This window comes from Rutidosis leptorrhynchoides, chromosome 1 (assembly GCF_046630445.1).
Source record: "Rutidosis leptorrhynchoides isolate AG116_Rl617_1_P2 chromosome 1, CSIRO_AGI_Rlap_v1, whole genome shotgun sequence".
NCBI lineage: Eukaryota > Viridiplantae > Streptophyta > Magnoliopsida > Asterales > Asteraceae > Rutidosis > Rutidosis leptorrhynchoides.
This window is the reverse complement of record NC_092333.1, coordinates 71,037,681-71,109,769: the sequence shown is the minus strand read 5'-3', so window position 1 is coordinate 71,109,769 and position 72,089 is coordinate 71,037,681. Positions and strand designations below refer to the sequence as shown.

The 72,089-nt window shown below is 34.3% G+C and overlaps 3 long non-coding RNA genes across 7 annotated transcripts; all 3 read right to left on the bottom strand.

The window, feature by feature from the left end:
• Window positions 1-22,341: 22,341 nt before the first annotated feature.
• On the bottom strand, window positions 22,342-22,935 carry LOC139886465 (uncharacterized). Its single transcript, XR_011772457.1, has 2 exons — window positions 22,797-22,935; window positions 22,342-22,684 (listed from the first exon to the last, which is right to left on the bottom strand). It is a non-coding gene; the product is annotated as an uncharacterized lncRNA (long non-coding RNA).
• A 14-nt stretch (window positions 22,936-22,949) lies between these two features.
• LOC139861439 (uncharacterized) lies at window positions 22,950-23,887 on the bottom strand. Its single transcript, XR_011763766.1, has 4 exons — window positions 23,746-23,887; window positions 23,469-23,661; window positions 23,213-23,370; window positions 22,950-22,994 (listed from the first exon to the last, which is right to left on the bottom strand). It is a non-coding gene; the product is annotated as an uncharacterized lncRNA (long non-coding RNA).
• Window positions 23,888-28,773: 4,886 nt separating this feature from the next.
• On the bottom strand, window positions 28,774-52,074 carry LOC139886464 (uncharacterized). Of its 5 annotated transcripts, none has more exons than XR_011772452.1 (3): window positions 51,751-52,074; window positions 29,322-30,681; window positions 28,774-28,937 (listed from the first exon to the last, which is right to left on the bottom strand). It is a non-coding gene; the product is annotated as an uncharacterized lncRNA (long non-coding RNA). The 5 variants fall into 5 exon arrangements; XR_011772453.1 differs by lacking the exon at window positions 51,751-52,074 and adding an exon at window positions 51,663-51,701; XR_011772454.1 differs by lacking the exon at window positions 51,751-52,074 and having other exon boundaries at window positions 29,322-29,603; window positions 29,686-32,498.
• Between the last annotated feature and the right edge of the window lie 20,015 nt (window positions 52,075-72,089).

The window sequence follows — 72,089 nt, the reverse complement described above, 5'->3', positions numbered from 1 at the left end:
TTATGAATTCCTTGTCATGCCATTTGGTCTCACTAACGCACCGGTGGTGTTCATGGATCTTATGAACCGCGTGTGCAAACCGTATCTCGGTAAATTCGTTATTGTGTTCATCGATGACATATTGATCTATTCTAAAAATGAAGAAGAGCACGAACAACATCTCCGACTTGTGCTTGAACTCTTGAGACAAGAACGACTTTATGCCAAATTCTCCAAGTGTGAATTTTGGTTGAAGGAAGTTCAATTTCTTGGTCATGTTGTAAGTGATCAAGGTATTAAAGTCGATCCCACGAAAATCGAAGCCATTAGTAAATGGGAGACTCCTACTACTCCTACTCACATTCGTCAATTCTTGGGTCTCGCCGGGTACTATCGTAGATTCATCAAAAACTTCTCTTTGGTTGCACGTCCTCTAACCGCATTAACTCACAAGGGAAAGAAATTCATTTGGGCGACCGAGCAAGAATCCGCGTTTCAAATCTTGAAGACAAAGCTAACCACCGCTCCTATCTTGTCACTTCCCGAAGGCAATGATGATTTTGTTGTATATTGCGATACCTCGAAACATGGTTTTGGGTGTGTATTGATGCAACGGAAGAAAGTCATTGCTTATGCCTCTCGACAACTAAAAATTCATGAACGGAATTACACGACTCAGTATCTCGAACTCGGAGCCGTTGTCTTTGCACTTAAAATGTGGAGACACTATCTTTATGGAACCAAGAGTACTATCTTCACCGATCACAAAAGCCTTCAACACATCTTCGATCAAAAGCAACTAAACATGAGACAACGACGGTGGATTGAAACTTTGAACGATTACGATTGCGAGCTTCGTTACCATCCCGGGAAGGCAAACGTAGTAGCCGATGCCTTAAGTCGAAAAGAAAGAGCGGTGCCTCTTCGTGTCCGAGCTTTAAACATCACCATTCACACCAACCTCAATAGTCAAATTCGTATAGCCCAAGACGAAGCTCTCAAGGATGAAAACATCTCTCTCGAACACTTGAACGTCCTCACCTCTCGATTCGAAGTTAAAGAAACCGGACTCCGATATTTCGCCGGAAGAATTTGGGAACCTAGTTATGGGGACTTGCGAAGCCTTATTTTAGATGAAGCCCATAAGTCAAGATATTCGATTCACCCCGGTGCCAATAAGATGTACCACGACCTCAAAGAACAATATTGGTGGCCGAACATTAAAAGGGACGTCGCTACTTATGTTGGAAAGTGCCTAACTTGCTCCAAAGTCAAAGCCGAACATCAAAGATCGTCCGGACTACTTCAATAACCCGAAATCCCGCAATGGAAATGGGAAAGGATAACGATGGATTTTATCACCAAACTACCAAAGACGGTTGGCGGTTATGATACTATTTGGGTCATTGTTGACCGACTCACCAAATCCGCGCACTTCCTAGCCATGAAGGAAACCGACAACATGGAGAAACTCGCACAACTCTACATCAAAGAAATCGTAGCCCGACACGGTGTACCCTTATCGATTATCTCCGACCGAGATGGCCGTTTTGTTTCTATATTTTGGCGTACTTTGCAAGAAGCATTGGGAACGCGTTTAGACATGAGCACCGCATATCATCCACAAACCGACGGACAAAGCGAACGCACAATTCAAACCTTGGAAGACATGCTACGAGCTTGCGTTGTTGACTTTGGAAAAGCTTGGGATAAGCACTTGCCTCTCGCCGAATTCTCCTACAACAATAGTTATCACGCGAGTATTAACGCCGCACCATTCGAAGCATTATATGGCCGAAAATGTCGTTCTCCTCTTTGTTGGGCCGAAATAGGCGACAAACAAATCACCGGTCCCGAACTTATTCATGAAACAACCGAGAAGATCGTTCAAATCCGAGATAGGCTTAGGACGGCCCGTAGTCGTCAAAAGAGCTATACCGACACTAGACGCAACGACCTCGAATTCCAAGTCGGTGATCGCGTAATGTTAAAAGTCGCACCTTGGAAAGGTGTAATTCGTTTCGGGAAACACGGGAAGCTAAATCCGCGGTATATTGGTCCTTTCGAAATCTTGGAGCGTGTTGGAACCGTTGCTTATCGTTTAGATCTTCCGCCTCAACTGAGTTCCGTTCATCCTACTTTCCATGTATCTAACTTGAAAAAGTGTTTAGCCAAACCCGAACTCGTCATCCCTCTCGAGGAGCTTACTATCGATGACAAACTTCATTTTGTGGAGGAACCGGTTGAAATTGTGGACACCTCCGTCAAAACGTTAAAACAAAGCCGAATTCCAATTGTCAAGGTCCGTTGGAATGCCAAAAGGGGACCCGAGTTTACTTGGGAAAGACAAGATCAAATGCAAAGGAAGTATCCTCATCTATTCGTGAATTCGGAAACGCAAGATCTCGAGGAAGAAACAACAACTACTACGCCTACTTAAATTTCGGGACGAAATTTCTTTTAAGGAGTAGGTAATGTAACATTCCGCCTTTTTCTGGTTACTTTCCGTTTAACTATTTTAAAGTCCGTTATATATTTATAACATCTTCCGTTAATACGCGTTTTAAATTATCTCGATTAGGTAATTCACGCACCCGATTCAAACTTGAGGGACTAAACTTGCCAAAATTCCAAAATGGTGACTAGGTCAAAGGAGTCAAACTCCTCTCATCCATTCATTTCATCTTCTCCATCTTTCTTCTTCTTCTTTTTCTCTCAAAAACACCAACAAGAATTCATCATCTAAATTCGGATTAGGAAGTTAGCAACAAAACAAATTACAAATTCGTGATCCTTGCATCTTCCTCTTCGATTCCATACCGATTTCATTACATTTGGGTAACTTTCTAAAATCACTAGATTTTGTGTTCTTGATGTTTTTAACTTATAAAAGTGTTAATTAGTGTCTATGGCTCAAGTCTAACATGAATATATGAATTGTATGCTCGATCTTGTTGTTTTGAAGTAACTAGCATGAACTTGAATTTTGGTGTGTTGTTCTTGAGTTTTGGATGATCATATGTTGTTAGATGTTAAAAGTTCATGTTCTAATTGTGTTCCTAGTATCACTAGCTTCAATTTGATGTGTAGGTTGCTTTAGAAAAGTTCATGAACTTGATTTATGATTTTGGTGAATTTGGGTTAGGGTTTGATGAACTTGAAATGGACTTTTGATGCATTGAATGCCATGGATTATTATTGGTAAGTGTTTAGTTGGATTGTATGCTTGATTACCTTCGAAACGGCATATCATTCATGTAAATTGGTTGCCCGAATCATTGAATTGCATTTATGAACTTGTATGCGGTTAATGTTAAGCATTAGATGCGGTTTTGGTTGTTGTAATAGGTAGATTGATTGATGAAATGTGTTTAGTTGTTTTCCTCGTCAAATTACCTTCCCAACAGTATAAGATACTTGTCTTGATTGTTTGCGGATCATAAATTGTGTTTGTTTGGATTTTGGTTCGTGCACTTGAGACTTTCAGCAAACAGAACCTGAATACTAATCTGGACACCGTCCAGATATTAGGACGCCGTCCAGTTCTTTGATACTGGATGCCGTCCAGATATTGGGACGCCGTCCAGTCCTTTAATACTGGACGTCGTCCAGAAAATCTGGACGCCGTCCAGTTACACTTAAAGTTTCTGTTTCGTTTTACCATTTTTCGAAAAATGTTTACTATGCTACGCACCTCCGATTCACATGTAACTTGTTCTAACGTTCTCATATATGATTAAAAACCTCAGAGAAATAGTTCGGGACCCGACCCGAACGTGTTGACTTTGACCCGACCAAGTTGACTTTTAATCAAACTTAACCAAATGTTTGTGCAAATCGTTCTAACATGCTTTTATACTCGTATCTTGCATGAAACATGACAATTTGACTCACATGTTGTAGTATTCGAGTCGTAACGAGCCATAGGACTAATTAAACATCTTTGACCTATCGTGTTTACCGTTATTGATACAACCTATTGTTTAGGTCAAGACTAGCATTGTTCTTTGCACACGTTTACTTGTTGAAGTACTTTACTACTCGTGCACTCAAGGTGAGATCATAGTCCCACTTTTACTCTTTTGAAACTTACATTTGGGATGAGAAAACATAAACGTTCCTTTTTAACTAAGTGAACACAAGTACAGGAAAACAAACATTCTACATACGAGTTTAGAACAAAAATCCTCAATTCGATTATCATTAGTTACACTTGCCAGGTGTAAGCGAGAACTTATGTTATATGGCCATATGGGTTTGACAAACCCTCATTCAAACGGTTCGCTACCGTTTACGAATGAAATATATTTTCGAGAAACAATGTATGTTCTAGCACTAAGGTGATGGGGTTCTATGGAAGGAATGTTAAGCATTGATAATTGGGTGCTCGTGATAACAAATTTTTGGAATGGTTAACTATTATTGAAATGTTATAAATCTTGTGGTTCATTTGTACTTACTTACTTAAACCTATGATTTCACCAACGTTTTCGTTGACAGATTTCTATGTTTTTCTCAGGTCCTTGAACGATACATGATACATGCTTCTGCTCATTATTTTGATACTTGCATTGGATGTCGAGTATATATGCATACATGGAGCGTCTTTTGGCTACTTTTAAATTGTGTCGCATAAGTTTCATTTGTACTTATAACTTTGTAACGTAACTTGTGGTGGAACTATTCTTGTAAACTTTGAACAATCTTTACATTTGAAATGAATGCGACATATCTTTTGGTCAAACGTTGTTTTAAAGACTTATGACCACGTAACGGGACCTAAGTAGACGGCGCCGTCAATGACGATTTTGTCGGGTCGCTACAATTATGGGTCTCTGTTGTGAGGTCCACGTTGATTTGGGAAATCATTCATTCTTAACGGTATTCGGAATAAATGGTAAAGTGTTTGTTTAAATAACGTAATTTGGACACATACAATAATAAGGAACATTAACTGTTGGAATTAGATATATGAATAACTTGCGATATGTATTTTAAAACGTGTTTATTAATATTCAAAATATATATTTAACAATACGATAAAATATAATATTAACTTGGTCATAAAAACGAATTGTTATTATATATATTAACAAATAGCGAGACGATGATTTATAGAAGTAAATGACCAAAATACTCGAAATTTTAAGATATACTTTGAGTGGTATAGTTTAGGGATAATTTAAGGCTATATTTTGACAAAGGTACGTGACACGAAACGTAAAATGCAAGTTTTCTCAGCGTACGAAAGGACATTTGAAAAATCGGAACCGGGACATAAGTCGAGTGATGACGTACGACTTATCAGAACAAAAATTACAAGTCAACTATGCATGTGAATTTAATATAATATATAATTAATTATATAAATTAAATATATTATATATATAATATAAAATTATGTCGACAAACAAGAAGTTAAAAATTTGTGAGCTGTCCCAGGGTGCCATGCGATCGCATGGCCTTGAAGCACAAATCCCATGCGATCGCATGGGGTACTTTTTCAGAAAAAGTTCTATAAATTCCTCAACTTTAGGCTCAGTTTTCACACACTTCTTTCTCTAATCATATATTACTCCGTATTTATTTTATTTATTATTATTATTATTATTATTATTAATATTATTATTATTATTATTATTATTATTATTATTATTATTATTAAGATTAATATTATTATTAATCTTATTATTATTAATATTATATTATTAATTAGTATTATACATAAAATACTACGACGAGGTTATGAGCGTGTCACTTTCAAAATGGTTTTCAAGCGGGATAGAGCTAAGGAAATTATGGGTTATTGCCAAGGAGGTTATGGGTAATGTTCGGGGGTATATTTGTGAATCAAACCTAGTGTTTATCATCTCCGTTACGTCTACGTACTTTCCTACAATATTGAATCTCAATACTGATACGTAAGCACTCATATCTTATCTTTTATATATTAATTATGTATCCATGTCTAGTGCTCGAGTATATATATTTATATATGCTTGTATGCTAAATTTCGTCGTTAAACAGTTTATAATGAATCACTAATTAAATACATATATTACTGGTAAAAGGTATATGATATACATGTTTTTGGAAAGCTGGCGAAAAATCAATAACTTTTCATTTAGATAACGAATAGTTTTGATGAACGGATTAAAAGATATGATCAACTGAATTATGATTGACGTTAATTGAAATTGCTTTTGAATCTGCAATTAAGATTTAAACAACTTGTTTACGAGACTGATAATGTAATGACCCGGAATTTTCCGACCAAATTATACTTATGAGATTAATATTTACATAAATTAAACCATACCAACATGATAAGCAATCTAAATTGCTGAGACTTGTGTTTTTGAAAAGAGTTTTACACAACGTTTGACCGTCCAATATGACCGATGATATCACGAACTATATAACATACGATAATTATACGTTTGTGTATATATATGTATTTATATATATTTAACATGATCTAAGGATGTTTTAACATCTCATTGTGTACTAATGACAATGAGTTATAAGTATATTTTGAAACTACTAACTTAAGTTTTCAAAACGATAACTATACGTAACATTATTTGATATATATACTTATAATCTATAATGCGTATACATGTATCGTATATATAATGTATTTAATCACTTTTTAAGGACTTAAATACATAAAACAATATAAGTATATTCACAAAAGATAGCTATATTTGAATTCTCGTTCCGTTTCCTCAAGATTTCTATACGTATATCTAAGGTATATGTACCCGTATCATACCCAGCTTCTATATGTATTTACTATTGGTATATACACATCAAATCAACATCCTAATCAACATTATTACTGCCCTAGATATGAGGTAACTAGGATTTGTCAAGTAGTATGAATTATTAGTAAGAAAACAAAATTAGGAATCCTTTTCTTTCTTTATAAACTAAAAACGTTTTTATAAATGAACACCATTTCTTCACTCCATTTTCTCATACCTACACCCTCATTTCTCTCTCAAAATACTCCTAACTTCATACTTGATCATCTCCAAGCATTTTCCCCATCATTTAGCTTCAATTACAAGCCTTAAACACCATAAGAAAACTCTTTCAAGAACATATCAAAATAACCACCCATTTGAAGAAGTTTACTTCCAACCTTTTGATCTAACTCCACCACTCTTTGATTCCAATATTATTTTTTATCTTTTGCAGTAACTTTGTCCAAGTAACTTGAGGTAGTAACCTTGTTCATAATCTTATTCAATTCATATTCATATAGCTATCTTATTTTGTGGTATAAAATTTTAACAACAAGAATATAGTTTGAATGATTTCAAACTTGTTCGCAAACTAAATAGATCCTTCTAACTTGACTTTTAAAACACTTCAAGACCTATAATATATCATAATGATATGCTAACCTAACAAGATATAACTTGGTTTTACAAAGAACATCTTAAAAACTGAATCTACGTCGTCGGAGTGCAACCGGGGGCTGTTTTGGGTTGGATAATTAAAAACCATCTTGAACTTTGAATTGGAAGTTCATGTTCTGGAAAAATGATATTTCTTACGAATATGTTAACACATAAAAATTTCATGGTTTAACTCAAAGTGTAAGTATTTTTAGAAAAATGATCATTAAATGTTGTTTTTATGATGGAAAATGATCACTTTCATAAGTTTCACCAAAGTTTGACCTATAACCTATGATTTTGAATACAAACTAAGGTATTTTCAGTTCATATTCTTAAAATTTGACTCGATCCAAGGAAGTGGCAAGTTGAACCAACAAAAACGGAGTTGTAATGAAGAAACTACGACTAAAACAAGATTGAGTATCCGAAGCTAGTTTAGCTACGAAAATATTTGGAGAAAAAGTAAATTAATCATATCTTTTCTAATTAATATGATATTTTATATATAATTACTTATGATTTGATTTTATATATTTCAGGACCACCCGTAAACAACACGAGAAGATTAATCATAAGACCTCATGATTGTACGCAACACGTCATTTGACAACACGGTACTTTATGTACGCAACAAGTCATTTGACAACATGGTACCATGGGTCGAGATTAATTCTGATCAATATGAATACGATGGGGTCTTTATTTATTTTATTTAAGCAACTAATTGTGGACCACTAACATCGGACTGCTAACTACGGACTAAGAAAATATTAAAAGTATTAAAAGTATATATATATATGTAACGATTACTTAAAAAGAAAATATGTTGATATATTATATATATGGTTAGGTTCGCGATATCTATCGGAGACCAAGTCGAATTAAATACCTTCAAGGAAAAAGTGAGTTTCATTTGCTCCCTTTTTAATTGCTTTTTGCAATATATATTTTTGGGCTGAGAATACATGCGCTGCTTTTATAAATGTTTACAAAATAGACACAAGTACTTAAAAATATATTCTACGTTGAGTTGTATCACTGGCATACTTCCCTGTAGCTTGGTAACTACTATTTACATGGGTATTGTAAACGCGAATCCTGTTGATAGATCTATCGGGCCTGACAACCCCAACCGGACTGGACGACCAGTATTCAACGGTTGCACAGTACTTCGTTTCGTGACTACACTTGGTACGGTGTAGTGAGATTTCATAATAAAGGGAATATGCGACGTTGATTAAATGTTAAGTATGGTTACCAAGTGCTCAACCACTTAGAATGCTTTACATACACTTGCGAGTGTATTATGTTTATGATTATGAAATCTTGTGGCCTATTAACATATTGAAATGATTGTTATGATAAACCTATGAACTCACCAACCTTTTGGTTGACACTTTAAAGCATGTTTATTCTCAGGTACGAATTAAGTCTTCCGCTGTGCATTTGCTCAATATAAGGACATTACTTGGAGCCGATCATCGCAATGGGACCAAATGTTGATGACTTCGTCCAGGTGGATTAGGACGGGTCCTTTCAGTTGGTATCAGAGCTGGTTTAATGCCGTTTATTAGCGGGTTAATCGTAGAGGGGGTTCTCACAGTGTTACCTGTGACGAAGCATTGGCTCTTACTCCTCGCGGTCCGTATTAGGGTTGGTTGTACGTTGCCGAGAGGCGGGCCGTAAAATCAGTGTCTGAGGTACGCTCAGTGGTCACCAGGCGGTTAGCTGGGAAGGCACTGAGTGGGATGCGTCCCCAACTTTCAGTTGGTATCAGAGCGGTGGTCGTAGCGAACCAGGTCTTGCATTAGTGTGTCTAACTAGTAGTTGTTAGGATGCATTAATGAGTCTGGACTTCGACCGTGTCTACATGTCAAAAGTTTTGCTTATCATTTCTAGTCAGAAATCATCTGCTTATCATCCTTAGGAAATTACCTGCTTATCATTCATAAGTCTAGACACGTTTTACTCCATTTACTGCATTGATAGTGTATAGACGAATTCTTATCTTAGCATATCTGTTATTGCGAACTTTGACTGATACCTTTTCAAAGATTCTCCGTAATTTACGGGATTTTGGTATTATATATACATATGTAAATTATGTATTGAAGAGTACCAAATCTAACTCCTATGATCTATTCCATACCAAAAATTCATTTTCCCCATTATACAAGATGGATTCTGCATCTAGTTCGAATTCTTCAGATTCCGACAGTTATGCCGATATGGATTTCCATTCGAGCTCCGAAAGCAGCGTCACCGGAATGGATCAACCAATTTCCCATCATCTATTCTGGATGAATTGGGGATGGGTTCGTAATATACTAAATCACTGAAGACAAGAAGAAGGTGATCCATTCCATCCACCAAATTGCCCTCTTGGCGATGAACCTGAAGCACTTACCGGCGAACCTATTCGAAACACCATTTTCTCTCTCATTTCTAGAGTATCTCGTCACGATTATATACTATCCCATATTACAAATCTTGTTCATTCGCTCACTCCAACTGCCAATCATCCCGGTGTACTAGCAGAAGTTAACGAACTTCGCGCTCGCGTGACGGCTTTGGAGAACATGGTGCGAAGGTTGCAAACACCAGTAGCAGCACCAGCAGCATAATCAGCACCACCATCAATAACATCAACAATACCATCATCACCACTAACAAACAACATCCGCATCACACGTCTCGACATCATAATCTGTCCCACAAACATCAACATCATACGCACCATAGATACCAAGGAGTACCAACAATAATGAACGATGAAGTATTGATCCATAACTTCATTGATATTCTGCGAAGAATATGTGGTTTCAAAAAGTTTTAGAGATTTCTTATTCTAGCTCAAACCAAAAAGCAAATGAGATTAATATCATATTAACTCATTAAATTCATGATTTCATCTCAAGAAAATATATATGTATATATGTTTTCATAAAGATTGTAATTAAAAGTTCTTTTGTACAAAATATTAATGGTGAAATTTTTTTTAACGGGTAGGTAATACCCGAGGAATAATTAGATTTCATCTTAATAAGTTACATTGTATATTCGTCGAAGCTGATTCAACAGTCATTTACTATCCTACTTACAACCACCGATATACGTATCCGTTCACCGTAGAATAACCATTTTCATTCAATTTCATATTTGGATTTTGACTTCCCAGAATCCAACAAGTGGCATATGAAGAAAACATATGACAAAATAAAATCTGTTAGAAACAAACAAATTAACTATGAAAAATTTTGTTAAGAATCCACGCTAACTGTTCCAGCAAACTGTTCCTAGCTAACTGATTACATTTTATTTATCGCAGTTTATTTATCGCAATTTAATTATTGCACTTTTATTTATCGTCATTTAATTTCTGTAATTATTTTACGCACTTTAAATATCGGGACACGTATACAATGTTTTGACATATCATATCGACGCATCTATATATATTATTTGGAATCACCATAGACACTCTATATGCAGTAATGATCGAGTTCTCTATACAGGGTTGAGGTTGATTCTACAATAATATATATAGTTTGAGTTGTGATCGAGTCTGAGACGTATACGGGTCACGACACGTATTAATTAATTCGTATATTATATATTAAACTATATATGAATTATTGGACTGTTACTGTGGACTATCGACTGTGGACTAATGACATTGGACAATTAAAATGAATTAAAATATTGATTATAACATATGAAACTAAACATTTCTTCAAGATTGCCACTTGATTTCATCTTAAACCTCATTGTATCTCGACGATTACAATCAGCGTTCAAATCTATCATGATTCTTAAAAACACCTCAATCGAGAGGATAAACCAACCGCACTTCATCTACGGAAGAAAAGATTGATGCATATAGTTATGCACCTGAAAAACCCTCGGAAACTGAGTAAACGTTTGACACGTATCTGTTCTAGTTCCTTTGACATTGTTATTATCGAAGATCGTTTTGCAATCCCTTTCCAAAGTAGCTAATTTTGTCACAGCTCCAGCAAATCAACTCCGACTTTTCATCCGAAACAACTTTATTATAACCGCGATATATATGCGTACTCTTTATTGTTACTGGGGAACTTTTTATATTCCACAATATTACCATCAGCGATTAATCATTCTAAAAACACAATTCTCCTGAAACTACCTCGGTTTGATAACCGATGACCCAGATCAGTTAACTTTGAAAATGCTGACGAAGCAGCATGTTGTAGATGATCTTAATGGCCAAATGTTTGATGATAAAGAAAGGAGTGTTAGGAACGCTCGATAGAAAATTTAGTACCGAAAAGCGGATTATGTGAAACTATGAAGAAAGCCGTGGACAAATCACAAAGAATAAGTTTGCCTTCAAAGAATCCAAATGATTATGTGCCTGCTGAAATCGTAAGCAAACAACTTATTTCTCATTCTAAACCTTCACAGACAAATCTTCTTCATCATCCATTGATATTAGAAATTCTAAGATATTCTCGTATGTTCTATTATAAATATCCTCCATATTTCTGGCGATATTTTCACAACTATTCTTATCTGAGATCATTTATCTCCCCGTAATATCTGCAACATAAAAGAAACTGTGTTAGTTTCTAAATTCTGAAACCTTCGAGTTTAAAATATGAATGTTTTGAAGTAGTGTTGGGAACTGAAGCATGGATTAGTATAATATAATGACACTTGATCAACGTCATTATATTACAGTAAGTCATGTTGAGTTTCTAATGAAGCATGATGATTCACAGTACCGTCATCATGTGCCATTTACACGACTCTTACATTCTATCTAATCTCTAAACATATCAAGAGAATATTTTTCTGGATGACTCGGTCTTCTCCAGGGTATTCTGGTAATTTAACAAATCAAAATCGTTCTATTACCATTTTCTTCTTAGAGCATTAGCTATGTTCATTCTGAATTTCATATCTACGAATTCCGGACCATTACTCGCTTGACTCGAAGTCAGGAAGAGAAAACGAAAGCATGAAGCTTCGAAAAATAATGAAGAATATAAACTTCGATAATAACCCCGAAATTTCAAACCGTGTATATCGATGCAGATAGCAATATAGAGACACGGGAGAATTAGAAACAGTATAAACACAAGAGTATAGTAGAAGTAAATAGATTCTTCTGGTGGTAGATGAAAAAGAAGAATGACAGATATAAAAGTTAGGAGTATATCAAGAATTAGGACTGGATGGAGCATATTGATGAATGCTTTAAAGTAAGAATCAAGGAAGAAAGAATAGAAGGTGTGAGTCGTGGAAAATAAGGAAACGAAGGGGTGAATTTATAGTGAAATATCCGACAGAGCAATCGGGAACAGATTATTGCATATAATCAAAGAAGATCCTGATTTCCTTAATCACCAAAGAACCAAATCTTATTACGTAAGATTCTCTTTAAATCCCTTAAATCCCGGAAATCAATCATAACTACGTCATCGGTTAAGACGAATATATTTTACTCATCTCACTCTTTTACGATAGTCTCATTTATATTCTTCGCATAATCGAATCGTTTTATCTACATTACTCAATGATGATAAAACTCCATTATCACCTTATATTTGTCATGAAAACCTTCTTATTGTTATCCATAACAACCTTTATTAAATTTCGGGGACGAAATTTCTTTAACGGGTAGGTACTGTAATGACCCGGAATTTTCCGACCAAATTATACTTATGAGATTAATATTTACATAAATTAAACCATACCAACATGATAAGCAATCTAAATTGTTGAGACTTGTGTTTTTGAAAAGAGTTTTACACAACGTTTGACCGTCCAATATGACCGATGATATCACGAACTATATAACATACGATAATTATACGTTTGTGTATATATATGTATTTATATATATTTAACATGATCTAAGGATGTTTTAACATCTCATTGTGTACTAATGACAATGAGTTATAAGTATATTTTGAAACTACTAACTTAAGTTTTCAAAACGATAACTATACGTAACATTCTTTGATATATATACTTATAATCTATAATGCTTATACATGTATCGTATATATAATGTATTTAATCACTTTTTAAGGACTTAAATACATAAAACAATATAAGTATATTCACAAAAGATAGCTATATTTGAATTCTCGTTCCGTTTCCTCAAGATTTCTATACGTATATCTAGGGTATATGTACCCGTATCATACCCAGCTTCTATATGTATTTACTATTGGTATATACACATCAAATCAACATCCTAATCAACATTATTACTGTCCTAGATATGAGGTAACTAGGATTTGTCAAGTAGTATGAATTATTAGTAAGAAAACAAAATTAGGAATCCTTTTCTTTCTTTATAAACTAAAAACGTTTTTATAAATGAACACCATTTCTTCACTCCATTTTCTCATACCTACACCCTCATTTCTCTCTCAAAATACTCCTAACTTCATACTTGATCATCTCCAAGCATTTTCCCCATCATTTAGCTTCAATTACAAGCCTTAAACACCATAAGAAAACTCTTTCAAGAACATATCAAAATAACCACCCATTTGAAGAAGTTTACTTCCAACCTTTTGATCTAACTCCACCACTCTTTGATTCCAATATTATTTTTTATCTTTTGCAGTAACTTTGTCCAAGTAACTTGAGGTAGTAACCTTGTTCATAATCTTATTCAATTCATATTCATATAGCTATCTTATTTTGTGGTATAAAATTTTAACAACAAGAATATAGTTTGAATGATTTCAAACTTGTTCGCAAACTAAATAGATCCTTCTAACTTGACTTTTAAAACACTTCAAGACCTATAATATATCATAATGATATGCTAACCTAACAAGATATAACTTGGTTTTACAAAGAACATCTTAAAAACTGAATCTACGTCGTCGGAGTGCAACCGGGGGCTGTTTTGGGTTGGATAATTAAAAACCATCTTGAACTTTGAATTGGAAGTTCATGTTCTGGAAAAATGATATTTCTTACGAATATGTTAACACATAAAAATTTCATGGTTTAACTCAAAGTGTAAGTATTTTTAGAAAAATGATCATTAAATGTTGTTTTTATGATGGAAAATGATCACTTTCATAAGTTTCACCAAAGTTTCACCTATAACCTATGATTTCGAATACAAACTAAGGTATTTTCAGTTCATATTCTTAAAATTTGACTCGATCCAAGGAAGTGGCAAGTTGAACCAACAAAAACGGAGTTGTAATGAAGAAACTACGACTAAAACAAGATTGAGTATCCGAAGCTAGTTTAGCTACGAAAATATTTGGAGAAAAAGTAAATTAATCATATCTTTTCTAATTAATATGATATTTTATATATAATTACTTATGATTTGATTTTATATATTTCAGGACCACCCGTAAACAACACGAGAAGATTAATCATAAGACCTCATGATTGTACGCAACACGTCATTTGACAACACGGTACTTTATGTACGCAACACGTCATTTGACAACATGGTACCATGGGTCGAGATTAATTCTGATCAATATGAATACGATGGGGTCTTTATTTATTTTATTTAAGCAACTAATTGTGGACCACTAACATCGGACTGCTAACTACGGACTAAGAAAATATTAAAAGTATATATATATGTAACGATTACTTAAAAAGAAAATATGTTGATATATTATATATATGGTTAGGTTCGCGATATCTATCGGAGACCAAGTCGAATTAAATACCTTCAAGGAAAAAGTGAGTTTCATTTGCTCCCTTTTTAATTGCTTTTTGCAATATATATTTTTGGGCTGAGAATACAAGCGCTGCTTTTATAAATGTTTACAAAATAGACACAAGTACTTAAAAATATATTCTACGTTGAGTTGTACCACTGGCATACTTCCCTGTAGCTTGGTAACTACTATTTACATGGGTATTGTAAACGCGAATCCTGTTGATAGATCTATCGGGCCTGACAACCCCAACCGGACTGGACGACCAGTATTCAACGGTTGCACAGTACTTCGTTTCGTGACTACACTTGGTACGGTGTAGTGAGATTTCATAATAAAGGGAATATGCGACGTTGATTAAATGTTAAGTATGGTTACCAAGTGCTCAACCACTTAGAATGCTTTACATACACTTGCGAGTGTATTATGTTTATGATTATGAAATCTTGTGGTCTATTAACATATTGAAATGATTGTTATGATAAACCTATGAACTCACCAACCTTTTGGTTGACACTTTAAAGCATGTTTATTCTCAGGTACGAATTAAGTCTTTCGCTGTGCATTTGCTCAATATAAGGACATTACTTGGAGCCGATCATCGCAATGGGACCAAATGTTGATGACTTCGTCCAGGTGGATTAGGATGGGTCCTTTCAGTTGGTATCAGAGCTGGTTTAATGCCGTTTATTAGCGGGTTAATCGTAGAGGGGGTTCTCACAGTGTTACCTGTGACGAAGCATTGGCTCTTACTCCTCGCGGTCCGTATTAGGGTTGGCTGTACGTTGCCGAGAGGCGGGCCGTAAAATCAGTGTCTGAGGTACGCTCAGTGGTCACCAGGCGGTTAGCTGGGAAGGCACTGAGTGGGATGCGTCCCCAACTTTCAGTTGGTATCAGAGCGGTGGTCGTAGCGAACCAGGTCTTGCATTAGTGTGTCTAACTAGTAGTTGTTAGGATGCATTAATGAGTCTGGACTTCGACCGTGTCTACATGTCAAAAGTTTTGCTTATCATTTCTAGTCGGAAATCATCTGCTTATCATCCTTAGGAAATTACCTGCTTATCATTCATAAGTCTAGACACGTTTTACTCCATTTACTGCATTGATAGTGTATAGACGAATTCTTATCTTAGCATATCTGTTATTGCGAACTTTGACTGATACCTTTTCAAAGATTCTCCGTAATTTACGGGATTTTGGTATTATATATACATATGTAAATTATGTATTGAAGAGTACCAAATCTAACTCCTATGATCTATTCCATACCAAAAATTCATTTTCCCCATTATACAAGATGGATTCTGCATCTAGTTCGAATTCTTCAGATTCCGACAGTTATGCCGATATGGATTTCCATTCGAGCTCCGAAAGCAGCGTCACCGGAATGGATCAACCAATTTCCCATAATAAAGGGAATATGCGACGTTGATTAAATGTTAAGTATGGTTACCAAGTGCTCAACCACTTAGAATGCTTTACATACACTTGCGAGTGTATTATGTTTATGATTATGAAATCTTGTGGTCTATTAACATATTGAAATGATTGTTATGATAAACCTATGAACTCACCAACCTTTTGGTTGACACTTTAAAGCATGTTTATTCTCAGGTACGAATTAAGTCTTCCGCTGTGCATTTGCTCAATATAAGGACATTACTTGGAGCCGATCATCGCAATGGGACCAAATGTTGATGACTTCGTCCAGGTGGATTAGGACGGGTCCTTTCAGATAAAGTGAACTTTTAAATATTACCAACTGAGTAAATGAATCCTTATATAAGACACGTCTCGTTTTGTTGAACTATTGTCAAAATTGACTTTTTAAAACGACTTTGGATAACTATTATATGTCGATCTCGAGCATTAGGATTGTGATACACTATGACCTGACCTAGCTTGATAGACATTTATTGACCAACATATGTTCTCTAGGTTGAGATCTACGATTAATTGGTAATCCGAGTTTCGGTCACATTTTGGTGAACAACTTTATATGCTGCTAAGGTGAGTTTATAGTCTCCCTTTTTAAATACTTTAAATATATATTTTTGGGCTGAGAATACATGCAATTTATTTTAAACGCAATGGATACAAGTACATACTTAATTCTACACTGAGTTTGAACCGAAAATCTCTTAGCTTTGGTAACTAGTAGCTGCCAGTATATAGGATATGGACTGGTGGGCGCGAATAACAGTATATGGATCCATAGGGCTTGACATCCCCGTCCGAGCTAGAGCGCTAGCCTTTTAACGGACGTGTGTTATTTGAGTTTAGGACACGTTGGTTTGCGTGTATTAAAACGAATGGGGTATTTATCATTATAACATTAAAGCTTAGTTACCAGGGTGCTCTGTTACGTAGAATCTATTGACAAACTTTTGATAAACGTTTCTGGATGAAACAACTGAAATCTTGTGATCCACTTTTATATACAGATTATGCGAAACACTAAAACTATGAACTCACCAACCTTTGTGTTGACACTTGTTAGCATGTTTATTCTCAGGTTTCCTAGAAGTCTTCCGCTGTTTGCTTATATGTTAGACAAGCTATGTGCATGGAGTCGTACATGATATATTTTTCAAGGAAACGTTGTATTCACCAAATCATCACCATGTATCTTATTTTGACTGCATTGTCAACGGAAGTACTATTGTAAACTATTATTTACGGTGATTGTCTATATGTAGAAATCATCAGATGTCGAAAACCTTTGATTTAAATATTCATTTATGGTGTGCCTTTTCAAAACAATGCAATGTTTACAAAACGTATCATATAGAGGTCAAACACCTCGCAATGAAATCGATGAATGACGTGTTTGTCCATATGGTTTTGGAGCGATCGTCACAGTTGGTATCAGAGCGTTGGTCCTAGTGAACCAGGCCTTGCATAAGTGTGTCTAACTGATGGTTGTTAGGATGCATTAGTAAGTCTGGACTTCGACTGTGTCTGCATGTCAAAAGTTTTGCTTATCATTTCTTGTCAGAAATTACCTGTCTATCATCTTAAGTCTAAACGTGTTTTATTGCATTGATTGCATAGATAGTGTATAGACAAAATTCATATATTGGCATATCTATTACAGTAAACTTTGACTGCCATCTTTCGAAAATTTCTCCGTAATTTACGGGATTTTGGTATTATATATACATATGTAAATTATGTATTGAAGAGTACCAATCTAAATTCTATAATCTATTTCATATCAAAAATCATCTATCTAATTATACAAGATGGATCCCGTATCTAGTTCAAATTCCTTAAATTTCGACAGCTATTCCGATATGGATATTCACCTGAACTCTGAAGAAAGTGTAACCGGAATGGATCAACCAATCAGCCATCACCTATTCTGGATGAATTGGGGATGGGTTCGTAGCCTACTTAATCATTGGAGACAAGAAGAAGGTGATCCCTTCCATCCACCACATTCACCTCTTGGAGAAGAACCTGAAGCACTTACCGGCGAACCTATTCGTAATACTATTTTCTCTCTCATTTCCAGAGTATCTCATCATGATTATATACTATCCCATATTATAAATCTTATTTATTCGATCGTCCGAACCACCGATCATCCCGGTATAATAGAAGAAGTCAACGAGCTTCGCGCTCGGGTAGTGGCTTTGGAGAATATGTTGCCAAGATTACAAACACCAGCAGCAGCACCAGCAGCATAACCAGTACCACCAGCAACATCCACATCGCAAGCCTCAATACCACAAACACCAGCAGCATCACCGGCATCAACAGTACCACCATCATCAACACCAAAAGTATCATTACCACCACCAACAACAACATCCGCTTCCCACACCTCAACATCACAATCTGTTTCTTATTTATCTTTTTTTCTTATGTTTAAATTTTTGGCATGATTGATTGTGAGGCTTCGTTGTGGTATATGTATTTGTAGATTATACTTACCAAGGTCTTTTGTTATAAGAATATGGAATTTTATTTGTTGTATCATAACATTAGGTAGGAATATGGCACCTTAAAAAAGATAGAAATAAAAATGGTGATTAGGCTTTTATGAGTGGCGGCCAGAAGATGTGTGTCATAATTATATTCATCATGCTTATACTAGCAAGGTGCGCCGAACCATATACATTGTCGGTTGTTCAGTGGCTACTGTGTGTGTATATATATGTGTGTGTGTATATATACATACATACATATATATATATATATATATATATATATATATATATATATATATATATATATATATATATATATATATATATATATATATATGTGTGTGTGTGTGTGTGTGTGTGTGTGTGTGTGTGTTTATCTATGTATTTTCATAGTTGTGCCCTCTGAACTGGGTTCATTTTTCTCAACTTCATTGCATAGGTCCTGAGTCTCACTTGCCTATCTAATTTCCTTTTGTAAATGTATACTGATGCTACTGTAATTGTGAGTTATGTGTGTTATAGGTTCATGGTCTGAAATTGTATGGCATGGAACTTTGATTGTATCTAAATGTACATTTATAAGATAATCGGGTCGATAGTAGTTGCGAGGCGAGTACTACGAAGTGGAGGCAGGAGTGTGACGAACAACAAGCATAACAACCTGGTAATGACCGCCTCATATACTTATGAATGCCGACTGCTTTCCTTCAAAGAGACCAAAAGAAATCCTCGTGCGCTTTAGTAATACATTTTAGATATGAGAATTGCTTTAGTCAGTCATATGTTATCTCCTAATGTGTGGTACTAACTGTAGACAAAGTCGGTGGTAATGATGCCCCGGATAAGATGATTGAGCGCAACTGTCACTCCCAACATGGGCCACCATCTGCTCCGAGGCAATCCTTCTATTCAGTTTAAACCTCAAGGTACATAAATAATTGCAATAGTTTGTCATGCAGAAATATCTTTTTTTTCATTGTTATCATTGTCGTGTGTCTTGTTGCTTTTACTCTGAAATATTAAGTTGTAAAATTTTTATTGACTGTCTATGTCTGGGTAAATATAAGATAAAAGATATATATTACTGTAAATATCTCATCATAAATGGTAACACAAATTTTGTTTTAGAAGAATGAACCTATATACTGCCTTTAGTTACTTTGTTCTAGCAAGGTGTGTTATACTTTTTAAAAGGTTCATCAAGTGTGTACATCGTCCCGTTTGTACATGATTCACTTGAGGTTTATTAACTTTCTTTGGCAAAAAGTCAGTCGAATCAAACTATATCCAAATGTACAATGGGACAGTTGGGTAATAGCTCATGACAACCAATATTTTGTTGGGACTTCACTCAATGAAGTCAATTTGGTTTGACCTGAAATACTTCATGTCCTTTGTTTTTTCCAATTAATATGCCTTAATCATAAACACGCATTGTTTTTTCCAATTAATATGCCTTAATCATAAACACGCAGTCACCTAACTTCTAGTTATTATGTCTACTTAGCACTGTTTCCCCGGATTCGGACGAAGGTGGTGCAGGAACAAAGAGAAAGCGGCAATAGCTACACACAGCAGCGACTTATTACCGCTTGAGTGTATAATCTTTCTACGTAGTTAAACGGCAGTAAGCTATAAAAAAACCTTATGTACAGTTTTAATGCTACATACGCTGCTATCCTATTTTTTAACCCTTAAACCATTATGTATGTACCTATGTAATCAATAGCCAGCGAGTAAACGCCTCATAATTTTAGCAGCGAAGCGCGCACTCTTACGTATTGTTGTAAACAAAATTAATAACCAGTAGAAAAAATGTAACTATGTATGTTTAATCATTGTATACCTGTAGAAAAAATGTAACTATGTATGCTTAATCATTGTATACCTTTACAACAAAAAATGTTGTAAAGAAAGCCAACATAAATTTTATACTTCAACATACACACACACACACACACAAACATATATAGGGGCAGGATCAATGGGGAAGTAACCAATCGGAGGGAAGCAAATTATTTTTTTTTTTTTCGTTTTTTTGAATTTTTTTTTTCCGGCATCAAGATCACAAGAAAATATGAACATTTAGAAGAGACACTTCGTGATGAATGTTATTATTTAGGTGGGAAAACGATCGACAAAAATAACATTCAAGATAATATTGTTCGTGAAGAATATGAACGTTTTTTTTCTTCATGTTTTGTGAAGTAAAATTTAGCCCGATTTAGAGTTTAGGGTTTAGGATTTAGGGTTTGGTGTTTTGGGTTTATTCCATAAACCCAAAACACCAAACCCTAAACCCTAAACTCTAAACCGTTCGTGTTAAAAACTCAATCTAAATCCTAAATCTAAACCCTAAACCCTAAATTTCTAAACCCTAATATCTAAACCCTATAAACCCTAATATCTAAACCCCAATAGCTAAAACCTTAAAATACGCTCGAAAAACACGATAATTGTTATATATTAATTCTTCGAGCGTTTTCCCGCCAAAATAAAAACATTTATCACAAAGTGTCTCTACTAAATTTTCATATTTTCATCTCATCTATAATGTTCGTGAACAAAGTTTTTTCAAAAAACGAAAAAAAAAAAAGATTTTGCTTACCCCTGCTTCCCCCCGAATGGTTACTTCCCTCTTGATCCTACCACTATATATATATATATATATATATATATATATATATATATATATATATATATATATATATATATATATATATATATATATATATATATATTGACTTGACAAGAAAATTATTTTGAAATGGTTACGATTCAAAAAACGGATTGAAAAAACTAGGAAAAGTAGTAATTTAAAATTTTAAATAAAATTTCAAATTCGAGTAATATAACTTGACTTAAAAAGTTAAGATATCTACATAAATCATATGTCGCACATGTATACAATAATATTAATATACTTATTAACATTATATTCGACTTTTGGTTAAAACAAAGTCAAAATTTTCAAAACCAAAACTGAACCGAAAACCGAATTTTAATTCTACTTTCAGTTTTGCTCGATCTAAAAACAAATTTTTACATTCATTTGGTTTGTTCCGTTTTGATTTATAGGTATCCGGTTTTTCCTTGTGGTTTGCTCAAAAACTATTTTTGTCCATTATACTATACACTAAATACGGACAACGGTAGCCAATAATATCTCGCCACCTACCATTAAATCACTGTAGCTACTGTAGCACTCATGTAGCTACTGTAGCAAAAAATTTTTTTTTTTTAAACACCACTCTATAAAAAAAACTAGTTTTAGAGATCCGCGCGTTGCGGCGGAAGTTGATCACCTTTTTGATGTCATCATTGGAACGATTATAAATATAACGAATGTTTCTTCAAGTATTTTCCTATAATCCTACAATTCAAACCAAAATGAACCCCAGTTTTATGACTCAAAGTCGACATCATAGTATTACTCGTAATTAGGTAAATGACATATAGGAATACACATACTAAAAGAACTTTAGCAGTTATGTAGGTGGTTGTCTTTTATGGGGTAATGCACATGAGTTGTTTTCAGCAATGTCGTAGATATATGTCGGATGCAGAGATGCATGAAATTTACCTCGGTAATCTCAATCCTGACATGACCTTGTAGGTAGAAGTACCGGTTTTTCTAACAGCTCGTATGCTTCAATATCGGATCCTGTAGCATGCTCGTTCCGTAAAGTTAGTGGAATAACATTCCTTCATAAGTATATTATTTTATGATTTAATAATATAATAATCCGTATAATCTAAGAATCAAGAGAACATACTTAGGTTTGCGATATCAATCTATCAGGAGCTTCTTTAAAGGAGGAGGGTCTTGTTTGAATGGTTCACACATCATAGGCGGTGGTGCAGATGTTTGTCTTTAGAGTTTGACCTCAAATTTTCACCATACCAAAAGAAAGTAGTACACAATGGCCGCTGACACGTGTAGTTATAAACATCATGATACAAATGTGATATATCTGTTCAAGTTATAGAAAAAAGATAAACCCAAATAACTATTGCAGAACCATAACATAAGGAAAAGATAAACATAGTTGCATACACTGTAAAACTATTCAACTTTTTTAAACATGTAACTTTTCAGGAATGTTTGGGCAGATATCATACACTCGATAACAGTGATGAAAAAGTGTAAACAACTATATGGTACTAAAGGAGTGGAATCATAGAAACATGCCTTTGGGGAAAACAACAATAGGAGAGTGATCTTCAAACACATGGCTTGTTTTTTCCCTAACAACTTTTATCATGCTTCTCCAACAACCAAGTGTAAGTCTCTTTCACCACAACCATTTCCATCATGCGCCACCGCCAACAACTATTAATAGCTTATTACTGCAGTAAATATAAATCAACATTATCAAGAAAGCTCCAAAACAACATGATATTTATAATAGAAAAGAAATCCACATAATAAAGTATGATTTATTTACTCTAATAGACTTTTGCTTAACCACTTTAGCTACAAACTTAACTACCCTACTGAGTTGAAGGTCTATTATGGCCCCATCTTCTTCCAATTTCTATCTACAAACCATTGCTGAGAATTATCTTAAGCCCTCTTCATACCATTGTGTCTTGTCGCATTTGTCTTCGGATCATAGCACATAATTTCTTCCCATATATCTGGCATAACCAACATACCTTCCTTATTTCAATTATCTCATCCATAAATCCTTTTATAACAATTTTAGAAGTGTCAATACTTACCCATAGTCAATCACACCATCAGTTGCAATCAGACCAGCATCAAGATGTTAGAAACTAACCCATACAACAAATGAGTACATTGACTTTGCTATTAAGCATTGAAATCGTAGTAATACCAAGACAGTTACATTAAAATCGTAGTGGAGCATGTTGGAAACTAAACTTGATTTTGGGCTATGTGTTTTAGATTTGGGCTTGCAAGTATACAAATATTTTGGATCAAGATTATAGCCCATTATGTAGAAGCTTCTTGTAATATGTAGTAGTGAAAGTGTGTAGAATGTGTGTAGAATAATCTTGTAAAATATCTAGGTCTAGAAATACTAGGAAATATCTAGATAGTAGTAGATGATGGAGTGATCTAGACTACTCCATTGAGTAGTATAAATAGAGGGCTTCACCCCTCATTTGTAATCAAGCAAAGCAAGCAATAAGCAATAAAAGAAAAGCTTTCAAGATCAATCTAACTTCTAAAAATCATCAATCCACTCTTCCACAAATAATATACATAACCTCCTATTTCTAACAAATTGGTATCAAGAGCTTGGTTCGACAAGATGATGGCCAACAATGTCATCACATTTCCTCGCCTCACAAAGGATAATTATGATCGATGGAGCATCCAAATGAAGACCTTCCTAGGTGGACAAGACTTATGGGAGATTGTGGAGGAAGGCTATGAGGAACCTGCAGAAAAAGGTCCTCTCGGCAAGGAGAAAAAATTAATGAAGATGAACGATCAAAAGGCTCTTTCCATCATCCAACAAAGTGTAGATGATGGAGCTTTTGAGAAAATTGCAAGTGCAACCACCGCCAAGAAAGCATGGGAGATCTTGGAGAATTCTCACAAGGGAGTTGAAAAGGTGAAAAAGATTCGACTACAAACACTACGAGGTGAGTTCGAATCCTTAAATAAGAAAGACTCAGAATCAATTTCTGATTATTTTACAAGAGTCTTGGCGGTTGTCAATCAATTAAAGAGGAATGGTGAAACTCTAAGTGATGTAAGAGTCATTGAGAAGATTCTTAGATCATTAGATTCAAAATTCGACTATATAGTCGTAGCCATCGAAGAATCTAAAGATCTAGAATCAATGACTATAGATGAACTCATGGGTTCACTACAAGCCCATGAAGAGAGGTTCAATAAGAAAAATAAGGAGCCTTTGGAGCAAGCTTTACAAGCAAAACTGTCTTTCAAGGAAGAGAGTAGTGAAAAGACTCTTCAACCGAGTCAACGAGGTCGTGGTCAAGTACGTGGCCGAGGACGAGGGCAAGGATATTCCAAACGTGGAGGTTATAGTTCTTATAAAAATGAAGAAAGAAGTCAAGATTTTCACCCGACAAGAGGTCGCGGGAGAGGCTACACAAGTAGAAGGCCAAGGTATGACAATTCTCAAACCAAATGCTATAATTGTCATAAATTTGGCCACTATGCCTCGGAATGCGAGAAGTCAAACAATTACGTGCAAGAAAGAGCAAATTTTGCACAAGAAGATACTGAAGCCGTGGAAAACACTTTGTTACTAGCATGCAAAGGTGAAGATAACGGAGAATCAAATTTGTGGTATCTCGACACAGGTGCAAGCAACCATATGTGCGGTGACAAAAACATGTTTGTGGAGTTAGACGAGGTAATAAGTGGAAATATCACCTTTGGAGATTCCTCAAAAGTCCCGGTTAAAGGCAAAGGTAAGATCCTCATCCGCTTGAAAAATGGAAGGCATCAATTTATCTCTAACGTGTATTATGTGCCTATGAAGACAAATATACTGAGTATTGGACAACTCTTAGAGAAAGGCTATGATATTCACATGATAAATCGTAGTCTTTATTTGAGAGACCAAAAAGGAGGTTTGATTGCTAAGGTGCCAATGTCAACGAATAGGATGTTCTTGCTAAATATTCAACATGACATTCCACGATGTTTAAAAGCATGTTTCAAAGATAATTCTTGGCTTTGGCACATGAGATACGGGCACTTAAATTTTGGAGGCTTAAAATTATTATCAAGTAAAGGAATGGTGAAGGGTTTGCCTCCAATTAATCACCCGGATCAAATTTGTGAGGGATGTCTTCTAGGAAAGCACTTCCGAAACAGTTTTCCAACAGAGGCTTCTAGTAGAGCGAAGAAACCTCTAGAACTTATTCACACGGATGTGTGTGGACCCATAAGCCCACCGTCTTTTGGTAAAAATAGATATTTTCTTCTATTCATTGATGATTTTAGTCGAAAGACATGGGTCTATTTTCTAAAAGAAAAGTCGGAAGCTTTTGGAATGTTCAAGAAGTTTAAAGCGTTTGTGGAGAATCAAAGTGGTCTCACCATAAAGGCGATGAGATCCAATCGTGGAGGAGAGTTTACATCCAAGGAATTCAAGGAATTTTGCGACAACAATGGCTTACGACGTCCTCTAACTCTTCCATATTCACCTCAACAAAATGGTGTTGCGGAAAGAAAAAATAGGACCATTCTTGATATGGCCCGGAGTATGTTAAAGAGCAAAAGGATGCCTAAGGAGTTTTGGGCTGAGGCAGTGGACTGTGCGATCTATCTAGCAAATCGCTCGCCCACTAGAAGCGTCAAGAACAAAACGCCCATTGAAGCTTGGAGTGGAAGGAAGCCCGGCATCTTACACCTTCGAGTGTTCGGAAGTGTGGCATATGTTCATGTGCCAGATCAGAAGAGGACGAAGCTCGATGATAAAAGCGAGAAACTCATATTCGTGGGCTATGACTCAAGTTCGAAGGGTTGCAAGTTATACAATCCCAAGACCGGTAAAGTAATCTCAAGTCGAGATGTGGTGTTCGATGAAGAAGCAACATGGGATTGGAATGTTCCCGAAGAGGAGAACTACGACTTTCTCCCTTATCCATTCGAGAGTACTGCAAGGAACGAAGAATATCTAGAAGTTCAAGAACCTTCTAGTACACCATCTCCGCACTCTCCACGTACTCCAACCACTACACCTAATGAAGTGACACCAACATCAGGAGGAGAATCAAGTAGGCTACAACATCACACAAGGAGCATTGAGGAGTTGTACGAGGTAACTCAACCTATGGAGGATCTAACATTGTTCAGCCTTCTTGCCGATTGTGAGCCAATAAGTTACGAAGATGCAGCAAAAAGCCAAAAGTGGAAACGTTCCATGGACGAGGAGATTCAAGCAATCGAGAAGAATGATACGTGGGATCTTGCTACACTTCCAAAAGGGCATAAGGCTATTGGTGTAAAGTGGGTGTACAAGGCCAAGAAGAATTCCAAAGGTGAAGTTGAAAGATACAAGGCAAGGTTGGTGGCGAAGGGATATAGTCAACGAGCTGGCATAGACTATGAAGAAGTATTTGCTCCCGTCGCTCGTCTAGAAACTATAAGATTAATAATCTCACTTGCGGCTCAGCATAATTGGAAGATTTATCAAATGGATGTCAAATCCGCGTTCCTTAATGGCCACTTAGAAGAAGAAGTCTATATAGAACAACCTTTGGGATACATCGTGAAAGGCCAAGAGAATAAGGTGCTGAAATTGAAAAGGGCCTTATATGGGTTGAAGCAAGCGCCTCGAGCATGGAATAGCAGGATAGACAAGTATTTCCAACAGAATGGCTTTACAAAATGCCCACATGAGCATGCTCTCTATACCAAAGTAAGCAAGGAAGGAGATGTTATGATTGTGTGCCTATATGTGGATGACTTGATATTCACTGGCAGTAATCCCAAAATGTTTGAGGAGTTCAAGAAAGCAATGGTTCGGGAGTTCGAGATGACCGACATTGGACTTATGGCTTACTATCTTGGGATCGAGGTAAAACAAAAGAAAGAAGGAATATTCATATCCCAAGAAGGTTATGCGAATGAGGTGCTCAAGAAGTTTAAGATGAATGAATGCAAGTCAATGAACACACCGGTGGATTGCAATCTCAAATTGTCAAAAGATGATGAAGGATACTTGGTGGACCCAACACAATACAAGAGTTTGGTTGGAAGTCTGAGATACCTAACTTGCACGAGGCCAGATATTCTCTACGGAGTTGGACTAGTAAGTCGATACATGGAAGCACCTACAATAAATCACTTGAAGGCAGCCAAGAGGATACTTCGCTACATCAAAGGTACGATTGACTATGGCCTGTTTTATTCGCCTTCTAATCACTTCAAGCTAGTTGGATACAGTGATAGTGATTGGGCTGGAGACAAAGATGATCGTAAGAGTACGAGTGGTTTCGTGTTCTATATGGGAGATACGGCGTTCACATGGAGCTCGAAGAAGCAACCCATTGTGACTCTGTCAACGTGTGAAGCCAAGTTTGTTGCAGCAACATCGTGCACCTGTCATGCAATATGGCTCAGGAAGTTACTAAATGAGCTTAAGTTTTTTCAAAAGGAACCTACAGAGATATATGTGGATAACAAGTCTGCGATTGCTCTAGCAAAGAATCCAGTCTTCCATGATCGAAGCAAACACATCGATACAAAATACCATTACATAAGGGAGTGTGTTACAAATAAAGAGGTGCAGATAAAGTACGCGAAGTCACTTGACCAAGTTGCTGATATTTTCACAAAGCCCCTAAAACACGAGACATTTCAGAGATTACGGAATATGCTCGGAGTGACGAAATCAAGTTTAAGGGGGGCTGTTGGAAACTAAACTTGATTTTGGGCTATGTGTTTTAGATTTGGGCTTGCAAGTATACAAATATTTTGGATCAAGATTATAGCCCATTATGTAGAAGCTTCTTGTAATATGTAGTAGTGAAAGTGTGTAGAATGTGTGTAGAATAATCTTGTAAAATATCTAGGTCTAGAAATACTAGGAAATATCTAGATAGTAGTAGATGATGGAGTGATCTAGACTACTCCATTGAGTAGTATAAATAGAGGGCTTCACCCCTCATTTGTAATCAAGCAAAGCAAGCAATAAGCAATAAAAGAAAAGCTTTCAAGATCAATCTAACTTCTAAAAATCATCAATCCACTCTTCCACAAATAATATACATAACCTCCTATTTCTAACAGAGCACCTGTAGCATAAAGGATTCACAAAGTCAGCACACACAAAAAATAAAATAGCAAGTGGTAATTTTTACTTGAAGAGCTCAACACTGTAGAAGATGGAAGATATCAGGTAAATCATGGAAGCTGCTGCTGCTGCTCGGCCAATAGTTGATAATGGAAGAAACAAAGCCTAATAGCAGCACAAACATTATGAATAACACACCACAATTAGTAAAAAAGAAAGATAAGAATAAAAGTAAAAAAAAAGAAAAAACACCTAATAGCAGCACAAACATCACATATATTCAGTAATAAAAATTTTGCAGCAAAAAATCTACACAAACATGCAACAAAGAATTACAATTTGAACATATAATACTATTAAAGAAAAGCATATAATAAGGAAACAATATCAAATACGATACAATATGGAAAAAAAAATATGGAGCAAAAAACATCCAGCAATAACATGAAGAAAACTTCAGATACTACTAAAATTTCCGCAAAATCAAATACGATAACAATAAAGCGACAAAATCAGAAGGAAAAAGCAGAATAGAAGTTAACGGCTTACGCTTACTTCCCTGGAAAAGATGTAGAAGTTAATTCCTTACGCTTATGTGATGAATAGAACCCTGGAAAAGATGAAGTAGATGGAGTTAACAAACGACGAAGAAGAAAGAAAACAAATTTCCCCTAACATTGAAGAATCATATCGATTATTGAGAAGACGAATTTGGAAGTAGAAGTAGAGAAAGGCGAGATACCGAGGTGAGATGCCGTAACCCTAACAGTTGGGCGTGGGTTGATGACCCCTTCTCTGTTGTTATCGTATAACTTACAATAATACAATCACCTATAGATGGAAAATAGAATGAGAAAATAAAGTACAAAAAATTTCTAGAAAATGACTTAATCCAACATAAGCATCAACTCACACTGATAATAAAAGCTACTACAGCAACACTTCTTTCAACCAACAACAATATTACAACTACTTAACAACATTCAGAATATTTGCATAAAGTTGAAAACAACAGGTTGTAATTCTGGAATGGACATGATGGAGTATCAATAAAAAAGTTAATTATAATATATTATGTACATTATCTACAGGTCTAAAATAGTATACCTTCAAGATTAGTCAATGACAAAGAGGTACTTATTGACCCGCTTACGTCCACCATTGTTGAAATCAAATAGCCACCTGATGCTAACATTACATATTAATAAGTTGTACCTACATTACCACCAACATATATAAAAATTAAAAATTCAACATTAATAAGAACACATAAACGTTAAGACAAAAGTAGTACCAAAAGTATGAACAATTTCTTGAATTGTCGTTTTATTAACTTAAGGTTTCAACATATAAGGAATTTTTTTTACTTAGGTTTCTTTGACTTGGTGAGTCACGTCTTATAAAACATAGAGGACTTTATAGAGTTTTACGTTTTATAAATCTAAGGTTTCAAATCCTTTATATCATTCTTTTATATTTATTTGGATTTCAAACCCTTTACGTCTTCTGTGGGTCACGTAATAAACCTGGCCAAAACCACCCCTTGCCCAACTTTGTTCCTGTTTTGTACATAGGAGAAGTACCGAAGTACCCACCTGAACCTGCATTAAATGAACATATAAAAGTTGATCATCATATACAAATAATAATATATAGTTTAGACAACAGGAAATATAACAACGCTTTGTAACCCTAAGCTATCAAATACGGACAACATATATATACCCTATCTGGTACAGGGGTCACATTACCCTCTTCTTCAACTCCCATTATCTTGTCAGCACTTCGACCTTCCACAGTAATATGGCTTCTTTTTCCTACATTTGCAGCATTACCCCTTCCTCCTCCTCCTTCACCAGTTTATAATTTCGTTGTTCTGTTACCTTTAATTATGCAATTAAAGTATCTCCTGTAACCAAAATAAGTTTTTTTTATAAAAGATAGCAACTTTGATCCGTTTACCTATGAATCACTCAGTTTTTTAATAGATTTTTTTGCTAATCATTAGTCCTGTTGACATAAACCCAACTGAACTTGCTACCATAGCTAGCCATTTCACCGTATTAAACCGCTTCTAGGGGTTATACCTTTTTTAATTTTTAAGTAATTGAATCTGCTCAACTAATCAAACATAAATATATACTCCCTATAATGCAAGAAACATTTATGATTCGAGCTGTAATGCAACAATTCATTTTCAAATTGTTATGGATTTTGTTAGTGACCGTTAGGTTAAAGGTTAACGCCGTTAAATGGTCGTTAGTGTGAAGTGTGCAAGTCACGTGGGCTGGTTGATTGTTATAGAGTTGACTTAAGGCACGAGACCAGCACGTGCCATCTCCTTCTTGTAGCAGATTGACCTGCAACAACTTACAACCGAATTCGTTATTTCTGTTAGTAGCTAGTTTAAATACAGACATCGTTCTTGTTAGATTCAGTTTTCCGATTACAATTGTAACTCATTTCTCTCTCAAATTCTTGTATCAATTTCAATTGTGAATAAGTCAATAAAAGTCAACTTCGTATCTGTTCTTGATCTCAAGCTTCCAGGTTGCTTTTCTTTGTGTAATTTCGGTTTAATTGAACCCAGATTATTCATAACATTTGGTATCAGAGCATCGATTCTGAGAATCGACTGTTAATTTCAGGAAATGGTGATGGCGACTCGTTCGGCTACCGGATCTGCTACCGGAGAAGAAAACTTTGCTGAATTACTTCGAAGTGCCGTAGCTGAGTTGAATCAGAGTATTAGCAATTTGAGTGAGCATATCAATGGCCGAATTGATGGAGTCGTGGTACAGCAACAATATTTGGCTAATGATATGCAGAAGGTTAAAAATGGAGAAGGATCATCCAGCAGAGGTAGTAACCAGTGGACTAGGTTAACAAAAATCGAATTTCCAAAATTCGATGGAGATGACGTCACTGGCTGAATGTATACATGTAAGCAATTTTTCACCGTTGATAGAGTGGAAGAAGAAGATAAAGTCCGATTAGCTTCAATACACATGTATGGAAAAGCACTCAATTGGCACCAACATTTTGTTAAAATTCATGGTGAAGAAGTGGATTGGTTGCTATATGAAGAAGCTATCCTCAAAAGATTTAATACAACTATAGAAGATCCACTTGCAGATCTTAAGAATTTGAGGCAGAATGGTACAGTGCAGGCTTTTATGATGCATTCGAATTGTTGCTCAACAAAGTAGAGATTAGTAGCAAGCAGGCCATTAGTTTGTTCTTGGCTGGCTTACAGAAAGAGATAGAGTTGCAAGTGAGGATGTTTAAACCAAAATCACTGGAGGATGCATATAGCCTGGCCAAGTTGCAGGAAGATATCATTGCTGCTACTAAAAGAAGGTATACTCCATTGCTTCAAGCACCTAAAGTCAATACAACTGCATATGGTGTTAGAAATAATGTATATACTCCTGCTGCAACTAAAAGTATTACTGTACCACCTGTACACACACAACTGGCATTACCTAGCACACCTTTTAACAATCAGAAGAGTATGAATAGAAGGTTAACTCAGAAGGAAATGGATGAAAAGAGAAGTAAGGGTTTATGCTTCTATTGTGACCAGAAATATATGCCAGGTCATAAGTGTGGTGGACAAATCTTTTCACTTGAAGTATTGGGGGAAGGAATAGAAGAAGAATGTAATGAGCCAGTAGTGGAGAATGAGGAGTGTTAATACACTGAAAATGCAGAGATTACATTAGAAGAAACACCTCAGATCTCACTAAGTGCTTTGACTGGCACCAATACTGTAACGTCCTCCCAATAGGGTCTGGAAGAAACGTTACTAATATCAAATAAACCAACATATTATAATACGAGAACAATACTAAATGATAAAATTAACTGGAATGAGTACGCATCGGAAAATGAAATGTCGTTACAAAAGAAATATGTAATTGTTTAAATGCAGTAATAATAAATGTGCGATAAGTCTTGATCCTAGCCAAGTAAGTCATCACATAAGCAGTAGATATAGAGGTCCTGATCATTCAGTACCTGAGACAAACATGCTAAAAGTGTCAACCAAAAAGGTTGAGTGAAATTCATAGGTTTAACAAATATGATTGACCGTTTGTTCTTAGACCACAAGATTTGTTATAAAAGTAGATCACGCAGATCCAAAAGTAGTACTGATTCGTGATATTTTAGACGAAACGTTTGTTTTGTTGCCCCGATGATAAGTTGACAGTACCTTATCACCATCTTTAAATCATTATTAAGTAATACAAAGACATCGCGGTCAAATGTATCGGGGACGTTACTCCCGATAGGCCTACCCCCAATAATTAAGAATGCCTTATCCTGAAAGCAATTAAAAAATATCACTGTGGGGTCGTAGTAGCATAAGCTAGTCATAGTACAGTTTAGGTTCGTACTTGTGTCTAAGTTGTTTAAAGTATAAAAGCAGCATATGTCTCACCCAGTAGGTATAAAAAGTGCTATAGCAATAAGAGTGGGGCTATGAAAGTCACCTTAGTAATTCGGTGAGTGAAAGTATTCCTTAAAGAGAAAGTATGGATGATCGAAGCACAGAGAAGTCAACCTAAGAATAAGTTGAGAATAGTTTAGATGTTTTGCCCGTATTATGATAAGTGTAAGTATTTTCTTTTATAGTAAGTTTAAAGAAGGTTTATCATTTTGGAAAGGCTTTTCATACTAGACAAGCTTCCAATCTAACACTTTCAATTTAAAATGGCCTTTTTAGGTCATAGGTTTCTGAGCCACAGGATCCTTTAAATCGGTAATCCAAACTCTCCGCCTAGACTTTCGAGCGTCCATCCACTCGAGAAAGATCAAGATCTATACCCATCTAATATACCGTTCCAATACGTTTTTAGGTGCGCATAGGAATACAACACTTTAAATACTTTATACAATAAGTATTTACTTAAGTTCGATTGTATTATCGTTATTAAGATTGTTTGGTTTTTAAATCCTAATAATAAGTAGGATATATTTAAGTAGGGAAACAAGTGTTATACATAGAAATTATGTTTTATGAATGGGTATGTATTAATATCAAGTTAATATGTATATATATATATATATATATATATATATATATATATATATATATATATATATATATATATATATATATATATATATATATATTTATCTTATATGTTAAAATATGTATAGTTTAATTTAAAGTTTTATGTCAATATAAGTACCAATAATTATCTAAAAATGCTAACAAGTGTTTTATTGATTTCATAACAGTAAGTGACATGTATAAAACATTATAAAAATTTTCTATACATAAATATTAAGTTTTATGTATTAAATATTAAATTTTTTTATAGCTAAAATACAAATAAATAGATAAACAAGTTTAACAACACATTTTATATTTTTCTTAGGTTCTACTGACCAAAATAAACTTAGAAAAAATTTATAAATTTTTGTTATGGTGTAAAAGTATTTATTTCTAATTTCTTTTTCGGTTCAAGATAAATCAAAGTTTATAAAGTAATAATTATTATATCAACTCAATTAATTCATCTAAAATTTTTGTATGCCTAATATAGTGTATTAAGCTTAGAAAAATTATTTGTACATTTATATTAATAGTTTAACTATTTAATTCAACTTTTGTATTGTTTTTAGTTTAAATTCAGAATTAAATAGAAATATATAATTATTAATTCTAAAAATAATTTTTATAACTTTTTTATTAGTTCCTAAGTAATTTCCATTGATTATTGTAGTCATAAACATGTTATATCATTAAATTATATTTTTCTTTTTAAAACAGATTTTCCGGTACTGTAGCAAAAGTAGAAGAAAATACAAATTAATTATTTAAAATGACAAATAAATCAAACATAAATTTTTATAATTACTTTTATGACCTAAGGAACAAGAGAAAATTATAAAACATAATATATAAAATTGTTTACTATTTATTTCTTCATTATCTATATATACCGAATATAAAAAAAATCAGTTTTTGATTTTTAATAAATATAAATTCGAATGTATAATTCATAAAAATAATTTTTATAGTCATTAGGATACTTAATACTAATTATCATGTATTTACATTATTTATTATAATTAATTTCGTATTTATTTGGTATTTAACATAAAACTAGCACAAAAATATGATAAAAACTAAATAAAAACTATAAAAATAATATAGAGAACTTACAAAAATAATTTTTTCAGAGGTTTGAGAGAGAATTCTTCAAGTTTTTGGTGTACAAAATTTGTGAACTAGGCTATGGTATTTATAGTTACAATTTTTGGTAAAGAGAAAATAAAAAAATACAAAAGTTTATATAAAAAAATAACTAGTGTCTTGTAAAAAAATTAAAAGTATTTATGGCCAGTCATGCCACCATTTCAAAATATAAATAAATAAAAGTAAAGTTAAAAGTAGGAATAAAATAAATAAAAGTGGATCTAGATCTAGTTTATATATAAAAAAATACTACTTTTTTAAAATATATATATATATACATATATATATATATATATATATATATATATATATATATATATATATATATATTTCATAGTTCTAAAAATGTTAACTAACTAAATTTCTATTTTTATTTAATTATTAAATACGAATTTTGATAAATATAAATATATATTCGGTATTTATAAAATTATAATTACTAAATGTGGTTTTTATTTAATTAAATTATTACTTTATAATTTTATTAGTTTTATATATGTTACTACATTTATATATACTTGTATTTATTAATTGTATAATATATTAACTAAATACAAAATTAATATAAGTATTTTATATGTAATCATGTTATGACATAAATTTTTTTTTTATAAAAATTCTTACGCGTACGTTGTTGAATAAAAGTTATTATTTGTTTAACGTTCGTTAATTTCGTATGTATATAACGACCTTTTATTAGTACTTAGAGTTTATTCATTATACTTAAATCTTTTGTTCGGGCATTATATAGATGGAAAAATGAGGGTCGTTATAGTACCTCCCCGTTAATGAAAACTTCGTCCCGAAGTTTTAAGTGGAGTTCCCGTCTGCTTCATCAACAGTTGGGAAGAGATGGAGGTATTTTCGTATCATTTGGTCTTTGCGTTCCCAGGTATATTCGGGGCCTCTACGCGAATTCCAACGGACTTTAACAATAGGTATGTTGCTCTTACGAGTCTCTTTGACCTCTTCTTTCATAATCTCTATAGGTTCTTCGACAAAGTGCATTTGCTCATCAATGCGGATATCATCCAAAGGAATAACAAGAGTATCTTCGGCGAGACACTTTTTCAGATTTGAGACATGAAACACATCATGTACTTGACTTAGTTCAGCTGGAAGTTCTAATCGATACGCAACGGGACCGATTCTTTGAATAACTTTGAAAGGTCCAACATAACGCGGACTGAGTTTACTTCGTTTACCGAAGCGGATAACACCTTTCCAAGGAGATACTTTTAACATAACGTTATCTCCAACTTGGAATTCTAACGGTTTTCGGTGAGAGTCGGCATAACTCTTTTGTCGACTACGAGCGGTTTCTAAACGCTTCTTGATTTGCACGATCTTTTCGGAAGTTTCATGAATAAGTTCAGGACCAGTTAATTGTCTGTCCTCGAGTTCATCCCAACACAACGGAGATCTACATTTGCGACCGTATAAAGCTTCGAATGGTGCAGCTTTAATACTAGAGTGATAGCTGTTGTTGTAAGAAAACTCGACTAAAGGTAGGTGTTTATCCCACCCTTTACCGAAATCGATAACACATGCTCGTAGCATATCCTCCAAAGTTTGGATAGTTCGTTCACTTTGACCGTCCGTTTGCGGATGATAAGCTGTACTCATGTCGAGTCGAGTTCCAAGAGACGCTTGCAAGGATTTCCAGAAATTGGAAGTAAATCGACTATCGCGATCCGAGATAATAGAAGTAGGGACACCATAACGAGTAACAATCTCTTTAACATAGAGTCGAGCTAACTTTTCCATTCTGTCAGTCTCTTTGATTGGTATGAAATGTACAGACTTAGTGAGACGATCAACTATGACCCAAATCGTATCATTGCCATTTGCAGTCTTAGGCAATTTTGTAATAAAGTCCATAGCTATACCATCCCACTTCCACTGTGGAATATCGGGTTGAGTTAGAAGACCAGAAGGCTTTTGGTGCTCGGCTTTGACTTTCGAACAAGTAAGACATTTACTCACATAAGTAGCAATGTCGCCTTTCATGTTGGGCCACCAGTAGAACTCTTTCACATCCTGATACATTTTACTAGAACCGGGATGAATAGAATACCTAGTCTTATGTGCTTCATCCAAGACTAGTTCACGGAGATTACCATAACGAGGAACCCAAATTCGATTACCAAAGTATCTTGTACCATTGGACTTAACTTGCAGTTGGTTTTCGAAATTTATAGGTCCTTCTCCTTCGATAAGTGTAGGTTTGATAGCTTCAACTTGAACTTCGCAGATTCGAGAGATGAGATTCGATTTGATCTTAAGATTCAAGGCACGAACACGCCTAACTTCGTCCTTTCGACTTAGAGCATCGGCAACTACATTTGCCTTTCCCGGATGATACTTTAGTTCACAATCATAATCATTTAACAATTCGAGCCATCGTCTCTGTCTCATGTTTAGCTGTTTCTGATTAAAGACATGCTGAAGACTCTTATGGTCGGTGAATATCGTAAACTTAGTACCGTATAGATAATGTCGCCACATCTTCAGAGCGAATACCACAGCACCTAACTCCAAATCGTGTGTGGTGTAATTAACTTCATGTTTCTTTAATTGTCGGGAGGCATAAGCGATAACCTTCTTGCGTTGCATTAGAACACAACCGAACCCTTGTTTCGAGGCATCGCAGTAGACAACAAAATCGTCGGAACCTTCAGGTAAAGATAAGATCGGAGCAGTGGTCAACTTCTCTTTCAGAATCTTAAATGCAGACTCTTGTTCTTCGGACCACTCGAATTTCTTCCCTTTGTGAGTTAACTTGGTGAGAGGCTTTGCAAGAAGAGAAAAATCTTTAATAAATCTTCGGTAGTAACCGGCAAGTCCCAAAAATTGGCGAATATGCTTCGCAGTCTTTGGCACTTCCCAATTCTGAACAGCGGTGATTTTAGCGGGATCGACATGTATTCCATTACTATCTACAACATGTCCAAGGAATTGTATGGTTCTAAGCCAAAACTCACACTTAGAAAAATTTGCGTAGAGTTTTTCTTTTCTTAAGAGTTCAAGAATCAATCGTAAATGTTGCTCATGTTCTTTCTCGCTTTTAGAATAGATCAAGATGTCGTCGATGAAAACAATAACGAATTTATCAAGGTAAGGCTTGCAAACACGGTTCATAAGATCCATAAATACGGCTGTAGCATTGGTTAAACCGAAAGGCAAAACACAAAATTCGTAATGTCCGTATCGGGTGCGGAATGCAGTCTTAGGAATGTCGGACTCCTTGACTCTGAGCTGGTGATAACCGGATCTTAAATCAATCTTAGAATAAACGCTTGACCCTTGAAGTTGGTCGAATAGATCATCAATGCGAGGTAACGGGTAACGGTTCTTTATGGTAAGCTTGTTGAGTTCTCGGTAATCAATACACATTCTCAACGTACCATCCTTCTTTTTGACAAATAAGATAGGAGCTCCCCACGGGGACGAACTTGGACTAATAAAACCTAGATCCAAAAGTTCTTGGAGTTGGTTAGAAAGTTCCTTCATTTCGGAAGGTGCTAAACGATACGGTGCTTTAGCAATGGGTGCAGCACCTGGAGATAAATCGATTGGAAATTCAACTTGACGAGGTGGTGGAAGACCAGGGAGATTTTCAGGAAACACATCGGGAAAATCTTTAACAACCGGGACGTTTTCAATACGCGTTTCTTCGGATTCGATCATTTTAACGTGAGCTAGTATGGCGGAGTAACCTTTCACAAGGTACTTACGGGCTTTAAGACATGAGATGATATTAAGATTGGAACAACTTCGTTCGCCTTGGATAATAAGAGTTTCTCCACTTCCTAAAGGAATTTGAACGGTCTTATCGAAACACATGATGGCTGCTCTCAATGGACCTAACCAATCCATTCCAACCACTACATCGAAACTACCTAGCTCGACCGGCAAAAGGTCTATCTTGAATTCCTTATCGGCTAGAATTAGGTTGCAGTTTTTATATATTTTATCAACTTTCATTAACTTCCCATTAGCCACTTCTACTAATCGTCTGGTTTGTAGGGTTTGGGGCTTTTCAGTAAAAAGGGTGCAAAACTCATTTGACACATAACTCTTATCGGCTCCCGTATCAAATAAAATAGTGGCATAACAATTATTGACGAGGTACGTACCGGTAATGACCTCATCCTCATCACTGGCTTCTGCAGCAGTAATCACAAAAGCACGACCTTTGGCTGTAGCATTTGCTCCAGTAGCTGGAGTAGCTTTCTTCTTTGGACAATTCGGGCTAATATGCCCCTTTTCACCACAAGTATAGCATGTTGGAGGAGCTCTAGCCGGAACAATGGCTCTATTCTGAGGTAGGGTTCTACAAGTCTTTGCAGCATGGCCTATCTTCTTACATATTGTACACACAGCAGTGCACTTTCCCGGATGATGCCTTTCACATTTAGAACAAAACGGACTAGTACCCTGATAACCGGGTCTCGTACCATTCGCCGGTTTCTTATTAACATTTTGAGCTGAACCCTGAGATGGTTCAAATTTCCTCTTATTGTCACCGTTTTTAACTTCGACTTGTTTATTAACCGAAACTCTCCTACGTTTAGCCATCATTAAACTCTGTGCCATGTGGATCATAGCATCCACAGTAACCTTCTCGGCAGAAATCACATTCCCTTGAACATCCTCGGGTAGACCCTCGATATACCGCTCTATCCTGCGGGCTTCAGTTGGGAACATTTCGGGACATAAGGTAGAAAGCTGCAAAAAATGATTGGTATAGCTTTCGATATCGGTTCCTTTAACTCTGAGTTCCCAGTACTCAGCCTCGAGCTTTTGGACTTGACTTCTTGGGTAAAACTTAGTGATCATCATGCCTTTGAGTTCATCCCATGGGGTAGTATTAGCATTATCTATTCCCACAGATTTGGCATGAGCAGTCCACCATGTCATAACATTGCCAGTGAGTGAACTTGTGGAAAACTTCACTCGATCATTATCTCCGCAGTTACAGATACGGAAGATTGATTCTAGCTTTTTAAACCATCGGACCAGTTCTACGGCTTCTTCTTTTCTACTAAAAGTGGGTGGGTTACAGTTCTTAAAATCTTTATAGGAGCAAGTTTTAGAAGGAACATTATGATTGTTGTTGTTATTGTTATTGCCTTGGGCAGCCGCTAGCAGCAATTGAAATTGCTCAGTAGAAAGAGTGACATTTGGTATAAGATTGTTGTTGTTGTTGTTGTTGTTGTTGTTATTACCACGAGTTGAGTGAGCCATTGAACTTCAATACATAAATACATTATTAGTTGAAGAATCAAGATGTTATAAGTTTACAATCATGATTTATAACGTTTGCACAACACACATAGGTGAATAAGACAATATGCTTAAATAAACACTTAACATTATTGGAAACGAGGCATTATATAAGCCTTTATTACACGAGTTTGGAATGGAAAAAGTTTAGGCATAAGCCTTTACATAGATGGGTAAATGGAAAATAGGAAAACAAAAGGTAGGTTTTAGTTCTTCTTTTTCTCGTTCTCAGCTTCCTTCATAAATTTCTCTATCTTTTCATTTTTCTCCTTTTGTTTCTCGTGGAGGTATTCAAAATTATCGTAGAGGTTAGTGATGCGGCTGTTGACAAAGTTGTTGTTGAAATCCTTGATAGCCAGTTGATGATTGATTCGGTTTTTCTCTATTTTCATCTTAGACTCAACTAGTTCTTGGAGGTAGGCAAGAGATTGCTTTCCCCAACGGGTATTCCGTTCTTCCTCAGTCTTCACTTTCATTACTGTCTCCATTACTTTGTCCATGTTATTTTTCACAAGTTTTTCTAGTTTTTCAGTTTGAGAGTCGAAGGACTCTTTGATGATTTCTTTCAAGATTGTGTTTTCTTTTTCTAGGTTGTTTAGACGCATTTCTATCCGAGCAACTTGGCGCCTACTATACTCTTTATTCTTATCACAACTTCGCTGAAGGTTGAAGATATCAGACTTCACCCTTACGTGTTCCATGTTATTACAAAATAATGGATCGGCTTCTCTAGTGGCGGCGGGTTCAGGTTGTTTTCTCTTTCGAGATGAGTTTTCAGATGATTCTTTAATAGGCTCTTCTTCAGGCTCATAACCTGAGAAGTCACTATCGTAGTTAGGGAGGTCTTGAAGAGCATTCCGTTTGGGAGTATTCATCGGTTGATGAGAGTCAGCAGTATTGGCATGATGTTTTCCTTTGCTTTCATTTCTCGGGGTTGGATAATATTCGGGAGACCCACGCGAGTTGTAACGAGTGTTCGGGCTATAGTTCATTGGTGGTGAAGGAGGACTATAAAGTGGGCTTCGAACTGATTTTTCGGTAGAAGATCCTTCAGTATCTTTCTCAGCTGGTTTGAAAAGAGTCATTTTGTTTATTTGATGATAGCTTGACATCCTAACATTAAGATAGAGATTTTGATTAGATTTTTAAGCTAGGATTGTAAAGAATGAGAGGTAGGGTTGAACTCTTTGCTTTAACATTCTAAGGTAATCCTAAGTGATTTAAAGTCTAAGGCAGGAAAGGTTATAGTTTCCTAGATCGCTAAGGTACCCTAGCTAACAAGTAAGGCACACATAAAATGCAATCCTGGTTCTCTATAACAGCCTGGTTATGCTCTGATACCAATCTGTAACGTCCTCCCAATAGGGTCTGGAAGAAACGTTACTAATATCAAATAAACCAACATATTATAATACGAGAACAATACTAAATGATAAAATTAACTGAAATGAGTACGCAGCGGAAAATGAAATGTCGTTACAAAAGAAATATGTAATTGTTTAAATGCAGTAGTAATAAATGTGCGATAAGTCTTGATCCTAGCCAAGTAAGTCATCACATAAGCAGTAGATATAGAGGTCCTGATCATTCAGTACCTGAGACAAACATGCTAAAAGTGTCAACCAAAAAGGTTGAGTGAAATTCATAGGTTTAACAAATATGATTGACCGTTTGTTCTTAGACCACAAGATTTGTTATAAAAGTAGATCACGCAGATCCAAAAGTAGTACTGATTCGTGATATTTTAGACTAAACGTTTGTTTTGTTTCCCCGATGATAAGTTGACAGTACCTTATCACCATGTTTAAATCATTATTAAGTAATACAAAGACATCGCGGTCAAATGTATCGGGAACGTTACTACCGATATGCCTACCCCCAATAATTAAGAATGCCTTATCCTGAAAGCAATTAAAAAATATCACTGTGGGGTCTTAGTAGCATAAGCTAGTCATAGTACAGTTTAGGTTCGTACTTGTGTCTAAGTTGTTTAAAGTATAAAAGCAGCATGTGTCTCACCCCAGTAAGTATAAAAAGTGCTATAGCAATAAGAGTGGGGCTATGAAAGTCACCTTAGTAATTCAATGAGTGAAAGTATTCCTTAAAGAGAAAGTATGGATGATCGAAGCACAGAGAAGTCAACCTAAGAATAAGTTGAGAATAGTTTAGATGTTTTGCCCGTATTATGATAAGTGTAAGTATTTTCTTTTATAGTAAGTTTAAAGAAGGTTTATCGTTTTGGAAAGGCTTTTCATACTAGACAAGCATCCAATCTAACACTTTTAATTTAAAATGGCCTTTTCAGGTCATAGGTTTCTGAGCCACAGGATCCTTTAACTCGGTAATCCAAACTCTCCGCCTTGACTTTCGAGCGTCCATCCACTCGAGAAAGATCAAGATCTATACCCATCTAATATAACGTTCCAATACGTTTTTAGGTGCGCATAGGAATACAACACTTTAAATACTTTATACAATAAGTATTTACTTAAGTTCGATTGTATTATCGTTATTAAGATTGTTTGGTTTTTAAATCCTAATAATAAGTAGGATATATTTAAGTAGGTAAACAAGTGTTATACATAGAAATTGTGTTTTATGAATGGGTATGTATTAATATCAAGTTAATATGTATATATATATATATATATATATATATATATATATATATATATATATATATATATATATATATATATATATATATATATATATATATATATTATATGTTAAAATATGTATAGTTTAATTTTAAGTTTTATGTCAATATAAGTACCAATAATTATCTAAAAATGCTAACAAGTGTTTTATTGATTTCATAACAGTAAGTGACATGTATAAAACATTATAAAAATTTTCTATACATAAATATTAAGTTTTATGTATTAAATATTAAATTTTTTTTATAGCTAAAATACAAATAAATAGATAAACAAGTTTAACAACACATTTTATATTTTTATTAGGTTCTACTGACCAAAATAAACTTAGGAAAAATTTATAAATTTTTGTTATGGTGTAAAAGTATTTATTTCTAATTTCTTTTTCGGTTCAAGATAAATCAAAGTTTATAAAGTAATAATTATTATATCAACTCAATTAATTCATCTAAAATTTTCGTATGCCTAATATAGTGTATTAAGCTTAAAAAAATTATTTGTACATTTATATTAATAGTTTAACTATTTAATTCAACTTTTGTATTGTTTTTAGTTTAAATTCGGAATTAAATTGAAATATATAATTATTAATTCTAAAAATAATTTTTATAACTTTCTTATTAGTTCCTAAGTAATTTCCATTGATTATTGTAGTCATAAACATGTTATATCATTAAATTCTATTTTTATTTTTAAAACAGATTTTCCGGTACTGTAGCAAAAGTAGAAGAAAATACAAATTAATTATTTAAAATGACAAATAAATCAAACATAAATTTTAATAATTACTTTTATGACCTAAGGAACAAGAGAAAATTATAAAACATAATATATAAAATTGTTTACTATTTATTTCTTCATTATCTATATATACTGAATATAAAAAAAATCAGTTTTTGATTTTTAATAAATATAAATTCGAATGTATAATTCATAAAAATAATTTTTATAGTCATTAGGATACTTAATACTAATTATCATGTATTTACATTATTTATTATAATTAATTTCGTATTTATTTGGTATTTAACATTAAACTAGCACAAAAATATGATAAAAACTAAATAAAAACTATAAAAATAATATAGAGAACTTACAAAAATAATTTTTGCAGAGGTTTGAGAGAGAATTCTTCAAGTTTTTAGTGTACAAAATTTGTGAACTAGGCTATGGTATTTATAGTTACAATTTTTGGTAAAGATAAAATAAAAAAAATACAAAAGTTTATATAAAAAAATAACTAGTGTCTTGTAAAAAAATTAAAAGTATTTATGGCCAGTCATGCCACCATTTCAAAATATAAATAAATAAAAGTAAAGTTAAAAGTAGGAATAAAATAAATAAAAATGGATCTAGATCTAGTTTATATATAAAAAAATACTACTTTTTTTTAAAAAAAAAAAAAATATATATATATATATATATATATATATATATATATATATATATATATATATATATATATATATATATATATTTCATAGTTCTAAAAATGTTAACTAACTAAATTTCTATTTTTATTTAATTATTAAATACGAATTTTGATAAATATAAATATATATTCGGTATTTATAAAATTATAATTACTAAATGTGGTTTTTATTTAATTAAATTATTACTTTATAATTTTATTAGTTTTATATATGTTACTACATTTATATATACTTGTATTTATTAATTGTATAATATATTAACTAAATACAAAATTAATATACGTATTTTATATGTAATCATGTTATGACATAAATTTTTTTTTATATAAAAATTCTTACGCGTACGTTGTTGAATAAAATTTATTATTCGTTTAACGTTCGTTAATTTCGTATGTATATAACGACCTTTTATTAGTACTTAGAGTTTATTCATTATACTTAAATCTTTTGTTCGGGCATTATATAGATGGAAAAATGAGGGTCGTTATAAATACATACCAAACCATGTGAGTCACAGGGCATATCAGGAAGCAAGGGGTGCATATTCTGATAGATTCAGGCAGTACTCACAACTTTTTGGACATAGAAATGGCTAAAAGATTGGGTTGTCAATTGAAAGAGTTGGCTCCAATGCAGGTCATAGTGCCAGGGGGACACAACATCATTGCAAAAGAATGATGTAGTGTGGAATGGACATTGAACAGTGAGACTTTCACTAGTAACATGGTAGTAATTCCATTAGGTGGCTGTGATGTAGTGTTGGGAATACAGTGGTTAAGTACTTTGGGTGAGATAAAGTGGAATTTTGAGGAGTTGACCATGTCCTTTTACCACAATCAAAAGAAGATTGATTTAAGGGGTACAAAGAGACCTATGCTTCAGTGGGCTGGGGGTAAAAGAATGGTCAGGAGTTTGGGCCAGAATCAAGCCCAACTGTCATCAATGTACCTGTATGTTTATCCTGTCACTTTATGTCAATTATCTGCTATACCAAAGCATGCTCACCCTATGTGACGACCCGGAAATTTCCGACCAAATTTAAACTTAACCTTTATATGTTTCTGACACGATAAGCAGAATTTGTAATGTTGAATCTCAAAAAGTTTGGAATTACATTCATGTAATCAATTACCCTTTGACCGTGTTCGACGATTCACGAACAATTATGTGTATATAGATATGTATATATAATATATAATATTAACTGAAAACATTAACAAAGTATTAGATATATGATACTTTACATAAACATATTTGTTTCGATATATTTATCGACAAAATTAAGAGATAATATCAAATGATTGAATTATCAGATACATTATGATATGATTACGGGCCTATGTTATGAGGTCCACTGTGATTTAAGAAATCTATTTTTTTGACAACTCATTACTTAACCAGTATGATAAAGATAACGATATTTATATTTTATTTTATTAAATATATATATATATAACGATTTAAATTAATATTATATATATATTTTATACGCGTATTATACGTACATAGTTTTATACTTTTACTATACTTTAACTTTACCTTTACTTTACTTTTACTTTACTTTAACTTTAATAATTCATATTTTAATAATTCACTTTAATAATTCACTTTAATAATTCATACTTTAATAATTCACTTTAATAATTCATACTTTAATAATTCACTTTAATAATTCATACTTTAATAATTCACTTTAATAATTCATACTTTAATAATTCACTTTAATAATTCATACTTTAATAATTCACTTTAATAATTCATACTTTAATAATTCACTTTAATAATTCATACTTTAATAATTCACTTTAATAATTCAAAAATCTATTATAAATAGAATTCAATAGGTTTCATTATTTCATAGAAACTTGAAAATATATTTCTCTAAACTCTCTCAATCGAATTACATATATATATTTACTTAGTATTATTTCAAGATATTATTAGTATACATAAAATACTACGACGGAATTATATTCAGACGATTTCAAAATAAGTTTTCAAACTGGATAGAGCTAAGGAAATTATGGGTTATAGCTAAGGAGGTTATGGGTATTGTTCGAGGGTATTGCTCGTGAGGTCAACCTAACGTTTATCATTTTCGTTGCGTCTACGTACTTTCCTGCAATATTGAATCACAATATTGATACGTGAGCATTCATATCTTATTTTTTTTATATTCATAGTGTATCCCTGACTAGTGCTCGAGTATATATGATTATGCATGTTTGTATGCTTAGTTTCGTCGTTAAATAGTTTATGATAAATCACGAATTTGATACATATGCTACTGAGATAAGGTATATGATATGCATGTCGTTAAAAAGCTAAAGAAAAATTAATAACTTTTCATTTAGAAATCGTGTGGGTTCGATGAACGGATTAAAAGATATGGCCAACTGAATTATTATTAATTTTAATATTATTATTAAAACTATTATTATAATTGTTATCAGTTGATGTTATTACTAAAATTATCTTTATTACTAAAAATTAATATTTTTATTATTTGTATCATTATTATTATTATCAATATTATTTAATCAAATAAATATGCGTACAAAGATATTTTTACCACACGTAATATAATTACATTAATAATACATACCACTATATTTTTATGATATCAAGTGAATTTTATAAATTTTATTACTTGAGATATATAAAAGTATATTTTTATCATATATGAATTTAAATATAAATTTTTATTTATTAATAAATGACTTGTATTATTTAGTATAATAAGATCTGATAAATATATTTAAATATATAAAATGACTATATATAAGTTATATAATAAACATGTATAGATTTTGGAAGTCATTTTGGGTCAAGTTGACTTTTGTTGACTTTTGCATGTCGGTCTCGAGCATTAGGATTGTGATACACTACGACTTGACCTAAATTGTTAGACAGATATTGACCAACATATAAATATATATACTTAATATAGGTTCGTGAATCCGAGACAAACCCTGCACTTGTTCAGTTACGTCATATACATAATTGCTACGAAATACAGTATTGTGAGTTTCATTACTCCCTTTTTATATATATTTTTGGGCTGAGAATACATGCGCTGTTTTATAAATGTTTTACGAAATAGGCACAAGTACTAAAACTAATTCTATGTGGGTTTAAACCAGAAATATACCCTTAGCTTGGTAACATTAAACTACTTGTCTATGTACGGTAGGCGCGAATCCTAAAGATAGATCTATTGGGTCTGACAAACCCCATCCTGACTATGGGATGCTTTAGTACTTCGAGGGTATTTTTAAACACACCTGATCTGGTATACTTCAGAGGGTAAAACATGAACGTTAAAGCTTGTTACCGGGTGCCTACAACTTATAGAATACTTTTATACACTTGCGAGTGTACGGATATTTATAGAAACTGAAATCTTGTGGTCTATTACTATTACGGAAATGATGGATTATGATAAACTAATGAACTCACCAACCTTTTGGTTGACACTTTAAAGCATGTTTATTCTCAGGTATTAAAGAATTCTTCCGCTGTGCATTAGCTCATTTTAAGGATATTACTTGGAGTCATTCAAGACATACTTTGAAAGACGTTGCATTCGAGTCGTTGAGTTCATCAAGATTAATATTAAGTCAATTATAGTTGGATGTAATATGAAATGGTATGCATGCCGTCAATTTTTGATGTAAAGAAAGTTTGTCTTTTAAAAACGAATGCAATGTTTGTAAAACGAATCATATAGAGGTCAAATACCTCGCGATGTAATCAACTATTGTGAATCGTTTATAATGTATATGAACGAGTCCTTTCACCCTACTATAGAGGAAGAGGTGAATTTGCTGCTTACCCAATTTGATGACATTTTTGTTACTCCTACACAGCTACCCCCTAAGAGGTCACATGACCATAGAATTCCTTTGAAAGATGAAGGTCAAGCCATAAATGTAAGGCCTTATAGGCACCCACCTACTCAAAAGAATGCAATAGAAGAAATGGTAGGTGAGCTGTTAAATACAGGGGTTATAAGGCATAGCCAAAGTCCTTTTTCTGCTCCTACAGTTATGGTTAAAAAGAAGGATGGGAGTTGGCGTATGTGTGTGGACTATAGGGAGTTAAATAAGAACACAGTCAAGGATAAATTCCTAATTCCTATCATTGAAGAATTGATTGATGAGCTTAATGGGTCAAAATATTTTTCAAAGCTTGATCTAAGGTCTGGGTACCACCAAATCAGAATGTTTGAAGGAGATATTGCTAAGACTGCATTTAGAACCCATGAAGGGCATTATGAATTCTTAGTGATGCCATTTGGGCTCACCAATGCACCATCAATCTTTCAGTCATTAATGAACCAGGTATTCAAGACCTACTTAAGAAAATTTGTACTGGTTTTCTTTGATGATATACTGGTCTACAGTCCATCAATTGAAGAGCATTTGGAGCATTTGAGGTTGGTGATGCAGGTCATGAGAGAAAATACCTTGTTTGCTAAAAAATCCAAATGTGTGTTTGCTACTACTCAAGTTCAGTACCTTGGGCATGTTATTTCTGAACATGGGGTGGCTACTGACCCCACAAAGATAGCTGCTATGAAAGACTGGCCAATTCCCAAAACATTAAAGCAATTGAGAGGGTTTTTAGGGCTCACTGGCTACTACAGAAGATTTATCAAGGCATATGCTAGTATAGCTTACCCTTTAACTCAATTGCTTAAGAAAGATGCCTTTCAATGGACTGACCACGCTACTGTAGCATTTGAGCAATTGAAAGAGGCAATGCAGACTGCACCTATTTTGGGGTTACCAAATTTCAACAAAGAGTTTGTGGTGTAAACTGATGCTTCAGGAGGTGGATTAGGTGCAGTTCTACTTCAAGATGGTCATCCATTGGCATACTTGAGCAAAAATTTGTCTAAGAGGCATCAGTCACTTTCAACCTATGAAAAGGAGTTTTTAGCAGTGTTGGTGGCACTAGAGAAATGGAGGGGATACCTCTTAGATCGACATTTTAAAATCAAAACAGACCATATTAGTTTGAGATATCTGTTGGATCAAAGAATTTCCCCACCCACTCAAATGAAATACCTTCCAAAGTTGATGGGATACGATTATGAAATAGTTTACAAAAAAGGAAGTGAAAATGTGGTGGCAGATGCATTGTCAAGGGTGCAGGGCAGTGGACACTTATTTCAAATCCAAATGTCTACCATCAGTGACACCATAATGGAAGAGGTACAAATGAGTGTTGACAATGATGTGGACTTGCAGCAGTTTATGGTTAAGCTGTTAGCCAAAGAAGTTCATTCAAAGCACTATTTAGTCAACAATGGTCAACTACTCAGGAAGGGAAAGGTGGTAGTAGGAGCAAATCAAGAATTAAGAAATAAGTTGATTCAACACTTTCATGATGACCCCATTGGTGGTCATTCTGGTGTACATGCCACAACCAAGAGGCTCACTGCATTTTTTTATTGGAAAAAGTTGAGAAACCATGTGAGAGCATTTGTTACAGGGTGTGCTACTTGTATGAAGTACAAGTCAGACTTGACACAATATCCTGGATTGTTGCAGCCACTTACTATGCCTCAAAGGATTTGGGAAGAGATTTCAATGGATTTCATTGAAGGTCTGCCTATGTCAGGGGGTAAAAATGTAATTTTGGTGGTGGTGGACAGACTTAGCAAGTATGCTCACTTTTGTGCTTTATCTCATCCCTTTACAGCAATACAAGTAGCACAGCTATTCCTCAATAATGTGTACAAACTCCATGGCTTACCTAAGGCTATTGTGAGTGATAGGGATAAGGTGTTTGTGAGCACATTTTGGCAGGAACTCTTCAAAAGACTTAAGGTCAAACTCAACTTATCCACAGCTTATCACCCTCAGTCTGATGGTAAAACAGAAATAGTCAACAAGAGTCTTGAGTGCTACTTAAGATGCATGACTGGAGAAAAGCCTAAGGAATGGTCTAATTGGTTGGCTTTAGCTGAGTATTGGTATAATACTAGCTATCATACATCTATTGGTACAACACCTTATGAAGTTGTATATGGACAAGCCCCAATTGATACAGTGATGTACACAAAGGGGCAAAGTACTGTGGAGTCTGTGGACAGATCATTGGTGGCTAGAATGGAGGCTCTAGCCATACTAAAGTACCATTTTGAGAGAGCTCAAGCCAGAATGAAACATTATGCTGATAAGGGCAGAACAGATAAGGAGTTTGAGGTAGGGAATTGGGTCTATGTGAAACTTCAGCCCTATCGACAAATGACCTTGAGACAGGGAGCCTTTCATAAGCTATCACCAAAATACTATGGACCTTTTAAGGTGATAGAGAGGATAGGAGTAGTTGCATACAAATTGGAGTTACCAGCAACATCCCAAGTTCATCCAGTGTTTCACATTTCTCAGCTCAAGTTGCATAAAGGAACGGATCCAGTTATGATGGGAGTAATGCCAGCTATGGATCATACATCAATGATAACTGCAGTTCCAATTAAGATTTTGGATCGGAAGATTGCAAAAAGAGGCAGTGTTGCTGGTGTCTATTGGTTGATTCAGTGGTCTGGTGGGTCAATTGATGATGCAATGTGGGAATTGGCTGAAGAAATCATCAAACGATTCCCTGAATTTCGGTATGAAGATATAGATTCTTGAGGTCAAGAATGTTTCAAGAAGGGGGGATTGTTATGGATTTTGTTAGTGACCGTTAGGTTAAAGGTTAATGCCGTTAAATGGTCGTTAGTGTGAAGTGTGCAAGTCACGTGGGCTGGTTGATTGTTACAGAGTTGACTTAAGGCACGAGACCAGCACGTGCCATCTCCTTCTTGTAGCAGATTGACCTGCAACAACTTACAACCGAATTCGTTATTTCTGTTAGTAGCTAGTTTAAATACAGACATCGTTCTTGTTAGATTCAGTTTTCCGATTACAATTGTAACTCATTTCTCTCTCAAATTCTTGTATCAATTTCAATTGTGAATAAGTCAATAAAAGTCAACTTCGTAGCTGTTCTTGATCTCAAGCTTCCAGGTTGCTTTTCTTTGTGTAATTTCGGTTTAATTGAACCCAGATTATTCATAACACAAACATATATAGAGTAAAAAAAAAATATTATTATACCAACAAACCTTGATCATTTAAAACATCAATTGCAGCATAAAGACATCTTATAATGGATTTTTTTAAAGTTCTTACTATATGTTTAATAAATATGCCAACACAAATCAACATTATCAGCTATTTAGGCCAAACGAATGAAAATCGACGGAGAAGATAGTCTCAGTATAATTTAGAAAACCTAAAACCTGTGGTGGTTGCGACGGTGGTGGCGACGTTGGTGGTTGCAGTGGTACAGGAAATCAATTTAAGCAACCGGAGAAGCATCGGCGGTACCTGTAGTAGCAAAAGCAGTCGATGGAGCCCAAAATTCACGTAACAGCGAGTTAATTCCAACAATTTATGGGAAACGCAATTGGTTTGGGTCATTGGGGGTTGCAGTCGGCTTTGTGGCGTCGGAGGTGGCGTTGGTCGATATTGGTGGTAGCGGAGGTAATGGTGGTGGCAGTGGTGGCCGACGGCGGTGGGAGCGGGGGTGATGGCGGTAGTGGTGATGGTGGATGATGAAGTTGAGGGAGAGAGGGAGAAAGCGAGGGTTTTAGTGGAGAAGGAAAATTAGGGTGGATATATTTAGGAGTGGAGAGGGAGTTACTGTTAACGTTTGTCATTGTCCAATAGTATGTTGACACCATTTACGGGAGTTGATATGTATATAAATACCATCGAATTCACTTCTCACAGGGGTAACACATTATACTATATCCTACATACTAAATATGGACAACGGGAAACTGTTACACTATAGCAATCTGACTGTAGCTTCTTTTTCTTTCTTTTTTTTTTTAAGGCACAAAACACACTTTTAATCTTCTTTTTTTATAATAGCCACTACGACACCACCATCGACGCTTACACAAGAATCATACAACGGATCTGATGGAAGTTTGTTAGTAGTGATACTAACGAAAATGTCAGTCACCGCCGCCGGACACCACCTTCATCGGAAATAAAGAAAACCGAAACAGAACAAAACAACACAGAAATCCATATCTGTTGGTGATAATTTTTGTTGGTAAGCACAACGGCTAGATCTGTTGTGACAAGGCGACGTCATAGTGGTTATGAAGGCAATAAATTTGTTGGTGATGACGGTGACGAAGATGGTCGTGAGTTTGGTGGTCATAACGGCGGTTTAATCAAGAAGAAACGGAGGAGGTTTGGTGTTTACGCGCAGCGGATTAGCGGTGATAGGAGGCGGTTGGATTTCATCGGTTTGGTGGTGATGACGGCGAGATATGGTGGTGATGGTGGCGGCCGGATATAGGAGAGAGGAAGGAAGTTTGCAGACCTAGGTTTGGGTTGGAAAATGGAGATGCAAATGAAAGAGGTGAAGAAGATTTGAGAAAATAGGGTTCTTGGAAATGAAAGGGTAAGAAATGGATGTACTGTAATTTTAATTTGTGTGACTTTTGTGAAAATACGGAGTTTTGTGGGACTCTAATGTGCCTCAACTGCATTTAAACCTGGTTTCATGTTCGTAAGCAAAATAGTACAGTACATGATATTATTTTTAATTCAAAATAATATTATATTTCTAATTACTAATTTGCCCTCTAATTGGATGGACATGTACAATCTATCCATGTATAGCTATAATCATTTTGTAGCTCTCAAAACATCACGTATAGTCATTCTTAAATTTTTATCCGTTAATTGAATTTATTAAAATAATAAGTTTGAACATATATCTAGAGTCTAAAATAAAATTGTTGGAATGTTATAACTTATAGTTTTAAGTTAAGCAATGTAAGAAGAATAGAAATTTCAAGGTAATAAGAGGATATTTTCGTATTTACCCTTTGTGGTAAACCGGTTAAAGAGAGAACCGGCATTAAACCGTCAAGTTATTACACCAGTGACTTCATTCTTTTCATTTTCATGAGGTAAAATATAACATTACGTTGAGATATTGAGCTCTCAAAATATGAGTACATTTTAAAAATAGCTTTTATATTTGCATTTTTTTAAAAGTAGGTTTTTTTCTATTTACCTTATATACTAAAAAAGGTGGGGATTTTGATTATTTAGACCCACCCATCTTATCCAAACTAAAAGAGGTGGGGATTTTGATCGTACCATCAGTTATAGGTTTAAATTGTAATTTTCAAGAATAATTTACCTTATATACTAAAATTGGGTGGGAGATTTGAGATTTTTAGGGTTTGTGAGATGAGAGAAACTGGGTGAAAGAATGGGAGTCTTTTAAGAATTATACTGATATTCTCAAGGTAAACATAGTAGCTTAACGAGATACTATATAATTGCTAGGATTACAGCTTTAAATTCCCACGTTTCTTGGGCCCCTGGATAACCCAAGTTAATTGGGCCTCTATATGGACTAACGTGCTACAAAATTACCAATACCATTCATAAATTTAAAACTTAAAAAATTACTCAACTTGAATTTTTTAAATAAACATGTTAACATACTACAAATAATAATCCTTTCTACGCTAATATTTTGTATTGAAATATCGAAGTGCATCGTATTTGCACGTAACAAACAAGAAGGTAAAAAGGCAAGAATTTATTTATTTATTTATTTATTTATTATTATTTTTTTTTTTTGCAATAAATTTTTGGACACATATGCTTGACTGCTCAAGTTTAATGTGAATTTTAGGAAGGTAAAAAATAGAGAAATAGATAAGGTGTAGAAAGGAAACAGGAAGTGATAATTAATGTGTACTAAACGAGTTAAAACCCTACACCAAAATTAGGGTAAGTGGGTTATCACTTACAAATGGTAAACCCATTTTGTCACAAAATGCTAGGCCCATTTTCTAATAGACCAATGCTTTAAGCGTGTTATTGGTTGACTGGTTGCCAATTTAATACGGACTATTAATAGTTAATTATTAATACAAATATAATTTAATTTATTGTTGGCATTTTAAAATTACAATTGTAAATTGGGGTATTCAAATTTAATAAAATTTGGTGTTTAAAAAAAGTTCAAATTTTCATTTGTCGAATGACAACGTTACGTCTTCTCGATAATGTACTAACATCACAAATTCTTCCGACATGATAAATTTCTTCATCCACCACTGAGCTGTGGTGCCATTAAACAATCAAAACCACCCCCTAACCAACCAGAACCACTCCTTCGATGAACCGTCAAAAACCGTTAATCAATCAAAACCAACTGTTTTTTTTAACATTAAGTTAACCAACCGTTAACCAATCAAAATCACCCTGCAGAAAAGCGCGGTGTTTAATCCTCACACTAAATCTAAACCCTAACTTAATTTGATGAAAATTGATGTAGAACAAGTGTAGAACAGCATGTTCTAGATGTGGTTCTACATCCTGTTCTACATAAAATGTAGAACCAAGCAAACAATGCATCTAAAGACCAAAACTAAAAATTGTTCGACTCGAATTTCACATGTTTTGTTCGAATTTCACCTCTCTCTTTTTTTCAAAAATCAACATTTTTTTATTATTTAGCCCGATTTAGAGTTTAGGATTTAGGGTTCAGACTAATATTTATGATAATGGAAGCACAAATGTTGACAAATAAGACCACTCTCAACCATGACATGCTTCATTAAAAAGACTGAACTCCACGTCAGCAACGCGTCATTTCTTCCTCAAAAAGACTAAAAAAGACTGAACGCTCCCAACCATTATATAATTCTTTAAAAAGATGGACCCACTTTTTATGTATTAAAAAATCTAAAACATTTTAAAAGTAGAGTTATAAATTTTTATCTTTGCATTCAGACCACACAAGGTCAGACTATCACTCCACATTTCTTAAACATATAATTAAAATAACACTTGGGACCCAATATTATGTCCGTCTTCAACCTTCCACAAAAAGACCTGTTTATTAATTTTGCTTTAAAATTAAAATGACAATAAAGACACGGTCATGCTTATGCCGTCATTTTTAGGATGTAAAGGACACTCCCAATGAAGCAACGGTTGGGAGTGATCTAAGAGAGTTATGGTGTTTGGTTTGATCTATTAATGATTTCTATCAATATAGCATCATTTGGACTCACACTCATATCAGGTAAACTACCATTTTCTCGATATATATACAGAGTATATAGATATGGATTTACTATATATACTTCGACATGGCATACCAATATCCGCCGCGAAGCGCGGACCACGTACCTAGTTCACACTAAATATTGTGGTTGAAATTCTAAATTCTTTGTAAACCTAAAATCATTAACACAAATCACAACACCGAATCATCGTAACATAGTTTAGTGGATGTTTTAATGTCCTTATCAAAGAACTAAAGTTTAAGCCCCTTTAGTTTAAATATTACACAGTAGTTAGCAAGTGTTAAGTTTGTCTTTAAATCAGCCATTATCTGAAGCATATAAAGATTATATGTATTTAATTAAATACCATTTTGAAAAGTTTAATTAATACTCGTACACTTTTTAATGTTTAAAATATATATATGCATTTGATTGATTCGATTCTAAATTTAATAGATTCGATATAATTAAATTTAATAACTGAATTAAGATCGAATATATTGTTGTAAACAACAAACCACGTTTTCGATAAATGATAACGTGTCTGCCCATAAATGACAAATTACGTTTGACTATTTTATTTCTAACTAGTGGAGGAGCCCTCGCTTCGCGTCGGGACTTCCGTTTCGGATATAATTTGTACTGTTTTGTTCGTAAAATTATTTCGTGTTTAACGGTTATTATTATGTCGGTTAAACATATCCCGAGTCGTACGAAAATTTAAAGGCGGTTAAAAATTTAGGTGGATTTGTTGGTGAGTTTTATGGAAAATAAAGAAGTTACTATTTGGCCCTTGAAGTTTAACTTTAGACCCCTATGGAGTTTACATTTGATATTGCTTTAAACATACATATTATTCGACGCAATATCATTTATATTTCATAGGTTTTTACCATCTACAAAGACATTCAATGAGCATTTCACGAGAAAAACAATAAAAGTAGACAAGAGCTTGCTATTCGAAGAAACGACGATAAAACGATAGTTTTAACCAAATTTATATCAAGAAACGTTTATCCGAATGAAAGTACAAGATAATTGAAGAAAAGAGTTCAAATGGAAAGTGCCAAGTCAATTTAACGTCAACACGGGATCAACAAAGAACAAACGAAAAAGAAAAATAAAGAAAACTGCCATCAACTCATACGCGAATCGTGTAGGATTACACGAAACGCGTAGTAATTTGTTCTTACACGAATCGTGTAGCCTCTACACGAAACGCGTAATATTAGGCCGAGTTTAATCATTAGCCAGAAATGGGGCGGCTGCTTTTTGGAGATAAAAACTAATTCTTTTAGAACTGAGATACAGCAATGAAGTCACTATCACCTACTACATCTTGTAGGCTTTAAATACGGAGTACTAGTTGAATATGAAGGACACAAATATTTATACACACATACAAATTATTGTCATTTATTACTCTGTATCATTTTCATTTTAATCTCAAGGTTCAATATTTAGGATAGTTTCAAATATTAAGGGTGTATTATTCGTGATTAAGGGTGTTATTGTACGCGTGAAAGGGGTGTTATTATTGTAATTTTCTACCGTTTGAAGTTAATGAAAGTGAAGATATTTTAGTAAGTTTACTCTGTTAAAATTATCGTTGTTATTATGTTTGCATATCCATATTTTTATGTTTACCCTAGCGTAATGAATAGCTAAATTTTCATAGTGTTTGCTTAGATGTAGAGCCCCTAGTGAAATGGATTGTTACCATTTGTAAAAGTTAAAAATGTAACTTTAGTATTTTTAATATTGAGCCTAGTTAAAAGAACCATTTTTATGTAATTAGGTATTTAACCCTTGCCACTTAATTTATTAAATTTAAAATAACGAAAGTTGTTTTTATTTACATAAATTAAGCTTCAACATTAAAAATGATCTAGACGAATTTATGGATAAGTTATTAACACCAATTTAGAAATAAACTTCGGTGGTTTGGGTAATATCAATAATTATATGACAGTGAAATTGTAAAAAGGGAAACCGTTACGATTTGGGTATTGGCGAAAGTCAAAACTAGGCTAGATCTCAATTTAAATACTTAAGGAATAGTAGCTATCTAAAAAGAATCCGATGAAAATTAGATTTTATTTAGTTAGTCTTAACCTTATATTTATTCGAAAGAAAAATATAAAGTTTATTACTAAAACATTTTAAATAGGGCGTAAACTCAAAACAATCCATGGACCTAGGGGTGACACATTTAAGTAAACACTCCCATTTATCCCATTATTATTTCTTGTAAACGTATTATTATCATTATTTACGAATTATTATTTTAAAATATAAAAACAATACATAAAAACATTTAAATCCGTAACAGACTCTTTGTCACATCGTATAAGTCATACGCGAATCGTGTATGGTATACGCGAAACGCGTATGCCTGTAAATCAAACTGTACGATCAGAATCACACAATTCGCGTAGGTTTTAAATTATACGCGATACGCGTATAAATACGCGAAACGCGTAAGGTAATAACGCGGCTACAGTACCAGTTAGGGTAAAATTAGGGTTTTAATTATTTAATTATTTATATTTAAGGTTATTACTATATAATTAATATTAGTTATTATAAAATACCTTAATACATGTTTTAACCTTATAATTAGTGTTAATTAAAAGTTTATAACTTATAATTAGTTTGTAATTAGTTAAATTACTATTCCTAATAATTTATATTAATATAATTAAAACTTGTCATTTAGTTAATTTAAATAAGTTTATATTATAATTACTCAAAACAAAATTCTAAACATATAGTTTTATTAAAAATTACTATTTTACTAATTACCATCTAGTAATATAATTAATGCATCAAAATTAGCATAATTTCATTTAGTTCCTTTTTAAGTTATTTATTGTAATCATGTAATTTTATTTATGAAGTAAATTAGTTAAGTTATTTTCTGTTACTGTTATATTATAAATTCCTAATCCAAAACCCCCTTTAACTAAGTTTGACATCAAAGACTATTAAAAATCATTAAACACTCCATCTCCCTGTGGAACGAATCGGATTTACCAACAAACTAAACTACACAGATAGGACTAGTTGCCTATATATGTGTGAAATCAACCTGGATTCAATAAAATACTACATATACAATAAATCAATTCGTGTAACAAAACAACTCAAATCCGTTCATAAATAAAGGTTACGATCCAGCACATCAACTTTTTGGCGCCGCTGCCGGGGAGTTGGCAGTTAAATAAATAGATAATTTTTCTGATTCGTAGTAGTAGTTGGATTTGTACGTGGACCGGGTTGTTGGATCACCAATTTTATTGGTCAATAGAAGGATCCTGCCCCTCTGCTGCATCTTTTGGCTATTCAAAACGTGGGCAAAATCAGAAGGAAAATCTGTTTGTTTAAGGGTTTTTATCATTGTTTTTATGTTATTCGATCCTCTCGAGGAAATTCATTTCCAAGAAAGTTCAAAGTTTTTGAATAAATCCTTTAATTCTTTGTACAATTTCCCAAATTGTATGATCCGTTCAATCCTAAACTCGTTAAACTTAATCCGGAACCTCAAAGAATTAATAAAGGACAAAAAACAACAAAAAGAAGTACTAGTAATTTTAAAACACCGAAAAACACTAAAAAAGAGAAATAAATAGGTAACCCTAGATAAACCTTTAGTGAAGTGATCTCATAATAGAAATTAATGTATGAACTTACGTTCCTCCAACGCTGAATTAACTCCTCCACATCCTGAACCCGAAAGGAAATTCCACGAACGCTTAAGAGCTCAAGAAATAGAATCTCTTGCTAAAAATTTAGAGTCACTTTTCTTAGAATCCGACTCTGAACCAATAATTCAACCAATCATAGAGCCGATTATTAAAGAAGAAGAAGAAATGGCTGATACAAATCAAACGATGGAAGCATTAATGAAGGCCACAAGAAAAGGTCAAGGCCACGCAATCATCCAACCCACGATGAGTGATGGCTTTGAAATAAAAGGTCAATTTTTACACATGGTAACTAATACATGTCAATTCGGTGGAGCCCCAAATGAGGATGCTAACGAGCATCTTCGTAAGTTTGTAAGCATTTGCAAGCTTTTCAAAATCAAAGATGTCACCGATGAAGTTGCATGTTTAAAAATCTTTCCATGGTCCTTAAAAGATGATGCAAGAGATTGGCTAGACTCATTACCAGAAGGTTATATTGAAAACTGGAATGATATGATGGATAAATTTTTGTCAGAATTCTTTCCTGCTTCAAAAGCAGCAAAATTACAAAGTGATATAAATCACTTTAAACAAAAGCCTAATGAAACTCTTTATGAAGCTTGGACCCGATTCAATAAAATGCTTCGAATATGTCCTCAACACGGGTTGAATACATTCCAAAAGGTCCAAATATTCTATAAAGGAGTCAATGTGGCAACTAGAAAAGATATAGATGTTGCAGCCGGTGGTTCGATCATGAAGAAAACACCTGAAGACGCTCACACAATCATTGCTGATTTAGCTTCCCATTCTCATAATTGGCATCAAGAAATAGAATTTTCTAGATCATCAAATGTTGCTAGTATTGAAAGCAATGATGAAATTGCTTCTTTAAAAGTTCAAATAGCAAATCGAGAAAGTAACCAAGGAAATGCATGCTATCAGAGTAGGATGTGAACTGTGCCAAGGTCCCCATCTTACTAGAGATTGTGATCAAAGTACAATGGAAGAACAAGCAAATTTCTTAGGTTACTTACGAAAAGGTGAAATGAACTTCAGTGATTTTCCAGCTATAGAAGCAAACAACCGAAAATATCCTCCTATAAACAGCTATCAAGTAGGAGGACCTTCAGGATCAAATAATAATAACTATCAAAATAATAATAACTATCAAGGAGGAAATCCAGGTTACCAAAATAACCGGAATTTCCCAAATCAAAATCAAAGAAATCCGCCACCAGGTTATAATAACCGAAATCAACCTCAACGAAATTATCAAAATAATTTCCAACACAATCAACCACAACCACTAGCATTAAATCAACCACAACCATTAGCAATTATGCAACCTCAACCTGAGAGGAAATCTGGTTTAGAAGATCTCTTAAGAGATTTTATGGTTAAGCACGAGCAAAATGCAGAGCTCCAAACTCAGCAAATCCGAAATCAACAAGCCACAATACAAAACTTAGAAAGGAATGTTGGAAGGATATCACAGTTACTATCAGAGAGACCACCAGGTACTCTCCCCTCAAATACTCAAGTGAATCCCAACAACCCCCAAACAAGGAACGAGCATGTAAATGCTATAACTACTAGAAGTGGTTTAACTACTAAACCGGAGACTCTTAAGTCCCCGGAAGTTCCTTTATGTCCTTCTGTTTTACAAAATCCGGTTGATGAAAATGAGCAAGTTGACAAAGAACAAGAGAAAGATGATCCACCTGAGGTCATACCAAAGAAAAGTGAAGAACCAACAGTAAAGGTGCATAAGGAACCCATTCCATACCCAAAAGCATTAAAAAAAGACAGACTCGCGAGGCAATATGAGAAATTTGCGGACATGATTAAGCAAATTAGCATTAACATGCCACTCGCGGAGGTTCTTAGGGATATGCCCAATTATGGAAAGTTTTTAAAGGATCTCATATCCTCGAAGGGTAAATACCATGACGTTTCTGCCACATTCCTTCATGAGGAATGTTCGGCCATCTTAAAGAAACAAAATGTACCTCCAAAATTAGGAGACCCTGGTAGTTTTATCATACCTTGTATGATGGGTGATTCGGTGGTTTACGATGCACTAGCCGACCTAGGTGCAAGTGTTAACTTAATGCCTTACTCGTTATATTTAAAACTTGACTTAGGAGACTTAAAACCAACCCGAATGGGTATTCGATTAGCAAACCAATCATTTGATACTCCCATAGGTATAGCCGAGGATATACTTGTAAAAGTTGGCTCACTTATCTTTCCCGTCGACTTTGTTATTCTAGAAATGCAAGAGGACACAAAAGTTCCTATCATTTTAGGACGTCCTTTCCTAAACACTGCAGATGCTATCATTAATGTCCAAAAAGAACAATTGAGTCTAGGTGTGGGAAACGAGAGAATAATTTGTCACATTGACAAAGCCATGAAAAGACCCACTTCTACCGATGACTCTTGTTTTCAAATTGATGTTATAGATCTTTGTGTCGAGAATGAATTGAAGGAGCTACTTGAAATTGATATCCCGGGGTTAGCCCCGGTAAGTGAGAATGAATACTTCAATATTGATAAAGATTTTGATGAGTTGATGAAGGTGGTCACGGATGACGAGACCATAATAGAAGAAATTCCCATGGAAGAGGAATCGTTTGAGGAAATCAAAAATAAAGATAGATTTCGTATAAAAAATTCCTTAGAAGAACCACCCGTACTAGAGCTTAAAGAGCTACCCAAACACTTGGAATATGCTTATCTCGAAGGTACATCTAAATTACCAGTAATTATTGCTTCACATCTTTCAGATAATGAGAAGGATAAGCTAATTTCTGTATTAAAAACCCATAAAAAGGCTATAGCCTGGAAAACAACCGACATTCCGGGAATAAACCCGTCTTATTGTACACATAAAATTCTCCTTGAGAATGACTACAAACCCGTAGTACAAAGACAACGCAGGCTAAATCCCAACATGAAAGAGGTTTTTAAAAAGGAGGTCGTCAAGCTTCTTGACGCCGGGTTAATCTACCCCATCTCCGATAGTCCATGGGTTAGTCCAGTACAAGTAGTACCCAAAAGGGGGGTACAACCGTTATATGAAATGAAAAGGACGAACTCGTCCCAACTAGAACAGTTACCGGCTGGAGAGTCTGTATTGATTACAGACGTCTAAATGATGCCACAAGAAAGGATCATTTCCCGTTACCTTTTATTGATCAAATGCTTGAACGATTAGCGGGAAAAGAATATTATTGCTTTTTAGACGGTTTCTCCGGTTACTTCCAAATTCCAATTGATCCCAACGACCAAGAAAAGACCACATTCACTTGTCCTTTCGGTACCTTTGCCTATCGCCGCATGCCGTTTGGTTTATGCAATGCACCCGGAACCTTTCAAAGGTGCATGATGGCAATCTTTGATGATATGGTAGAGGATTGTATGGAAGTCTTCATGGATGACTTTTCCATGTTTGGAGACTCCTTTGAATCGTGTCTTTTCAATCTAGAACGTATGCTTATCCGATGTGAGAAAGCAAACTTGGTCCTAAATTGGGAAAAATGCCACTTCATGGTGAAAGAGGGCATTGTACTTGGCCACAAAATATCTCGTGCGGGAATAGAGGTAGATAAAGCTAAAATTGAAGTTATTTCTAAGCTACCTAAACCATCAAATGTTAAAGCAATTAGAAGCTTTCTTGGTCACGCAGGATTCTATAGGCGATTTATCAAAGATTTTTCTAAAATCGCCCGCCCATTGACCAAGCTTCTTGAAAAGGATGCTCCATTTGACTTTGACACTAATTGCGAGAATGCATTCTCGATTCTAAAGTCAAAACTCACACAAGCTCCCATTATGGTATCTCCAGATTGGAGTATGCCATTTGAGCTAATGTGTGACGCAAGCGACTATGCTTTAGGTGCTGTTTTAGGACAACGTCCCGATAATCATTTTCTTCCGATTTATTATGCAAGTAAAACTCTAACGGGAGCCCAAATTAATTATACCACCGCGGAAAAAGAACTCCTAGCGGTTGTTTATGCATTTGATAAATTTCGGTCATATTTGGTGTTGTCCAAGACCATTGTTTACACGGACCATTCGGCACTTAGGTATTTATTCTCGAAACTAGATGCAAAACATCGTCTCATACGTTGGGTTCTTTTACTTTAAGAATTTGACATTGAGATACATGACAAGAAAGGAGCTGAGAATCTAGCTGCCGATCATTTATCCCGACTTGAAAACCCTGAATTAGATAAACTTGATGACACAATCATCAAGGACACATTTCCTGACGAATCTCTAATGAGGGTTGAAAAAGAATCTGAAATCCCATGGTTTGCCCATTTTGCAAACTATCTTGCTTCAGGCATTCTACAAAAAGGACTTACTTATCAGCAAAAGAAGAAATTCTTTGCGGATTTAAAGTCTTATTTCTGGGAATACCTAGACCTATTTCGTGTTGGTGCGGATCAAATAATTCGCCGTTGTGTGTACGGACAAGAAGCTCAACAAATTCTTGAGCATTGCCATCAAGGGCCAACCGGCGGTCATTTCGGACCAAGCCACACTGCAAGAAAAATCCTTGAATCGGGCTTTTATTGGCCCACGATCTTTAAAGATGCCCATAATTTCGTTCGGACTTGTAACGCATGCCAACGAACGGGTAACATCACGAAAAAGGATGAGATGCCTCAAACCGGCATCCAAGTTTGTGAAATCTTTGACATTTGGGGAATCGATTTCATGGGACCCTTTCCAAGTTCACATAAGTGCAAGTACATACTAGTAGCCGTTGACTATGTATCCAAGTGGGCTGAAGCAAAAGCTTTGCCTACAAATGATGCTAGGGTGGTGGTAAACTTCTTGAAAAATCTCTTCTCACGCTTTGGAATCCCAAAAGCACTCATATCCGACCGAGGAACACATTTTACCAACAACCTTCTTGAAAAGGTGTTGAAGAAGTATGGCGTAACTCATCGTTTCTCTACTTCGTACCACCCGCAAACAAGTGGTCAAGTGGAGAACACGAATCGTGCTTTAAAACGCATACTTGAAAAGACGGTTAATAACAACCCTAAAATCTGGCAACGCAAGTTAGATGACGCGTTGTGGGCTTTTAGGACTGCGTATAAAACACCAATAGGTACCACACCATTTAGACTTGTATACGGTAAAGCGTGTCATCTACCTGTTAAAGTTGAACACAAGGCGTACTGGGCTATGAGAGAATGTAATACTGACCTTGTACAAGCCGGAGAAAATAGGTTATCACAACTTAACGAACTAGATGAATTAAGATTACAAGCCTACGAAAATTCTAAAACATATAAAGAAAAAACTAAAGTATGGCACGATGCACGATTAAAAAAGAAAGAATTTGAACAAGGGGATAAAGTATTGGTATTCCAATCACATTTCAAGTTTTCACCTGGTAAACTTAGATCCCGATGGAATGGGCCATATATAATAAAACAGGTTTTTCCATCTGGATATGCAGAGTTGTATGGTAAAGACGGTGGAACTTTCAAAGTGAACGGACACAGACTCAAGTTATACTTTGAAGAAATCAATACTACGGAAAGAGACGAAACCACCTTCTACCCTAAGGACAAATAAATTCAGGGTAACTCTAAGGTTTTAAACTCCATTCTCGATTTTTATTCTTATCTTTAAGAGTGGGGTTAGATTGGTCTTTCCCTAGCAGACCCTAAAGAACTAGTCTTCTCCCTCCATTCTACCTTTTTAATTTCTTTTTGTTTTTATTGTGTAATTTCAAGATGCGCAGTCAGTATATCTACAACCATTTCATTTTAAAGTGCGATAAGATTTTACCGAGGGATGTGGTGTTAGATACTAAGAAAAGATGCGATAAGGCGAGGAAAGAAGAAAGACAGAAACTAAATGAGACAAACTATGCAAGAGGAAAATCTAAATCAGCTAAAAGGCGTAGAGCACGTCATTTGGGTAAATGTGTGAAATGTGGAAAACCGACTCACTCCGGAGATTGCCCAAAGAACCAAACGGACTCTAATTACGAGTACGTAACCTTATGCCGAGAAGGGCCTTTAAAATGTGCAGAATAAAACCTCTTAAACCAGCGAGGTTACGCCTACGAAGCAATGGGGAGCGAAATAATGCGACTCCACTACGAGGCGAGCCAACGAGGCTTCACTCTTTAAATCTTTTTCTCGCCAATTGTGTGTTTGTGCATTTTTTTTGTGTGTAATGTTTTGGTGTGTTTGGTTTGTTTTTGTTTGTTGTATGTTCTATTAAAACGGTCTACCATTTAAAAGTGATGAACCTTGAGTTCAATATGTTTTCATTAAAAACGATAAATGTTAAGTGTTACAACTGAATTATCGTTTTTCAAATTGCACGAAATTTCTTATTGGATTCATAAGATATCTGTTAAATAGTAAACCACGAAAACAAAATAAAAAAAAAATATCCTTTCTACTAAATTGAAGGTGAAACGCCTTGAGTTTAACTTGTTTCTTTGAAAATGAAATTGTTTAGGTGTCACAACTGAATTTTCATTCTTCAAAATTGCACAGAATTATTTTTTGTTAAATTCTAAAAGTCTATAGTAGATTGAAAAAAATATACCTTTTTATCAATAACCGTAAAAATATATAACTTGTAAATCTTTGTCGTGGATAATGATAGGTTTGACGACCGAATTTATCTCTACCTAATCGATAGGAAACAAAGTTTTAAGTTTGAAAATTAGTTGATTTAGGGGTATACAAAAAAAATAGAGTGTATTTTAATTTGTGTAATTTTTATTTTTCATGTACTTAAAATTAAAAATGTTAATAATTTTAACACAAAAATAGAGTTATTTTATTTTATTATAAATTTGTTTTCGAAAAACATTAAAAACTTTAACTTTTAATGGATTGAATTTTATAAATTGAAATTAAAAATTTATAAACGGATTAAGATCAGGTGTAACAACCGAATTTCCGTTACAAATATAAATCTATAAAAGATATTTTAAAATCAATTGTTTATAAGTTGAAAAAAAAAAAAAAAAAAAACAAAGCATACGCGAATCGTGTAGACCTACACGAAACACGTGGAATACAAAGCTTACGCGAATCGCGTAGACCTACGCGAAACGCGTAAGGTCAAAAGTAGCTGAACATAACAGACGGGCAGAGGGCTGTTCTTTACACACTCTCTTTCATTTTTTTCTGCTGTGGACGAGAAGAAAGCACAAAAACTCGAAAATCACACCCAAAAACTTAAATTAACACTTCCAATCTTCTCCAATTCTTCAATCTTTCAACATGCCTAGATTGGTAAGGGTTCTAAACCCATTTTACTTAGTGTTCTTCAAGTTTTTCATTATTTTTCTTTATAGCTTTAATCCGATTTATATGCATGTTTTTGCTGAATTTTGCTTGTTTAATGCTATATCTATGTTTAATTGGTTATTGAAAATTAGGGTTTATACAAAATTGGGGAAAAATAGGAAATTGATACTGAGGTGTGTTAATTTGGTTGTAATTAGTTGTTTTTGAGTGTTTTGTTAGTAGTTAGAACTTTTGAACATGATTTTGATTGTTTGACTGTGTGATTTTTAATTTTAGCCTAAATTTGTTAATTTTTTGCAAGTTCATTTTAATGAATCAAGTATGAACTTTAATGCTGTTAAGGATTATTTAGAAGCTGAAATACACGCAATGTGATTGAATTGAATTCGATATACTTAGAAAAATTGCGTGTTTTCATTTGTGAATTAAACTTTGCATATGAAACTTGATTTTTGAATTATGATTTTTGGTTTGTTTCTGCTTTATTTTGAATTATAGAACTAAATCTTCCAATGTTGTTGAAATAGATTGATTCATGTGGTGATGAAACAAGCTTGTTTGTTGAATTTAAACTCTTTGCTAACATTGACACATCCTATTGGGATGATTTCCTTGTTTTTAAAATGTTATGCAGGGACCATTTAGAATGAGGGCATTTAACCAACAACAAGCACAAGATCAAGTTACCCCCGAAATGGAACAACAACTCTTGAACCTACACCCGATCCTGCAATTTCCTAACGAAGTACATCAAAGGGTGCAAAAAGTTAAGGATTTACTCATTCTGGTAAATCGAACCATCTCTCCAGTTTATGTTGTTGATTGGGATCCCTTAGGAGACCCAGTCAATTTAGATACACCGATAAGGGAAATTTTAACCCAAAGTTTCACGAATGAATTTGGGGAAATTAGATATTATAATGACTTTGAGAGATTGTTTAGGTTAAATTCTCCTGTATACAGAGAATGGTGTTTAGAATTTTATTCTACCGTTAGGATGAATATACACCCGGAAAATATCGAAGATACTAGTTTCCTACAATTTAGATTGGGTGGTATAGATAGGGTAATGTCCCTAGGCGACATGACTATGGCTTTAGGGATTTATGATGGTAATGAGATGAATGCTCCAGGTTTTTGGGAATATATTTTTACAGGAGCTAGGTATACAGGAGATTATGATTCTTTGAGTGTCTGGCGCTCTTTTTCCCAAAAGAATACTTATGTAGCAGGCCAAGAATCATACCTTAAGATCACTGATGTTCGCTATCGAATAATTCATAAATTTATAGCGAACGCAATTAACCAAAGGGCATTCCTTAATACAGATAAGATTAATTATGTTGACCTTTGTTATTTGGATGCAATTAGAGATAGGGATACATTTATTAGTATACCCTATGGAGTGGCCTACTTTTTAGCCCATTTTGGTAAGGGTGCTCGAGGATCCAGTGACATGTCGGGGGGTCACTATGTCACGTGTTTGGCAGCCTGGTTCGGTCTCGACCCGAACGAATTTGACCCTCCAATAAAACCAACCAATAGATCAACCGGTTCGTAATTTGGGATTGGAGGTGTATAGGACAGCTAAGGCTATACGTGTAAGGGGTGGGGTACGTAGTTTAAGGCAACAGGAAGTTGCTGCTCACGCACCTATGGAGGAGGATGATGAACCCGCGAGGGAAGCAAGGAGGAGACGCAGAGAGACAGATCAGGCTAGCTCGTCTCATACAGGTACTTCTGATTTCGATATGCTCCAAAACTCGTTTAACGCATTGAGTTTAGATGTACGTAATTCATATCAAAACTGGGGAGCGAGATCAGAAGATCAGTACACTGCTTTATCTCGGCAATTAGGGGACATTAGGCATACCCAGCTAGATCAATATAATATGCTGTCCAACATCCGATATGATCAGAGGGGAATGGGAAATCAATTAGAGTGGGCGCACCAACAGGCATATCTATACGCGTCTAACCCGCAAGCTTACGCACCCTCAGCCTTTCCATCATATCCCCCATGGCAATCACCCGATGACCCTCTACCTCCACCCTATGACCATAACGCCGCCATAGCCGCGAGTCAGGATGCATATAGGCGTTTCTACAAGGAACAACGCCTAAACCAGCAACGGCAGCGACAACAACAGGAGGAGGGCGAACGAGGAGGACCATTTTGGAGCCCATTTGACTAGTTCTATTGTTTTGATCATTTTTATTTTTATGGTGTGTAATAACATAATTGAATGGTGTGTATTGATATTTTTTATACTTCTTATGTTTTATTATATATTAGTAAGAAATTAGTGTGGGGTAATATTGTTTTGTATGATTGAAGTACAACCCCGTGTTTTGTGTGCTTTTACATGGTTTTGACAGGTACAGAAGAAAATGCAATTAGACGAAATGAAACATCGAATTACATTGTGATACAAACGTTGGATAAAATCATAGGTAAAACAATTTGAAAATCCAAATGGGTTAACAAAGGAAGTTCCAAATACTTCACACTATTTGTCCTCTCAAATTTATACATTATTATCTGATTTTATGTAATGAGGGCATTACATAATCTTAAGTGTGGGGTGGGAATATATAAATTCCCGAGAACTTATAATTTGGTGATTTTTATCAAGATTTATAAAATTTTTAAACAAATATATCAAATGAATTTTTAAGGTAACTACGAGCAATTAAAGATCAGGTGTCAAAAACCGAAATTGTTGTCTCAATACATTAAAAACGCATAAGTTTCTTTGTTTAAAACCTATAAAAGAAAACCAAGTATAACAAGAATTTATAAAACCTTATGTTGAGAACCATATATCACATGTTTCTATGAAGTTATTGCAGATATCATTGCTTTGGAACGTATAAACCTGAATATTCCACTATTACGAGTAATAGAGGATGAATCAAGTCCATCTCGTAAGGAAGTAAGGTCCTCCAAATTGACACACTTGCTAACTTATGTTAGAAGATGTAGTCCAGAACAGCTGTAGGTTGACGAAAAATCTTGAAAAGTCATCCCTAAAATCGGCTGGAAATCCACCTAACCTCAGCATCAAACAGGGTTTTTGGTGGTCAGACTTATCCTAACCATGAGAAGGATATGTTTCGTACAATGGGGGGCACAATGCAAATTAGCTTTTAAGACTAATGAATCTAATCCCCAGATGGATAATCTCCGTAAAGATTAACCGCATCTATGTTTGACCGCGGTCAACATACATATGCCATAACAAATTGAGGTGTGCAAACTCATGGTTCACCGATGATATTTGGACACGATATAATTTTGTTCTAAAACTTATGCTATTTTATGAATTATATTTGTGTAAAACCATTTTTTTTTTTTGGACATTCTGCTTCAAGTTCCATGATACTACAATCATGGGGGCGAATAGCTTGCTAATCGCCGACTGAGACTTCGGTTTTCAGTTACCCTCAACCGGAATTTGAGGTTAAAACCGGAAAACGTGTCTAGTGTAAAAACTAGCATGACATTTTATAAAATCATAAAACGTTTCCACAAGGTCCAATTTTCCCTAAGGATCTAAATTTTTAAACCCTAATCACGAGTTTCATGTTTCTTTCTGTTGTCAGAATTTCGTTTCGTGTGCGTGTGATCCAATAAATACTGTGTTGTGTAATATATTTCATATAACGTGTGTTTCATTTCGTGTAGTGTGTGTTGTGTGATCTAATGTTCGATAATAAAGATATATATAATGTTCTAATTCTGTTCAAAGATGTAATTGCTTGAGGACAAGCAACGTTCAAGTGTGGGTATTTTGATATTGCTTTAAACATACATATTATTCGACGCAATATCATTTATATTTCATAGGTTTTTACCATCTACAAAGACATTCAATGAGCATTTCACGAGAAAAACAATAAAAGTAGACAAGAGCTTGCTATTCGAAGAAACGACGATAAAACGATAGTTTTAACCAAATTTATATCAAGAAACGTTTATCCGAATGAAAGTACAAGATAATTGAAGAAAAGAGTTCAAATGGAAAGTGCCAAGTCAATTTAACGTCAACACGGGATCAACAAAGAACAAACGAAAAAGAAAAATAAAGAAAACTGCCATCAACTCATACGCGAATCGTGTAGGATTACACGAAACGCGTAGTAATTTGTTCTTACACGAATCGTGTAGCCTCTACACGAAACGCGTAATATTAGGCCGAGTTTAATCATTAGCCAGAAATGGGGCGGCTGCTTTTTGGAGATAAAAACTAATTCTTTTAGAACTGAGATACAGCAATGAAGTCACTATCACCTACTACATCTTGTAGGCTTTAAATACGGAGTACTAGTTGAATATGAAGGACACAAATATTTATACACACATACAAATTATTGTCATTTATTACTCTGTATCATTTTCATTTTAATCTCAAGGTTCAATATTTAGGATAGTTTCAAATATTAAGGGTGTATTATTCGTGATTAAGGGTGTTATTGTACGCGTGAAAGGGGTGTTATTATTGTAATTTTCTACCGTTTGAAGTTAATGAAAGTGAAGATATTTTAGTAAGTTTACTCTGTTAAAATTATCGTTGTTATTATGTTTGCATATCCATATTTTTATGTTTACCCTAGCGTAATGAATAGCTAAATTTTCATAGTGTTTGCTTAGATGTAGAGCCCCTAGTGAAATGGATTGTTACCATTTGTAAAAGTTAAAAATGTAACTTTAGTATTTTTAATATTGAGCCTAGTTAAAAGAACCATTTTTATGTAATTAGGTATTTAACCCTTGCCACTTAATTTATTAAATTTAAAATAACGAAAGTTGTTTTTATTTACATAAATTAAGCTTCAACATTAAAAATGATCTAGACGAATTTATGGATAAGTTATTAACACCAATTTAGAAATAAACTTCGGTGGTTTGGGTAATATCAATAATTATATGACAGTGAAATTGTAAAAAGGGAAACCGTTACGATTTGGGTATTGGCGAAAGTCAAAACTAGGCTAGATCTCAATTTAAATACTTAAGGAATAGTAGCTATCTAAAAAGAATCCGATGAAAATTAGATTTTATTTAGTTAGTCTTAACCTTATATTTATTCGAAAGAAAAATATAAAGTTTATTACTAAAACATTTTAAATAGGGCGTAAACTCAAAACAATCCATGGACCTAGGGGTGACACATTTAAGTAAACACTCCCATTTATCCCATTATTATTTCTTGTAAACGTATTATTATCATTATTTACGAATTATTATTTTAAAATATAAAAACAATACATAAAAACATTTAAATCCGTAACAGACTCTTTGTCACATCGTATAAGTCATACGCGAATCGTGTATGGTATACGCGAAACGCGTATGCCTGTAAATCAAACTGTACGATCAGAATCACACAATTCGCGTAGGTTTTAAATTATACGCGATACGCGTATAAATACGCGAAACGCGTAAGGTAATAACGCGGCTACAGTACCAGTTAGGGTAAAATTAGGGTTTTAATTATTTAATTATTTATATTTAAGGTTATTACTATATAATTAATATTAGTTATTATAAAATACCTTAATACATGTTTTAACCTTATAATTAGTGTTAATTAAAAGTTTATAAC